The 53256-nt window shown below is 41.7% G+C and overlaps 3 non-coding genes and 3 pseudogenes across 3 annotated transcripts; 3 read left to right on the top strand and 3 right to left on the bottom strand.

The window, feature by feature from the left end:
* The first annotated feature begins 2898 nt into the window (after positions 1-2898).
* On the top strand, positions 2899-3089 carry LOC140285763 (U2 spliceosomal RNA). Its single transcript, XR_011910727.1, has one exon. It is a non-coding gene; the product is annotated as a U2 spliceosomal RNA (small nuclear RNA).
* Positions 3090-14941: 11852 nt separating this feature from the next.
* On the bottom strand, positions 14942-15118 carry LOC140285753 (U2 spliceosomal RNA; annotated as a pseudogene).
* Positions 15119-19560: 4442 nt separating this feature from the next.
* On the top strand, positions 19561-19751 carry LOC140285736 (U2 spliceosomal RNA). The gene has a single exon (XR_011910711.1). It is a non-coding gene; the product is annotated as a U2 spliceosomal RNA (small nuclear RNA).
* Positions 19752-28099: 8348 nt separating this feature from the next.
* On the bottom strand, positions 28100-28231 carry LOC140285772 (U2 spliceosomal RNA; annotated as a pseudogene).
* A 4500-nt stretch (positions 28232-32731) lies between these two features.
* LOC140285751 (U2 spliceosomal RNA) lies at positions 32732-32922 on the top strand. Its single transcript, XR_011910725.1, has one exon. It is a non-coding gene; the product is annotated as a U2 spliceosomal RNA (small nuclear RNA).
* Positions 32923-46541: 13619 nt separating this feature from the next.
* On the bottom strand, positions 46542-46718 carry LOC140285770 (U2 spliceosomal RNA; annotated as a pseudogene).
* Positions 46719-53256: the final 6538 nt, after the last annotated feature.

Raw genomic sequence — 53256 nt, 5'->3', positions numbered from 1 at the left:
AATACTGCAGCATATTTAAACAAATTCTTTGGCAGTATGGTTTTCCTTCCGGTCATTCATACGAGTCTATTGTAGATGGCAATTGAATAACATCTAATAATGCTAAAATATTTGTAGTTTATACATTTAGCTGTGGATGTCAACATACCTGTTTTTCCAATGCTGTGTTAACACATGTACAGTTGAGAAGGCATACTGACTGTCAGTGTAAACGTTAACAACCTTTTTGTTATTTAATTTACAAGCTTCAGTTAAAGCTACCAATTCGACTGCTTGAACAGAGTAATTTTTTGGTAGTGGTTGTTTTAAGAAAACTTCAGTTTCTGTTACTACTGCAAATCCTGTAGCATTTGTGCCATCAGGGTTTTTTTCCTTGATCTGTTGAATAAATATAGTTATTTCTGCATTTTCATAACGTATATCAGTTAAGTCTGGCCTGGGTAAAACACTGATGGTTATTTCTGGCTTTCCATCTGTGGGGTAGGTAGCAGTGTGGATGGATTAAGTGTAGCACATCTCTCGACAACAAGGTGTGGCTGTGAAAGAAGAACTGTTATGTAGGAGAGATGTCTGGTAAAGATATTTTGTTAAGTAACCATATCACAGCCACTGCATGAGGTACCTTAAGTGTTAATGGGTGAAATAACACCATTATTGTTGATGCCTGCACTGCCAATGGCTTCTGGCCATTGATTCAAAAGTACGATCTCGTCCCTTTTTCCCCCTTTCAGTGGACACTGGCCCCTAATTACCGCAATTCAGCAGGGGGTCTTTCATTAGGAGTACTGTGCACGGTTTCAGCTCCGACCCTGGACAGCGGAAAAAACGTTGAGATCTGGTTTGAGATTGTTGAGAAAAGTCTCTCAATGAGACTCAGAGTTGCTGGAGTCAGTTAATGCAAAGGTTTAATCTTGCAGCAAGTTCAAGAATGTGTGTGTGTATGGGTGTATGTGTGCGAACGTGTGTGAGTTTGTGTGTGTGAGAGTTTAAAGAACCTGTTATCCACAGGCAGGCCTTAACTAGTATGGCACGGGTCCAGCCTGTCTCATCTTTTTTGGAAGGTCCAGCGCTCGGCCGTAACCCTTCTGTCTGTTTGGACTCTCACATACATTCGGTTAATCATAGAAAAACGAGAACAAAACTTTTTAGCCCCTTAAATTCATAAAACAGACATGGTGCAGTTATTTCCATTCTAGAAAATAAGAGTAATCACCACCATTCCTATAAATTCTGGATATTCTAACAATCTGAATCTTTTTTAAATGTTCGATGAAGCCATTTGCTGTTCTGTTTAGAGACTCAGCTGATCATAAACCAAGTTTTGCTCTTGAACCAAGCTTCTAAACTCTTCACCTTTTTCATTTCTCAGTTAGTATTCACTTTAAAACTGATTAAAAGAAAAATTAAATGAATGCCTATCAACAAATGTGGGATCTAAACTCTAGTGCTTCCTCTAAAATAATTTCCTTTCTCAATTCAGAAATGTGTGTGTGTAAGTCACAACACCCGTGACACCAAAACGGCTTTCTTTTCTCTCTTTTCTCTACACTCTGCACTGTGAGCACACACAACAAATCAGAAAGGCTTTTTTCTCTCTTTTCTACATTATGGACTGTGGGGACACAAAACCGCTCTCTCTTTTTTTTTTTTTGATTGTGTGCCAGGGCGTTGTCTCACGTATTAGATTATGCTTAAGATACGAATGAGTTTATCAGTCACATCAGAATCCATACATACTGATCCTCCCGTAATAAAATGGTCGGATCTTATCAAACACACTTTGTTTCTTGTGACAAGTCAGCGAAACAGCATATACACGTCAAGACACTGAATCAAGTTTGCCACAAGAACTCATAAGTTTGGCAGTATTGCTCTGCCGTCAGCAATCATACACCCATTTTATTTTCATGAGACATGTGCAGGCACCTGTTCATCTACTGTTCTATCACTATGAATTAGTTTATCTATTATCAATAAGGATACTTCTACAACTACTATCAAAGTATGTCCGGACTTCTTATGTTGTCAGTTGCTATATATGAATAAGTGGGTTGCTACTGAAAAGCATTAAGCATGTCACACAGCCCAAACATATAACATTTCAGGACACACCACACAGTTAACAACCACAGTGAAGCGTGTCAAAGCCCAAACATGTAACATTCAACAGGACACTTACACAACACATTCAAATCAAACAGTCAGACAACATACAAGAACCTATACCCCAGCCGGCATTGCTCCCTGCCTATTTTCCTACAACTCACTATGTGTGCGCACACCTTTATTCACAAACTCTTCAACTTATACTCTTTTACCGAAGCTGCTACAGCTCGATTGGCCAAATACCCTTAGATCCTATTTCGGTGAATTTGACATCTGCCTTGCATGTAACAGATTAGCGGTTTAGCAGTTTTAATTTAGTTTGAGTGAAGGAATTCATTTTATAGAAAAATCCGAAATCGTGAAGAACTCATGGAAATAAGCTTATTCTCGGATTCCTGAATCTTTAGATTTGCTCTTTGTTTTACTGCAAAGTACAACGTTGAGCAGCACTAATGAGTTGTTTCTATTTTTGGCAGGCTTTACCTTTGCGGATGAAGCCCTTTCTGTCTGTGCAAAAGAAATCTTGTTACTGTGCAGAGTGACTTCTCTGAGTAGAGTCGCCTTACTTGTTGCGACTGTGCCAATGTTCGAAGCTGGAGTGCAAAGTTGTTGCTTGAATGGTGCTCGCTGGAGCGTGCGGTAGTGTAAAGTTATACCATTTAAAAGGGCTGAAGAGTGCTCAGTGCAGCGGGTGGGCCGAGGTGCAAAGTGACAATATGGCCATAAAAAGAACACCGCTACAAGTGCGCATTGTGCCAGGAAGGGCCCTCGGACGTGAACCAGTGGACAGTTATCGCTTCTCGGCCTTTTGGCTAAGATCAAGTGTAGTATCTGTTCTTATCAGTTTAATGTCTGATGTGTCCTCTATGCGAGGACTACATATTAAATGGATTTGTATCAATAGGAGTTGAAAAAGGAGCTTGCTCCGTTCACTCCAAGCATCGACCCGGTACTGTAGTGCCCCTGGGAACGGTGCGCTCTCCTCTGCTCTTGTGAAAAAGCAAACAGCGGTGCAGGATGGAAGTTTCAGGGAGCCCAAGATGAAACTTTCTTTTAGTCTGCTGAGAAAAGAGAGTGAATGCGAAGTAGACTTTAACACGGCTCTGGGAGCGAGCCGAGTGCGGGCTAACCAGGAGAATTGCTTGAAAGAAACGCGACACCGAATGAGCGGTCAGAACAAAGCCTCAATACGGTGTTCCTGTGGTGTTTTTATAAAATGCGGTGAAAAAAAAGGTGTGAATGCCCCATAGAAAACTAAAAGGTGGAGCGGAAGTGTTCGGCTGCAAGAAGGTGTGAATGTCCGACTATATTTGGTGAAAAGCAGGTGAAGCAAGGTCTGAATGCCCAACCTTACATCATCAAAAGCGAGATCAGAGGTTTTTGGCTGCAAGAAGGCCATAGTTTGCCAAAAGTGGGTAAGGTGCGAATGACCGACTAAATATCAACAAAAGTGGGGGCGGAGGTCTTCGGATGCAAGTGGGTGTGAATATCCCACCATAGAAGTATGGTGGAGAGGAAGCTGTGAATGGCCGACCATAGTTTGCAAAAAGCGGGTGAGAAAAGGTGCGAATGTCCAACCATACATGATCAAAACAGGGAGCGGAGGTGTTTGGCTGCGACAAGGTGTGAATGTCCACCCATAATTAATGAAAAGCGGGCAACAAGTAGGTTCGAATGCCCAACCATACATCATCAAAAGCAGAAGTGGATGTGTTCGGCTACAAGAAGGTTTGAATGTCCGAGCATAGTTTGTAAAAAGCTGGTAAGAAAAGGTTCGAATGCCTGAACATACATCATCAAAAGCAGGACTGGATGTGTTCGGCTACAAGAAGGTTTGATTGTCCGACCATAGTTGGTAAAAAGTGGGTATGAAAAGGTTCGAATGCCCAAGTTCGGCTGAAAAAAACTGTGTTCGGCTGCAAAAAGGTGTGAATGTTTGACTAAAGTTTGTAAGACAAGGTTCGAATGCCTGACAATGTATGATCAAAAGCGGGAGCGGAGGTGTTCAGCTGCAAGAAGGTCTAAATGTCCATCATTAATTGCTAGAAAACATGAAAGAAAATTTTCGAAAATCAATCTGCACATGATCATAAGTGGGAGAGGAGGTGTTCAGCTGCAAGAAGGTGTGAATGTCCTACCATAATTGCTGAAAAATGTGTTAGAAACGGTAAGAATGCCGGACCATACATCATCAAAAGCTAGAGAGGTGGTGTTCGGCTGCAAGTAGGTGTGAATGTCTGACTAAAGTTCAAATATATTAACAAAAGCGGGAGGAGAGGTCTTCGGATGAGTGGTTGAGAATTTCCAACCATAATCTATAAAATGCGGTGAAAAAAAAGGTGTGATAGAAACCTAAAAGGTGGAGCGGAAGTGTTCGGCTGCAAGAAGGTGTGAATGTCCGTCTATAGTTGGTGAAAAGCAGGAAAAGCAAGGTCTGAATGCCCAATCTTACATCATCAAAAGCGAGATCAGAGGTGTTTGGCGGCAAGAAAACGGGTAAGGTGTGAACGACCGACTAAATATCAACAAAAGTGGGGGCGGAGGTCATCGGATGCAAGTGGGTGTGAATATCCCACCATACAAGTATGGTGGAGAGGAAGCTGTGAATGTCCGACCATGGTTTGTAAAACGCGGGTAAGACAAGGTGCGAATGTCCGACAATGTATGATCAAAAGAGGGAGCGGAGGTGTTCGGCTGCAAGGTCTGAATTTCCAACCATAATTTGTAAACACCGTTGAAGAAAAGCCTCGAAAGCCCGACTATACACCATCAAAAGCAGAAGTGGATGTGTTCGGCCACAAGAAGGTTTGAATGTCCGACCATAGTTTGTAAAAGGCGGGTAAGAAAAGGTTTGAATGCCCGAACATACACAATCAAAAGAGGGAGCGGAGGTGTTTCGCTGCAAGAAGGTGTGAATGTCCGAGCATAGTTTGTAAAAAGCGGGTAAGAAAAGGTTCGAATGCCCGAACATACACCATCAAAAGAGGGAGCGGAGGTGTTCCGCTGTAAGAAGGTGTGAATGTCCAACCATAGTTGGTAAAAAGCGGGTAAGAAAAAGGTTAAAATACCCGACTCTACACAATCAATAGCGGGAGCGGAGTTGTTCGGCTAAAAGAAGGTGTGAAAGTCCGACCATGGTTTGTAAAAAGCGGGTAAGAAAAGGTTCGAATGCAAAAATATACACCATCAAAAGCGGAAGCCGAGGTGTTCGGCTGCAAGTAGGTCTGAATGTCCACCCATAATTAATGAAAAGCGGGCAACAAGTAGGTTCGAATGCCCAACCATACATCAACAAAAGCAGGAGTGGATGTGTTTGGCTACAAGAAGGTTTGAATGTCCGAGCATAGTTTGTAAAAAGCGGGTAAGAAAAGGTGCGAATGCCCGACAATGTATGAACAAAAGAGGGAGTGGAGGTTTTCGGCTACAAGAAGGTTTGAATGTCCAACCATAGTTTGTAAAAAGCGGGTAAGAAAAGGTGCGAATGCCCGAAAATACACCATCAAAAGAGGGAGCGGAGGTGTTCCGCTGTAAGATGGTGCGAATGTCCGACCATAGTTGGTAAAAAGCGGGTAAGAAAAGGTTCGAATGCCCGAATATATACCATCATAAGCGGAAGCGGAGGTGTTCGGCTGCAAGAAGGTGTGAACGTCCGACCAAAGTTTGTAAAAAGCAGTTAAGAAAAGGTTCGAATATCCAACCAAACATAATCAAAAGTGGGAGCAGAGCTGTTCGACTGCAAGTAGGTGTGAATTTCCACCCATAATTCCTGAAAAATGGGTAAGAAAAGGTGCGAATGCCCAACCATACATCATCAAAAGAAGAAGTGGATGTGTTCTGCTACAAGAAGGTTTGAATGTCCGACCATAGCTTGTAAAAAGTGGGTAAGAAAAAGTTCGAATGCTCGAACATACACCATCAAAATTGGGAGCGGAGGTGTTCCGCTGTAAGACGGTGTGAATGTCCGACCATAATTGGTAAAAAGCGGGTAAGAAAAGGTTAAAATACCCGACTCTACACAATCAATAGCGGGAGCGGAGTTGTTCGGCTACAAGAAGGTGTGAAAGTCCGACCATGGTTTGTAAAACGCGGGTAAGACAAGGTGCGAATGCCCGACAATGTATGATCAAAAGAGGGAACGGAGGTGTTCGGCTGCAAGGTCTGAATTTCCAACCATAATTTGTAAACACCGTGAAGAAAAGCCTCGAAAGCCCGACTATACACCATCAAAAGCGGGAGCAGAGGTGTTCAGCTGCAAGAAGGTCTGAATGTCCACCAATAATTACTGAGAAATGGGTAAGAAAAGGTGTGAATGCCCAATTATACATCATCACAAGCAGAAGTGGATGTGTGCGGCCACAAGAAGGTTTGAATGTCCGACCATAGTTTGTAAAAGGCGGGTAAGAAAAGGTTTAAATGCCCGAACATACACAATCAAAAGAGGGAGCGGAAGTGTTTCGCTGCAAGAAGGTGTGAATGTCCGAGCATAGTTTGTAAAAAGTGGGTAAGAAAAGGTTCGAATGCCAGAACATACACCATCAAAAGAGGGAGCGGAGGTTTTCCGCTGTAAGAAGGTGTGAATGTCCGACCATAGTTGGTAAAAAGCGGGTAAGAAAAGGTTCGAATGCCCGAATATATACCATCAAAAGCGGAAACGGAGGTGTTCGGCTGCAAGAAGGTGTGAACGTCCGACCAAAGTTTGTAAAAAGCAGTTAAGAAAAGGTTCGAATATCCAACCAAACATAATCAAAAGTGGGAGCAGAGCTGTTCGACTGCAAGTAGGTGTGAATGTCCACCCATAATTCCTGAAAAATGGGTAAGAAAAGGTGCGAATGCCCAACCATACATCATCAAAGAAGAAGTGGATGTGTTCTGCTACAAGAAGGTTTGAAGGTCCGACCATAGTTTGTAAAAAGTGGGTAAGAAAAAGTTTGAATGCCCGAACATACACCATCAAAAGAGGGAGCGGAGGTGTTCGCTGTAAGACGGTGTGAAAGTCCGACCATAATTGGTAAAAAGCGGGTAAGAAAAGGTTAAAATACCCGACTCTACACAATCAATAGCGGGAGCGGAGTTGTTCGGCTACAAGAAGGTGTGAAAGTCCGACCATGGTTTGTAAACGCGGGTAAGACAAGGTGCGAATGCCCGACAATGTATGATCAAAAGAGGGAGCGGAGGTGTTCGGCTGCAAGGTCTGAATTTCCAACCAATAATTACTGAAAAATGGGTAATAAAAGGTGTGAATGCCCAACTATACATCATAAAAAGCAGAAGTGGATGTGTTCGGCCACAAGAAGGATTGAATGTCCGACCATAGTTTGTAAAAAGCGGGTAAGAAAAGGTTTGAATGCCCGAACATACACAATCAAAAGAGGGAGCGGAGGGGTTTCGCTGCAAGAAGGTGTGAATGTCCGAGCATAGTTTGTAAAAAGTGGGTAAGAAAAAGGTTCGAATGCCAAAATATACACCATCAAAAACGGAAGCCGAGGTGTTCGGCTGCAAGTAGGTGTGAATGTCAGATCATAATTTGCAAAAAGCTGATGAGAAAGGTGTGAATGACCGACAATAATTACTGAAAAATGTGTTAGAAAAGGTAAGAATGCCGGACTATTCATCATCAAAAGCAGAGAAGAGGTGTTCGGATGCAAGAAGCTGTGAATGTCCAGCCATAATTACTCAAAAACGGGTAAGAAAAGGTAGTATTGCCAGACCATAAATGATCAAAACAGGGAGCGGAGGTGTTCCGCTGTAAGAAGGTGTGAATGTCCGACCATAATTGGTAAAAAGCGGGTAAGAAAAGGTTAAAATACCCGACTGTACACAATCAATAGCGGGAGCGGAGTTGTTTGGCTACTAAAAGGTGTGAAAGTCCGACCATACATCCTCAAAAGCAGAACTGGATGTGTTCGGCTACAAGAAGGTTTGAATGTCCGACCATAGTTTGTAAAAAGCGGGTAAGAAAAGGTTCGAATGCCCAAACATACACCATCAAAAGAGGGAGTGGAGGTGTTCCGCCATAAGAAGGTGTGAATGTCCGACCGTAGTTGGTAAAAAGTTGGTAAGAAAAGGTTAAAATACCCGACTGCACACAATCAATAGCGGGAGCGAATGTGTTCGGCTACAAGAAGGTGTGAAAGTCCGACCATGTTTTGTAAAAAGCGGGTAAGAAAAGGTGCGAATGCCCGACAATGTATGATCAAAAGAGGGAGCGGAGGTTTTCGGCTAAAAGAAGGTCTGAATGTCCAACCATAATTTGTAAAAACCGGGGAAGAAAAGGCTTGAAAGCCCGACTATACACCATCAAAAGCGGGAGCAGAGGGGTTCAGCTGCAAGAAGGTCTGAATGTCCATCAATAATTGCTAGAAAACATGAAAGAAAATTTTCGAATATCAAACCGCACATGATCATAAGTGGGAGCGGAGGTGTTTAGCTGCAAGAAGGTGTGAATGTCCACCCATAATTCCTCAAAAATGGGTAAAAAAAAAAGGTGCGAATGCCCAACCATACATCATCAAAAGCAGGTGTGAATGTCAGATCATAATTTGCAAAAACCTGATGAGAAATGGTGAGAATGCCCGACTATACACCATCAAATGCGGGAGCGGAGGTGTTCGGCTGTGAGTAGGTGTGAATGTCCGACCATACTTGCTGAAAAATATGACAAAGCAGTTTTCACTTGGTTTGAGTGAAGGATTTCATTTTATATCAAAATCCGAAATTGTGTAGAACTCGTGGAAATAAGTTTATTCTCGGATTCCTAAAGGTTTAGTGTTGTTCTTTGGTATACTGCAAAGTAATACTTTCTATTTTGTTGAAACCGATTAAGTTAAAACTGCTTTGTCCTTCATATTTATCCATGTCATAATAGCTTTAAACAAAAAAGAACGTTGTACTTTGCAGGATAGGAAAGAACAACTCTAAACCTTTTCAGGAATCCGAGAATAAGCTTCTTATCACCAGTTCTACACAATTTCGGATTTTGATATAAAATGAATTCCTTCACTCAAACCAAGTTAAAACTGCTTTGTCCTTCATATTTATCCATGTCTGAATAGGTTTCAACAAAAAAGAAAGTATTAATTTGCAGTATACCAAAGAACAACACTAAACCTTTAGGAATCCGAGAATAAGCTTCTTATCACCAGTTCTACACAATTTCGGATTTTGATATAAAATGAATTCCTTCACTCAAACCAAGTTAAAACTGCTTTGTCCTTAATATTTATCCATGTCTGAATAGGTTTCAACAAAAAAGAAAGTATTACTTTGCAGTATACCAAAGAACAACACTAAACCTTTAGGAATCCGAGAATAAGCTTCTTATCGCCAGTTCTACACAATTTCGGATTTTGATATAAAATGAATTCCTTCACTCAAACCAAGTTAAAACTGCTTTGTCCTTAATATTTATCCGTGTCTGAATAGGTTTCAACAAAAAAGAAAGTATTACTTTACAGTATACCAAAGAACAACACTAAACCTTTAGGAATCCGAGAATAAGCTTCTTATCACCAGTTCTACACAATTTCGGATTTTGATATAAAATGAATTCCTTCACTCAAACCAAGTTAAAACTGCTTTGTCCTTCATATTTATCCATGTCTGAATGGGTTTCAACAAAATAGAAAGTATTACTTTGCAGTATACCAAAGAACAACACTAAACCTTTAGGAATCCGAGAATAAACTTATTTCCACGAGTTCTACACAATTTCGGATTTTGATATAAAATGAATTCCTTCACTCAAACCAAGTGAAAACTGCTTTGTCATATTTTTCAGCAAGTATGGTCGGACATTCACACCTACTCACAGCCGAACACCTCCGCTCCCGCATTTGATGGTGTATAGTCGGGCATTCTCACCATTTCTCATCAGGTTTTTGCAAACACACCTGCTTTTGATGTTGTATGGTTGGGCATTCGCACCTTTTTTTACCCATTTTTCAGGAATTATGGGTGGACATTCACACCATCTTACAGCTGAACACCTCCTCTCCCGCATATGATCATGTGCGGTTTGATATTTGAAAAATTTTCTTTCATGTTTTCTAGCAATTATTGATGGACATTGAGACCTTCTTGCAGCTGAACACCTCTGCTCCCGCTTTTGATGGTGTATAGTTGGGCTTTCGAGCCTTTTCTTCCCCGGTTTTTACAAATTATGGTTGGACATTCAGACCTTCTTGCAGCCGAAAACCTCCGCTCCCTCTTTTGATCATACATTGTCGGGCATTCGCACCTTTTCTTAACCACTTTTTACAAAACATGGTTGGACTTTCACACTTTCTTGTAGCCGAACACATCCCTTCCCGCTATTGATTGTGTACAGTCGGGTATTTTAACCTTTTCTTACCCGCTTTTTACCAACTACGGTCGGACATTCACACTTTCTTATGGCGGAACACCTCCGCTCCCTCTTTTGATGGTGTAGGTTCGGGCATTCGAACCTTTTCTTACCCGCTTTTTACAAACTATGCTCGGACATTCAAACCTTCTTGTAGCCGAACACATCCAGTCCTGCTTTTGATGATGTATGGTTGGGCATTCGCACCTTTTTTTTTTACCCATTTTTGAGGAATTATGGGTGGACATTCACACCTTCTTGCAGCTGAACACCTCCTCTCCCACTTATGATCATGTGCGGTTGGATATTCGAACATTTTTTTTCATGTTTTCTAGCAATTATTGATGGACATTCAGACCTTCTTGCAGCTGAACACCTCCACTCCCGCTTTTGATGGTGTATAGTCGGGCTTCCGAGCCTTTTCTTCCCCGGTTTTTACAAATTATGGTTGGACATTTAGACCTTCTTGCAGCCGAAAACCTCCGTTCCCTCTTTTGATCATACATTGTCGGGCATTCGCACATTTTCTTACCCGCTTTTTACAAACCATGGTCGGACTTTCACACCTTTTAGTAGCCAAACAACTCCGCTCCCGCTATTGATTGTGTACAGTCGGGTATTTTAACCTTTTCTTACCCGCTTTTTACCAATTATGGAGGGACATTCACACCTTCTTACAGCGGAACACCTCCGCTCCCTGTTTTGATCATTTATGGTCTGGCAATACTACCTTTTCTTACCCGTTTTTGAGTTATTATGGCTGGACATTCACAGCTTCTTGCAGCCGAACACCTCTTCTCCGGCTTTTGATGATGAATGGTCCGGCATTCTTACCTTTTCTAACACATTTTTCAGCAATTATTGTCGGTCATTCACACCTTTCTCATCAGCTTTTTACAAATTATGATCTGACATTCACACCTACTTGCAGCCGAACACCTCGGCTTCCGCTTTTGATGGTGTATATTTTGGCATTCGAACCTTTTCTTACCCGCTTTTTACAAACCATGGTCGGACTTTCATACCTTCTTTTAGCCGAACAACTCCGCTCCCGCTATTGATTGTGTAGAGTTGGGTATTTTAGCCTTTTCTTACCCGCTTTTTACCAACTATGGTCGGACATTCACACCTTCTTACAGCGGAACACCTCCGCTCCCTCTTTTGATGGTGTATGTTCTGGCATTCGAACCTTTTCTTACCCACTTTTTACAAACTATGCTCGGACATTCACACCTTCTTGCAGTGAAACACCTCCGCTCCCTCTTTTGATTGTGTATGTTCGGGCATTCGAACCTTTTCTTACCCGCCTTTTACAAACTATGGTCGGACATTTAAACCTTCTTGTGGCCGAACACATCCACTTCTGCTTGTGATGATGTATAGTTGGGCATTCACACCTTTTCTTACCCATTTTTCAGTAATTATTGGTGGACATTCAGACCTTCTTGCAGCTGAACACCTCCGCTCCCGCTTTTGATGGTGTATAGTCGGGCTTTCGAGCCTTTTCTTCAACGGTGTTTACAAATTATGGTTGGAAATTCAGACCTTGCAGCCGAACAACTCCGCTCCCTCTTTTGATCATACATTGTCGGGCATTCGCACCTTGTCTTACCCGCTTTTTACAAACCATGGTCGGACTTTCACACCTTCTTGTAGCCGAACAACTCCGCTCCCGCTATTGATTGTGTACAGTCCGGTTTTTTAACCTTTTCTTACCCGCTTTTTACCAACTATGGTCGGACATTCGCAGCATCTTACAGCGGAACACCTCCGCTCCCTCTTTTGATGGTGTATGTTCGGGCATTCGAACTTTTTCTTACCCGCTTTTTACAAACTATGGTTGGACATCCAAACCTTCTTGTAGCAGAACACATCCACTTCTTCTTTTGATGATGTATGGTTGGGCATTCGCACCTTTTCTTACCCATTTTTCAGGAATTATGGGTGGATATTCACACCTACTTGCAGTCGAACAGCTCTGCTCCCACTTTTGATTATGTTTGGTTGGATATTCGAACCTTTTCTTAACTGCTTTTTACAAACTTTGGTCGGACGTTCACACCTTCTTGCAGCCGAACACCTCCGCTTCCGCTTTTGATGGTATATATTCGGGCATTCGAACCTTTTCTTACCCACTTTTTACCAACTATGGTCGGACATTCACACCGTCTTTCAAGTGTAACACCTCCGCTCCCTCTTTTGATGGTGTATGTTCGGGCATTCGCACCTTTTCTTACCCGCTTTTTACAAACTATGGTCGTACATTCAAACCTTCTTGTAGCCGAAAACCTCCGTTCCCGCTTTTGATGGTGTATAGTCGGGCTTCCGAGCCTTTTCTTCCCCGGTTTTTACAAATTATGGTTGGACATTTAGACCTTCTTGCAGCCGAAAACCTCCGTTCCCTCTTTTGATCATACATTGTCGGGCATTCGCACCTTTTCTTACCCGCTTTTTACAAACCATGGTCGGACTTTCACACCTTCTTGCAGCCGAACACCTCCGCTTCCGCTTTTGATGGTATATATTCGGGCATTCGAACTTTTTCTTACCCACTTTTTACCAACTATGGTCGGACATTCACACCGTCTTTCAAGTGTAACACCTCCGCTCCCTCTTTTGATGGTGTATGTTCGGGCATTCGCACCTTTTCTTACCCGCTTTTTACAAACTATGCTCGGACATTCAAACCTTCTTGTAGCCAAACACATCCACTCCTGCTTTTGTTGATGTATGGTTGGGCATTCGAACCTACTTGTTGCCCGCTTTTCATTAATTATGGGTGGACATTCACACCTTGTCACAGCCAAACACCTCCGCTCCCTCTTTTGATCATGTATGGTTGGACATTCGCACCTTTTCTCACCCGCTTTTTGCAAACTATGGTCGGCCATTCACAGCTTCCTCTCCACCATACTTGTATGGTGGGATATTCACACCCACTTGCATCCGAAGATCTCCGCCCCCACTTTTGTTGATATTTAGTCGGTCATTCACACCTTACCCGTTTTCTTGCCGCCAAACACCTCTGATCTCGCTTTTGATGATGTAAGATTGGGCATTCAGACCTTGCTTTTCCTGCTTTTCACCAACTATAGATGGACATTCACACCTTCTTGCAGCCGAACACTTCTGCTCCACCTTTTAGGTTTCTATCACACCTTTTTTTTCACCGCATTTTATAGATTATGGTTGGAAATTCTCAACCACTCATCCAAAGACCTCTCCTCCCGCTTTTGTTAATATATTTGAACTTTAGTCAGACATTCACACCTACTTGTAGCCGAACACCACCTCTCTAGCTTTTGATGAGGTATGGTCCGGGATTCTTACCGTTTCTAACACATTTTTCAGCAATTATGGTAGGATATTCACACCTTCTTGCAGCTGAACACCTCCTCTCCCACTTATGATCATGTGCGGATTGATTTTCGAAAATTTTCTTTCATGTTTTCTAGCAATTAATTATGGACATTTAGACCTTCTTGCAGCTGAACACCTCCGCTCCCGCTTTTGATCATACATTGTCAGGCATTCGCACCTTGTCTTACCCGCTTTTTACAAACTTTAGTCGAACATTCACACCTTTTTGCAGCCGAACACAGTTTTTTGCAGCCGAATTTGGGCATTCGCACCTTTTCATACCCACTTTTTACCAACTATGGTCGGACATTCACACCGTCTTACAGCGGAACACCTCCGCTCCCTCTTTTGATGGTGTATGTTCGGGCATTCGAACCTTTTCTTACCCGCTTTTTACAAACTATGCTCGGACATTCAAACCTTCTTGTAGCCGAACACATCCACTCCTGCTTTTGATGATGTATGGTATGGCATTCGAACCTACTTGTTGCCCGCTTTTCATTAATTATGGGTGGACATTCACACCTTGTCGCAGCCAAACACCCTGTTTCGATCATGTATGGTTGGACATTCGCACCTTTTCTCACCCGCTTTTTGCAAACTATGGTCGGCCATTCACAGCTTCCTCTCCACCATACTTGTATGGTGGGATATTCACACCCACTTGCATCCGAAGACCTCCGCCCCCACTTTTGTTGATATTTAGTCGGTCATTCGCACCTTACCCGCTTTTGGCAAACTATGGCCTTCTTGCAGCCAAAAACCTCTGATCTCGCTTTTGATGATGTAAGGTTGGGCATTCAGACCTTGCTTCACCTGCTTTTCACCAAATATAGTCGGACATTCACACCTTCTTGCAGCCGAACACTTCCGCTCCACCTTTTAGTTTTCTATGGGGCATTCACACCTTTATTTTCACCGCATTTTATAAAAACACCACAGGAACACCGTATTGAGGCTTTGTTCTGACCGCTCATTCGGTGTCGCGTTTCTTTCAAGCATTTCTCCTGGTTAGCCCGCACTCAGCTCGCTCCCAGAGCCGTGTTAAAGTCTACTTCGCATTCACTCTCTTTTCTCAGCAGACTAAAAGAAACTTCCATCCTGCACCGCTGTTAGCTTTTTCACAAGAGCAGAGGAGAGCGCACCGTTCCCAGCGGCACTGCAGTACCGGGTCGATGCTTGGAGTGAACGGAGCAAGCTCCTTTTTCAACTCCTATTGATAAAAATCCATTTAATATGTAGTCCTTGCATAGACATATCACATATTAAACTGATAAGTACAGATGGATTATGTGCAATTAGTAAAGAGAGTAGAGGACGATCTCTCTCGTTGGAAGTCCTTACCTATATCACTTATGGGGAGAGTTACAACCATTAAAATGATGATACTACCAAAAGTTAACTATTTGTTCTCAATGATCCCCATAAAACTATCTGCTACTTGGTTTAAGTCACTAGATTCATGCATCTCCAAATTTCTGTGGAAAAACAAACCACCACGTATTAGTTTAAAAACCCTACAGAAGACCAAGGACAGTGGTGGATTAGATTTACCTCATTTTCAGCACTATTCCTTAGCCAATAGGTTACAATATATATCAAAATGGTTTAAACCTTGTTGTTGTCACAGTTCCCAGAGACGTTGTAATCGTTGAGGATTCTATATTCACCCCCTCATTAGAGGCACGTGTTGCAGATTGATGACACTGAATCTTCTTCTCTGTTCATTGCTGGCATCATTCCCAGCATCGTAAGTGTTCGTGGCATTGTTAGCCTCTTCTTCTGGATCTTGATATCGAGCATCCTTTTGTATTTCTGGTTTGTAAGTCCTCTCTCTTCGTTCACCGGAGTCTTCGTCTCTTTGTCCTTGAGTTTGGTGATTTTTTCTTCTTTTGATGCCTTGACATAGTGTGACAGGTGATACCACATGGGAGATCCTTTAACTTGGACTGCTGTCCCTGTGCTGCGAAATGGCTGTGCTGCTCAAATGGTCTCTCCTTCATCATATACACAGTTATTTATACATCACCTTCCACCATGAAGCGTTGTCCCTTTTTGTTTCTCTCTTTGTTCTTAAAATGCTGTTATAAATGTCTAAACCAATCCATTAAACTAGATCATTTTGGCAGTAAAGCGATCTACAATGTGCTTGGTCGCAAAGCTGCTCATCTGTGGTAAACAGCTCTCCAGAAAGGCATTCTTCAATTGATTTCACTCATTTTATGTAATAATTTTGTGATTTCCTACAAAACTACACTTCTTCTCCCATCTGTCTGAGTATTTAATATTGTCTGGGTCCCGTTAAAACATGTATTTTTCCCATCTAATTCCTTGTTTGCTTTAAAACAAGTATTCCCCATTTTCTATCCCTTCAGTAGCCAACCAGTTTGTATGGAGTACAGTGGAGCAACTTGACTGATCAGTAAAACACTGCTTTTGTTGTCACCGCAAGGCTTCCCCCGTCGGTTGTTTCACTGAGACACTACTGAGTAACTACAACTCAACACAGTTTATACACATAACATTCATATACATACTAACAAACAAACAAACAATAATTTATCGCAATTTTCTCATCTCTGTTTGAACGTACACCCAGGTAAATATTCCTGTAGTCTTCTCATACCGACTATGGACCCATTCATTGTTTAACTTCACTGTTTTGCAAATCCTAATTGGATATTACACATTGACATTGAACTTTACTGGATAAGCAGGTCTTCATTGCATTCAGCAGCCTATATGTGAGCATTTATGTGTAAGCTGTTCTTCTTTGCATTTATCAGCAGCAAGCAATTCTTCACTGCACATGCATATGTAAATAGTAAAACAATTCCAATGTGTTAGCGAAACCTTCTATATCACAGTGGTTTCTAAGGTCTATTTTAAGTTCTTTGCCATCAGTGAGATGACATTGTTTACAAAGTGTGTCAAATTATCACTGAAGATCTTTTCAGGAATTTCAAATCTAGAAATGAGTTATTTTACGCGTGATTTTGCTACTGAGAGTGCATCTGCTTGTGCACATGGAAATATTTCAGACCATTTGGTAAAAACCTCTGTTGTCACTGAGCAGAATCGTTTCCCTTAACATTAATTTAGTTCAATGAAATCTACAAAATAATGAAATAATGAAATCCAAACAAATATGTTGAAAAAGATACACTGGCTTAGGGAATTATCTTCGTTTTGGTCTTAGATTGCCCTGTGGAATGTATTTTGCACATATTTGACCTGCTAGACAAAACTTTATTCATTTATTTATTCTAAAAAAATGTTTTTAATAATTAGTAAAACCATATGCTGTAAAAACCTGGTTCATTATTGCTTCCATCCCTCCTGTTGAGACATGACATGGTCCGTGGCTCAATACTGCAGCATATTTAAACAAATTCTTTGGCAGTATGGTTTTCCTTCCGGTCATTCATACGAGTCTATTGTAGATGGCAATTGAATAACATCTAATAATGCTAAAATATTTGTAGTTTATACATTTAGCTGTGGATGTCAACATACCTGTTTTTCCAATGCTGTGTTAACACATGTACAGTTGAGAAGGCATACTGACTGTCAGTGTAAACGTTAACAACCTTTTTGTTATTTAATTTACAAGCTTCAGTTAAAGCTACCAATTCGACTGCTTGAACAGAGTAATTTTTTGGTAGTGGTTGTTTTAAGAAAACTTCAGTTTCTGTTACTACTGCAAATCCTGTAGCATTTGTGCCATCAGGGTTTTTTTCCTTGATCTGTTGAATAAATATAGTTATTTCTGCATTTTCAAGAATGTGTGTGTGTATGGGTGTATGTGTGCGAACGTGTGTGAGTTTGTGTGTGTGAGAGTTTAAAGAACCTGTAATCCACAGGCAGGCCTTAACTAGTATGGCACGGGTCCAGCCTGTCTCATCTTTTTTGGAAGGTCCAGCGCTCGGCCGTAACCCTTCTGTCTGTTTGGACTCTCACATACATTCGGTTAATCATAGAAAAACGAGAACAAAACTTTTTAGCCCCTTAAATTCATAAAACAGACATGGTGCAGTTATTTCCATTCTAGAAAATAAGAGTAATCACCACCATTCCTATAAATTCTGGATATTCTAACAATCTGAATCTTTTTTAAATGTTCGATGAAGCCCTTTGCTGTTCTGTTTAGAGACTCAGCTGATCATAAACCAAGTTTTGCTCTTGAACCAAGCTTCTAAACTCTTCACCTTTTTCATTTCTCAGTTAGTATTCACTTTAAAACTGATTAAAAGAAAAATTAAATGAATGCCTATCAACAAATGTGGGATCTAAACTCTAGTGCTTCCTCTAAAATAATTTCCTTTCTCAATTCAGAAATGTGTGTGTGTAAGTCACAACACCCGTGACACCAAAACGGCTTTCTTTTCTCTCTTTTCTCTACACTCTGCACTGTGAGCACACACACCAAATCAGAAAGGCTTTTTTCTCTCTTTTCTACATTATGGACTGTGGGGACACAAAACCGCTCTCTCTTTTTTTTTTTTTGATTGTGTGCCAGGGCGTTGTCTCACGTATTAGATTATGCTTAAGATACGAATGGGTTTATCAGTCACATCAGAATCCATACATACTGATCCTCCCGTAATAAAATGGTCGGATCTTATCAAACACACTTTGTTTCTTGTGACAAGTCAGCGAAACAGCGTATACACGTCAAGACACTGAATCAAGTTTGCCACAAGAACTCATAAGTTTGGCAGTATTGCTCTGCCGTCAGCAATCATACACCCATTTTATTTTCATGAGACATGTGCAGGCACCTGTTCATCTACTGTTCTATCACTATGAATTAGTTTATCTATTATCAATAAGGATACTTCTACAACTACTATCAAAGTATGTCCGGACTTCTTATGTTGTCAGTTGCTATATATGAATAAGTGGGTTGCTACTGAAAAGCATTAAGCATGTCACACAGCCCAAACATATAACATTTCAGGACACACCACACAGTTAACAACCACAGTGAAGCGTGTCAAAGCCCAAACATGTAACATTCAACAGGACACTTACACAACACATTCAAATCAAACAGTCAGACAACATACAAGAACCTATACCCCAGCCGGCATTGCTCCCTGCCTATTTTCCTACAACTCACTATGTGTGCGCACACCTTTATTCACAAACTCTTCAACTTATACTCTTTTACCGAAGCTGCTACAGCTCGATTGGCCAAATACCCTTAGATCCTATTTCGGTGAATTTGACATCTGCCTTGCATGTAACAGATTAGCGGTTTAGCAGTTTTAATTTAGTTTGAGTGAAGGAATTCATTTTATAGCAAAATCCGAAATCGTGAAGAACTCATGGAAGTAAGCTTATTCTCGGATTCCTGAATCTTTAGATTTGCTCTTTGTTTTACTGCAAAGTACAACGTTGAGCAGCACTAATGAGTTGTTTCTATTTTTGGCAGGCTTTACCTTTGCGGATGAAGCCCTTTCTGTCTGTGCAAAAGAAATCTTGTTACTGTGCAGAGTGACTTCTCTGAGTAGAGTCGCCTTACTTGTTGCGACTGTGCCAATGTTCGAAGCTGGAGTGCAAAGTTGTTGCTTGAATGGTGCTCGCTGGAGCGTGCGGTAGTGTAAAGTTATACCATTTAAAAGGGCTGAAGAGTGCTCAGTGCAGCGGGTGGGCCGAGGTGCAAAGTGACACTATGGCCATAAAAAGAACACCGCTACAAGTGCGCATTGTGCCAGGAAGGGCCCTCGGACGTGAACCAGTGGACAGTTATCGCTTCTCGGCCTTTTGGCTAAGATCAAGTGTAGTATCTGTTCTTATTAGTTTAATGTCTGATGTGTCCTCTATGCGAGGACTACATATTAAATGGATTTGTATCAATAGGAGTTGAAAAAGGAGCTTGCTCCGTTCACTCCAAGCATCGACCCGGTACTGTAGTGCCCCTGGGAACGGTGCGCTCTCCTCTGCTCTTGTGAAAAAGCAAACAGCGGTGCAGGATGGAAGTTTCAGGGAGCCCAAGATGAAACTTTCTTTTAGTCTGCTGAGAAAAGAGAGTGAATGCGAAGTAGACTTTAACACGGTTCTGGGAGCGAGCCGAGTGCGGGCTAACCAGGAGAATTGCTTGAAAGAAACGCGACACCGAATGAGCGGTCAGAACAAAGCCTCAATACGGTGTTCCTGTGGTGTTTTTATAAAATGCGGTGAAAAAAAAGGTGTGAATGCCCCATAGAAAACTAAAAGGTGGAGCGGAAGTGTTCGGCTGCAAGAAGGTGTGAATGTCCGACTGTATTTGGTGAAAAGCAGGTAAAGCAAGGTCTGAATGCCCAACCTTACATCATCAAAAGCGAGATCAGAGGTTTTTGGCTGCAAGAAGGCCATAGTTTGCCAAAAGTGGGTAAGGTGCGAATGACCGACTAAATATCAACAAAAGTGGGGGCGGAAGTCTTCGGATGCAAGTGGGTGTGAATATCCCACCATAGAAGTATGGTGGAGAGGAAGCTGTGAATGGCCGACCATAGTTTGCAAAAAGCGGGTGAGAAAAGGTGCGAATGTCCAACCATACATGATCAAAACAGGGAGCGGAGGTGTTTGGCTGCGACAAGGTGTGAATGTCCACCCATAATTAATGAAAAGCGGGCAACAAGTAGGTTCGAATGCCCAACCATACATCATCAAAAGCAGGAGTGGATGTGTTCGGCTACAAGAAGGTTTGAATGTCCGAGCATAGTTTGTAAAAAGCGGGTAAGAAAAGGTTCGAATGCCTGAACATACATCATCAAAAGCAGGACTGGATGTGTTCGGCTACAAGAAGGTTTGAATGTCCGACCATAGTTGGTAAAAAGTGGGTATGAAAAGGTTCGAATGCCCAAAATCGGCTGAAAAAAACTGTGTTCGGCTGCAAAAAGGTGTGAATGTTTGACTAAAGTTTGTAAGACAAGGTTCGAATGCCTGACAATGTATGATCAAAAGCGGGAGCGGAGGTATTCAGCTGCAAGAAGGTCTAAATGTCCATCATTAATTGCTAGAAAACATGAAAGAAAATTTTCGAAAATCAATCTGCATATGATCATAAGTGGGAGAGGAGGTGTTCAGCTGCAAGAAGGTGTGAATGTCCTACCATAATTGCTGAAAAATGTGTTAGAAACGGTAGGAATGCCGGACCATACATCATCAAAAGCTAGAGAGGTGGTGTTCGGCTGCAAGTAGGTGTGAATGTCTGACTAAAGTTCAAATATATTAACAAAAGCGGGAGGAGAGGTCTTCGGATGAGTGGTTGAGAATTTCCAACCATAATCTATAAAATGCGGTGAAAAAAAAGGTGTGATAGAAACCTAAAAGGTGGAGCGGAAGTGTTCGGCTGCAAGAAGGTGTGAATGTCCGTCTATAGTTGGTGAAAAGCAGGAAAAGCATGGTCTGAATGCCCAATCTTACATCATCAAAAGCGAGATCAGAGGTGTTTGGCTGCAAGAAAACGGGTAAGGTGTGAATGACCGACTAAATATCAACAAAAGTGGGGGCGGAGGTCTTCGGATGCAAGTGGGTGTGAATATCCCACCATACAAGTATGGTGGAGAGGAAGCTGTGAATGTCCGACCATGGTTTGTAAAACGCGGGTAAGACAAGGTGCGAATGTCCGACAATGTATGATCAAAAGAGGGAGCGGAGGTGTTCGGCTGCAAGGTCTGAATTTCCAACCATAATTTGTAAACACCGTTGAAGAAAAGCCTCGAAAGCCCGACTATACACCATCAAAAGCGGGAGCAGAGGTGTTCAGCTGCAAGAAGGTCTGAATGTCCACCAATAATTACTGAAAAATGGGTAAGAAAAGGTGTGAATGCCCAACAATACATCATCAAAAGCAGAAGTGGATGTGTTCGGCCACAAGAAGGTTTGAATGTCCGACCATAGTTTGTAAAAGGCGGGTAAGAAAAGGTTTGAATGCCCGAACATACACAATCAAAAGAGGGAGCGGAGGTGTTTCGCTGCAAGAAGGTGTGAATGTCCGAGCATAGTTTGTAAAAAGTGGGTAAGAAAAGGTTCGAATGCCCGAACATACACCATCAAAAGAGGGAGCGGAGGTGTTCCGCTGTAAGAAGGTGTGAATGTCCAACCTTAGTTGGTAAAAAGCGGGTAAGAAAAGGTTAAAATACCCGACTCTACACAATCAATAGCGGGAGCGGAGTTGTTCGGCTAAAAGAAGGTGTGAAAGTCCGACCATGGTTTGTAAAAAGCGGGTAAGAAAAGGTTCGAATGCAAAAATATACACCATCAAAAGCGGAAGCCGAGGTGTTCGGCTGCAAGTAGGTCTGAATGTCCACCCATAATTAATGAAAAGCGGGCAACAAGTAGGTTCGAATGCCCAACCATACATCAACAAAAGCAGGAGTGGATGTGTTTGGCTACAAGAAGGTTTGAATGTCCGAGCATAGTTTGTAGAAAGCGGGTAAGAAAAGGTGCGAATGCCCGACAATGTATGATCAAAAGAGGGAGTGGAGGTTTTCGGCTACAAGAAGGTTTGAATGTCCAACCATAGTTTGTAAAAAGCGGGTAAGAAAAGGTGCGAATGCCCGAAAATACACCATCAAAAGAGGGAGCGGAGGTGTTCCGCTGTAAGATGGTGCGAATGTCCGACCATAGTTGGTAAAAAGCGGGTAAGAAAAGGTTCGAATGCCCGAATATATACCATCAAAAGCGGAAACGGAGGTGTTCGGCTGCAAGAAGGTGTGAACGTCCGACAAAAGTTTGTAAAAAGCAGTTAAGAAAAGGTTCGAATATCCAACCAAACATAATCAAAAGTGGGAGCAGAGCTGTTCGACTGCAAATAGGTGTGAATGTCCACCCATAATTCCTGAAAAATGGGTAAGAAAAGGTGCGAATGCCCAACCATACATCATCAAAAGAAGAAGTGGATGTGTTCTGCTACAAGAAGGTTTGAATGTCCGACCATAGTTTGTAAAAAGTGGGTAAGAAAAAGTTCGAATGCCCGAACATACACCATCAAAAGAGGGAGCGGAGGTGTTCCGCTGTAAGACGGTGTGAAAGTCCGACCATAATTGGTAAAAAGCGGATAAGAAAAGGTTAAAATACCCGACTGTACACAATCAATAGCGGGAGCGGAGTTGTTCGGCTACAAGAAGGTGTGAAAGTCCGACCATGGTTTGTAAAACGCGGGTAAGACAAGGTGCGAATGCCCGACAATGTATGATCAAAAGAGGGAGCGGAGGTGTTCGGCTGCAAGGTCTGAATTTCCAACCATAATTTGTAAACACCGTTGAAGAAAAGCCTCGAAAGCCCGACTATACACCATCAAAAGCGGGAGCAGAGGGGTTCAGCTGCAAGAAGGTCTGAATGTCCACCAATAATTACTGAAAAATGGGTAAGAAAAGGTGTGAATGCCCAACTATACATCATCAAAAGCAGAAGTGGATGTGTTCGGCCACAAGAAGGTTTGAATGTCCGACCATAGTTTGTAAAAAGCGGGTAAGAAAAGGTTCGAATGCCCAAACATACACAATCAAAAGAGGGAGCGGAGGGGTTTCGCTGCAAGAAGGTGTGAATGTCCGAGCATAGTTTGTAAAAAGTGGGTAAGAAAAGGTTCGAATGCCAAAATATACACCATCAAAAACGGAAGCCGAGGTGTTCGGCTGCAAGTAGGTGTGAATGTCAGATCATAATTTGCAAAAAGCTGATGAGAAAGGTGTGAATGACCGACAATAATTACTGAAAAATGTGTTAGAAAAGGTAAGAATGCCGGACTATTCATCATCAAAAGCAGAGAAGAGGTGTTCGGATGCAAGAAGCTGTGAATGTCCAGCCATAATTACTCAAAAATGGGTAAGAAAAGGTAGTATTGCCAGACCATAAATGATCAAAAGAGGGAGCGGAGGTTTTCGGCTAAAAGAAGGTCTGAATGTCCAACCATAATTCGTAAAAACCGGGGAAGAAAAGGCTTGAAAGCCCGACTATACACCATCAAAAGCGGGAGCAGAGGGGTTCAGCTGCAAGAAGGTCTGAATGTCCATCAATAATTGCTAGAAAACATGAAAGAAAATTTTCGAATATCAAACCGCACATGATCATAAGTGGAAGCGGAGGTGTTTAGCTGCAAGAAGGTGTGAATGTCCACCCATAATTCCTCAAAAATGGGTAAAAAAAAAGGTGCGAATGCCCAACCATACATCATCAAAAGCAGGTGTGAATGTCAGATCATAATTTGCAAAAACCTGATGAGAAATGGTGAGAATGCCCGACTATACACCATCAAATGCGGGAGCGGAGGTGTTCGGCTGTTAGTAGGTGTGAATGTCCGATCATACTTGCTGAAAAATATGACAAAGCAGTTTTCACTTGGTTTGAGTGAAGGATTTCATTTTATATCAAAATCCGAAATTGTGTAGAACTCGTGGAAATAAGTTTATTCTCGGATTCCTAAAGGTTTAGTGTTGTTCTTTGGTATACTGCAAAGTAATACTTTTTATTTTGTTGAAACCGATTCAGACATGGATAAATATCAAGGACAAAGCAGTTTTAACTTGGTTTGAGTGAAGGAATTCATTTTATATCAAAATCCGAAATTGTGTAGAACTCGTGGAAATAAGTTTATTCTCGGATTCCTAAAGGTTTAGTGTTGTTCTTTAGTATACTGCAAAGTAATACTTTCTATTTTGTTGAAACCGATTAAGTTAAAACTGCTTTGTCCTTCATATTTATCCATGTCATAATAGCTTTAAACAAAAAAGAACGTTGTACTTTGCAGGATAGGAAAGAACAACTCTAAACCTTTTCAGGAATCCGAGAATAAGCTTCTTATCACCAGTTCTACACAATTTCGGATTTTGATATAAAATGAATTCCTTCACTCAAACCAAGTTAAAACTGCTTTGTCCTTAATATTTATCCATGTCTGAATAGGTTTCAACAAAAAAGAAAGTATTACTTTGTAGTATACCAAAGAACAACACTAAAACTTTAGGAATCCGAGAATAAGCTTCTTATCACCAGTTCTACACAATTTCGGATTTTGATATAAAATGAATTCCTTCACTCAAACCAAGTTAAAACTGCTTTGTCCTTCATATTTATCCATGTCTGAATGGGTTTCAACAAAATAGAAAGTATTACTTTGCAGTATACCAAAGAACAACACTAAACCTTTAGGAATCCGAGAATAAACTTATTTCCACGAGTTCTACACAATTTCGGATTTTGATATAAAATGAATTCCTTCACTCAAACCAAGTGAAAACTGCTTTGTCATATTTTTCAGCAAGTATGGTCGGACATTCACACCTACTCACAGCCGAACACCTCCGCTCCCGCATTTGATGGTGTATAGTCGGGCATTCTCACCATTTCTCATCAGGTTTTTGCAAATTATGATGACATTCACACCTGCTTTTGATGTTGTATGGTTGGGCATTCGCACCTTTTTTTACCCATTTTTCAGGAATTATGGGTGGACATTCACACCATCTTACAGCTGAACACCTCCTCTCCCGCATATGATCATGTGCGGTTTGATATTCGAAAAATTTTCTTTCACGTTTTCTAGCAATTATTGATGGACATTGAGACCTTCTTGCAGCTGAACACCTCTCCTCCCGCTTTTGATGGTGTATAGTCGGGCTTCCGAGCCTTTTCTTCCCCGGTTTTTACAAATTATGGTTGGACATTCAGACCTTCTTGCAGCCGAAAACCTCCGCTCCCTCTTTTGATCATACATTGTCGGGCATTCGCACCTTTTCTTAACCACTTTTTACAAAACATGGTTGGACTTTCACACTTTCTTGTAGCCGAACACATCCCTTCCCGCTATTGATTGTGTACAGTCGGGTATTTTAACCTTTTCTTACCCGCTTTTTACCAACTATGGTCGGACATTCACACCTTCTTATGGCGGAACACCTCCGCTCCCTCTTTTGATGGTGTAGGTTCGGGCATTCGAACCTTTTCTTACCCGCTTTTTACAAACTATGGTTGGACATTCAAACCTTCTTGTAGCCGAACACATCCAGTCCTGCTTTTGATGATGTATGGTTGGGCATTCGCACCTTTTTTTTTACCCATTTTTGAGGAATTATGGGTGGACATTCACACCTTCTTGCAGCTGAACCCCTCTGCTCCCACTTATGATCATGTGCGGTTGGATATTCGAACATTTTTTTTCATGTTTTCTAGCAATTATTGATGGACATTCAGACCTTCTTGCAGCTGAACACCTCCGCTCCCGCTTTTGATGGTGTATAGTCGGGCTTCCGAGCCTTTTCTTCCCCGGTTTTTACAAATTATGGTTGGACATTTAGACCTTCTTGCAGCCGAAAACCTCCGTTCCCTCTTTTGATCATACATTGTAGGGCATTCGCACCTTTTCTTACCCGCTTTTTACAAACCATGGTCGGACTTTCACACCTTTTAGTAGCCAAACAACTCCGCTCCCGCTATTGATTGTGTACAGTCGGGTATTTTAACCTTTTCTTACCCGCTTTTTACCAATTATGGTGGGACATTCACACCTTCTTACAGCGGAACACCTCCGCTCCCTGTTTTGATCATTTATGGTCTGGCAATACTACCTTTTCTTACCCGTTTTTGAGTTATTATGGCTGGACATTCACAGCTTCTTGCAGCCGAACACCTCTTCTCCGGCTTTTGATGATGAATGGTCCGGCATTCTTACCTTTTCTAACACATTTTTCAGCAATTATTGTCGGTCATTCACACCTTTCTCATCAGCTTTTTACAAATTATGATCTGACATTCACACCTACTTGCAGCCGAACACCTCGGCTTCCGCTTTTGATGGTGTATATTTTGGCATTCGAACCTTTTCTTACCCGCTTTTTACAAACCATGGTCGGACTTTCATACCTTCTTTTAGCCGAACAACTCCGCTCCCGCTATTGATTGTGTAGAGTTGGGTATTTTAGCCTTTTCTTACCCGCTTTTTACCAACTATGGTCGGACATTCACACCTTCTTACAGCGGAACACCTCCGCTCCCTCTTTTGATGGTGTATGTTCTGGCATTCGAACCTTTTCTTACGCACTTTTTACAAACTATGCTCGGACATTCACACCTTCTTGCAGTGAAACACCTCCGCTCCCTCTTTTGATTGTGTATGTTCGGGCATTCGAACCTTTTCTTACCCGCCTTTTACAAACTATGGTCGGACATTTAAACCTTCTTGTGGCCGAACACATCCACTTCTGCTTGTGATGATGTATAGTTGGGCATTCACACCTTTTCTTACCCATTTTTCAGTAATTATTGGTGGACATTCAGACCTTCTTGCAGCTGAACACCTCCGCTCCCGCTTTTGATGGTGTATAGTCGGGCTTTCGAGCCTTTTCTTCAACGGTGTTTACAAATTATGGTTGGAAATTCAGACCTTGCAGCCGAACAACTCCGCTCCCTCTTTTGATCATACATTGTCGGGCATTCGCACCTTGTCTTACCCGCTTTTTACAAACCATGGTCAGACTTTCACACCTTCTTGCAGCCGAACACCTCCGCTTCCGCTTTTGATGGTATATATTCCGGCATTCGAACCTTTTCTTACCCACTTTTTACAAACTATGCTCGGACATTCAAACCTTCTTGTAGCCGAACACATCCACTCCTGCTTTTGATGATGTATGGTATGGCATTCGAACCTACTTGTTGCCCGCTTTTCATTAATTATGGGTGGACATTCACACCTTGTCGCAGCCAAACACCCTGTTTCGATCATGTATGGTTGGACATTCGCACTTTTTCTCACCCGCTTTTTGCAAACTATGGTCGGCCATTCACAGCTTCCTCTCCACCATACTTGTATGGTGGGATATTCACACCCACTTGCATCCGAAGACCTCCGCCCCCACTTTTGTTGATATTTAGTCGGTCATTCGCACCTTACCCGCTTTTGGCAAACTATGGCCTTCTTGCAGCCAAAAACCTCTGATCTCGCTTTTGATGATGTAAGGTTGGGCATTCAGACCTTGCTTCACCTGCTTTTCACCAAATATAGTCGGACATTCACACCTTCTTGCAGCCGAACACTTCCTTCCGCTCCACCTTTTAGTTTTCTATGGGGCATTCACACCTTTATTTTCACCGCATTTTATAAAAACACCACAGGAACACCGTATTGAGGCTTTGTTCTGACCGCTCATTCGGTGTCGCGTTTCTTTCAAGCATTTCTCCTGGTTAGCCCGCACTCGGCTCGCTCCCAGAGCCGTGTTAAAGTCTACTTCGCATTCACTCTCTTTTCTCAGCAGACTAAAAGAAACTTCCATCCTGCACCGCTGTTAGCTTTTTCACAAGAGCAGAGGAGAGCGCACCGTTCCCAGCGGCACTGCAGTACCGGGTCGATGCTTGGAGTGAACGGAGCAAGCTCCTTTTTCAACTCCTATTGATAAAAATCCATTTAATATTCTGGATCTGGATTCTGGATCTTGATATCGAGCATCCTTTTGTATTTCTGGTTTGTAAGTCGTCTCTCTTCGTTCACCGGAGTCTTCGTCTCTTTGTCCTTGAGTTTGGTGATTTTTTCTTCTTTTGATGCCTTGACACAGTGTGACAGGTGATACCACATGGGAGATCCTTTAACTTGGACTGCTGTCCCTGTGCTGCGAAATGGCTGTGCTGCTCAAATGGTCTCTCCTTCATCATATACACAGTTATTTATACATCACCTTCCACCATGAAGCGTTGTCCCTTTTTGTTTCTCTCTTTGTTCTTAAAATGCTGTTATAAATGTCTAAACCAATCCATTAAACTAGATCATTTTGGCAGTAAAGCGATCTACAATGTGCTTGGTCGCAAAGCTGCTCATCTGTGGTAAACAGCTCTTCAGAAAGGCATTCTTCAATTGATTTCACTCATTTTATGTAATAATTTTGTGATTTCCTACAAAACTACACTTCTTCTCCCATCTGTCTGAGTATTTAATATTGTCTGGGTCCCGTTAAAACATGTATTTTTCCCATCTAATTCCTTGTTTGCTTTAAAACAAGTATTCCCCATTTTCTATCCCTTCAGTAGCCAACCAGTTTGTATGGAGTACACTGGAGCAACTTGACTGATCAGTAAAACACTGCTTTTGTTGTCACCGCAAGGCTTCCCCCGTCGGTTGTTTCACTGAGACACTACTGAGTAACTACAACTCAACACAGTTTATACACATAACATTCATATACATACTAACAAACAAACAAACAATAATTTATCGCAATTTTCTCATCTCTGTTTGAACGTACACCCAGGTAAATATTCCTGTAGTCTTCTCATACCGACTATGGACCCATTCATTGTTTAACTTCACTGTTTTGCAAATCCTAATTGGATATTACACATTGACATTGAACTTTACTGGATAAGCAGGTCTTCATTGCATTCAGCAGCCTATATGTGAGCATTTATGTGTAAGCTGTTCTTCTTTGCATTTATCAGCAGCAAGCAATTCTTCACTGCACATGCATATGTAAATAGTAAAACAATTACAATGTGTTAGCGAAACCTTCTATATCACAGTGGTTTCTAAGGTCTATTTTAAGTTCTTTGCCATCAGTGAGATGACATTGTTTACAAAGTGTGTCAAATTATCACTGAAGATCTTTTCAGGAATTTCAAATCTAGAAATGAGTTATTTTACGCGTGATTTTGCTACTGAGAGTGCATCTGCTTGTGCACATGGAAATATTTCAGACCATTTGGTAAAAACCTCTGTTGTCACTGAGCAGAATCGTTTCCCTTAACATTAATTTAGTTCAATGAAATCTACAAAATAATGAAATAATGAAATCCAAACAAATATGTTGAAAAAGATACACTGGCTTAGGGAATTATCTTCGTTTTGGTCTTAGATTGCCCTGTGGAATGTATTTTGCACATATTTGACCTGCTAGACAAAACTTTATTCATTTATTTATTCTAAAAAAATGTTTTTAATAATTAGTAAAACCATATGCTGTAAAAACCTGGTTCATTATTGCTTCCATCCCTCCTGTTGAGACATGACATGGTCCGTGGCTCAATACTGCAGCATATTTAAACAAATTCTTTGGCAGTATGGTTTTCCTTCCGGTCATTCATACGAGTCTATTGTAGATGGCAATTGAATAACATCTAATAATGCTAAAATATTTGTAGTTTATACATTTAGCTGTGGATGTCAACATACCTGTTTTTCCAATGCTGTGTTAACACATGTACAGTTGAGAAGGCATACTGACTGTCAGTGTAAACGTTAACAACCTTTTTGTTATTTAATTTACAAGCTTCAGTTAAAGCTACCAATTCGACTGCTTGAACAGAGTAATTTTTTGGTAGTGGTTGTTTTAAGAAAACTTCAGTTTCTGTTACTACTGCAAATCCTGTAGCATTTGTGCCATCAGGGTTTTTTTCCTTGATCTGTTGAATAAATATAGTTATTTCTGCATTTTCATAATGTATATCAGTTAAGTCTGGCCTGGGTAAAACACTGATGGTTATTTCTGACATGCAATCATGAGGCTTTCCATCTGTGGGGTAGGTAGCAGTGTGGATGGATTAAGTGTAGCACATCTCTCGACAACAAGGTGTGGCTGTGAAAGAAGAACTGTTATGTAGGAGAGATGTCTGGTAAAGATATTTTGTTAAGTAACCATATCACAGCCACTGCATGAGGTACCTTAAGTGTTAATGGGTGAAATAACACCATTATTGTTGATGCCTGCACTGCCAATGGCTTCTGGCCATTGATTCAAAAGTACGATCTCGTCCCTTTTTCCCCTTTCAGTGGACACTGGCCCCTAATTACCGCAATTCAGCAGGGGGTCTTTCATTAGGAGTACTAGACTCCCCCGTGCACGGTTTCAGCTCCGACCCTGGACAGCGGAAAAAACGTTGAGATCTGGTTTGAGGACCCAATTGTTGAGAAAAGTCTCTCAATGAGACTCAGAGTTGCTGGAGTCAGTTAATGCAAAGGTTTAATCTTGCAGCAAGTTCAAGAATGTGTGTGTGTATGGGTGTATGTGTGCGAACGTGTGTGAGTTTGTGTGTGTGAGAGTTTAAAGAACCTGTAATCCACAGGCAGGCCTTAACTAGTATGGCACGGGTCCAGCCTGTCTCATCTTTTTTGGAAGGTCCAGCGCTCGGCCGTAACCCTTCTGTCTGTTTGGACTCTCACATACATTCGGTTAATCATAGAAAAACGAGAACAAAACTTTTTAGCCCCTTAAATTCATAAAACAGACATGGTGCAGTTATTTCCATTCTAGAAAATAAGAGTAATCACCACCATTCCTATAAATTCTGGATATTCTAACAATCTGAATCTTTTTTAAATGTTCGATGAAGCCCTTTGCTGTTCTGTTTAGAGACTCAGCTGATCATAAACCAAGTTTTGCTCTTGAACCAAGCTTCTAAACTCTTCACCTTTTTCATTTCTCAGTTAGTATTCACTTTAAAACTGATTAAAAGAAAAATTAAATGAATGCCTATCAACAAATGTGGGATCTAAACTCTAGTGCTTCCTCTAAAATAATTTCCTTTCTCAATTCAGAAATGTGTGTGTGTAAGTCACAACACCCGTGACACCAAAACGGCTTTCTTTTCTCTGTTTTCTCTACACTCTGCACTGTGAGCACACACAACAAATCAGAAAGGCTTTTTTCTCTCTTTTCTACATTATGGACTGTGGGGACACAAAACCGCTCTCTCTTTTTTTTTTTTTGATTGTGTGCCAGGGCGTTGTCTCACGTATTAGATTATGCTTAAGATACGAATGAGTTTATCAGTCACATCAGAATCCATATATACTGATCCTCCCGTAATAAAATGGTCGGATCTTATCAAACACACTTTGTTTCTTGTGACAAGTCAGCGAAACAGCGTATACACGTCAAGACACTGAATCAAGTTTGCCACAAGAACTCATAAGTTTGGCAGTATTGCTCTGCCGTCAGCAATCATACACCCATTTTATTTTCATGAGACATGTGCAGGCACCTGTTCATCTACTGTTCTATCACTATGAATTAGTTTATCTATTATCAATAAGGATACTTCTACAACTACTATCAAAGTATGTCCGGACTTCTTATGTTGTCAGTTGCTATATATGAATAAGTGGGTTGCTACTGAAAAGCATTAAGCATGTCACACAGCCCAAACATATAACATTTCAGGACACACCACACAGTTAACAACCACAGTGAAGCGTGTCAAAGCCCAAACATGTAACATTCAACAGGACACTTACACAACACATTCAAATCAAACAGTCAGACAACATACAAGAACCTATACCCCAGCCGGCATTGCTCCCTGCCTATTTTCCTACAACTCACTATGTGTGCGCACACCTTTATTCACAAACTCTTCAACTTATACTCTTTTACCGAAGCTGCTACAGCTCGATTGGCCAAATACCCTTAGATCCTATTTCGGTGAATTTGACATCTGCCTTGCATGTAACAGATTAGCGGTTTAGCAGTTTTAATTTAGTTTGAGTGAAGGAATTCATTTTATAGCAAAATCCGAAATCGTGAAGAACTCATGGAAGTAAGCTTATTCTCGGATTCCTGAATCTTTAGATTTGCTCTTTCTTTTACTGCAAAGTACAACGTTGAGCAGCACTAATGAGTTGTTTCTATTTTTGGCAGGCTTTACCTTTGCGGATGAAGCCCTTTCTGTCTGTGCAAAAGAAATCTTGTTACTGTGCAGAGTGACTTCTCTGAGTAGAGTCGCCTTACTTGTTGCGACTGTGCCAATGTTCGAAGCTGGAGTGCAAAGTTGTTGCTTGAATGGTGCTCGCTGGAGCGTGCGGTAGTATAAAGTTATACCATTTAAAAGGGCTGAAGAGTGCTCAGTGCAGCGGGTGGGCCGAGGTGCAAAGTGACACTATGGCCATAAAAAGAACACCGCTACAAGTGCGCATTGTGCCAGGAAGGGCCCTCGGACGTGAACCAGTGGACAGTTATCGCTTCTCGGCCTTTTGGCTAAGATCAAGTGTAGTATCTGTTCTTATCAGTTTAATGTCTGATGTGTCCTCTATGCGAGGACTACATATTAAATGGATTTGTATCAATAGGAGTTGAAAAAGGAGCTTGCTCCGTTCACTCCAAGCATCGACCCGGTACTGTAGTGCCCCTGGGAACGGTGCGCTCTCCTCTGCTCTTGTGAAAAAGCAAACAGCGGTGCAGGATGGAAGTTTCAGGGAGCCCAAGATGAAACTTTCTTTTAGTCTGCTGAGAAAAGAGAGTGAATGCGAAGTAGACTTTAACACGGCTCTGGGAGCGAGCCGAGTGCGGGCTAACCAGGCGAATTGCTTGAAAGAAACGCGACACCGAATGAGCGGTCAGAACAAAGCCTCAATACGGTGTTCCTGTGGTGTTTTTATAAAATGCGGTGAAAAAAAAGGTGTGAATGCCCCATAGAAAACTAAAAGGTGGAGCGGAAGTGTTCGGCTGCAAGAAGGTGTGAATGTCCGACTATATTTGGTGAAAAGCAGGTGAAGCAAGGTCTGAATGCCCAACCTTACATCATCAAAAGCGAGATCAGAGGTTTTTGGCTGCAAGAAGGCCATAGTTTGCCAAAAGTGGGTAAGGTGCGAATGACCGACTAAATATCAACAAAAGTGGGGGCGGAGGTCTTCGGATGCAAGTGGGTGTGAATATCCCACCATAGAAGTATGGTGGAGAGGAAGCTGTGAATGGCCGACCATAGTTTGCAAAAAGCGGGTGAGAAAAGGTGCGAATGTCCAACCATACATGATCAAAACAGGGAGCGGAGGTGTTTGGCTGCGACAAGGTGTGAATGTCCACCCATAATTAATGAAAAGCGGGCAACAAGTAGGTTCGAATGCCCAACCATACATCATCAAAAGCAGGAGTGGATGTGTTCGGCTACAAGAAGGTTTGAATGTCCGAGCATAGTTTGTAAAAAGCTGGTAAGAAAAGGTTCGAATGCCTGAACATACATCATCAAAAGCAGGACTGGATGTGTTCGGCTACAAGAAGGTTTGAATGTCCGACCATAGTTGATAAAAAGTGGGTATGAAAAGGTTCGAATGCCCAAGTTCGGCTGAAAAAAACTGTGTTCGGCTGCAAAAAGGTGTGAATGTTTGACTAAAGTTTGTAAGACAAGGTTCGAATGCCTGACAATGTATGATCAAAAGCGGGAGCGGAGGTGTTCAGCTGCAAGAAGGTCTAAATGTCCATCATTAATTGCTAGAAAACATGAAAGAAAATTTTCGAAAATCAATCTGCACATGATCATAAGTGGGAGAGGAGGTGTTCAGCTGCAAGAAGGTGTGAATGTCCTACCATAATTGCTGAAAAATGTGTTAGAAACGGTAAGAATGCCGGACCATACATCATCAAAAGCTAGAGAGGTGGTGTTCGGCTGCAAGTAGGTGTGAATGTCTGACTAAAGTTCAAATATATTAACAAAAGCGGGAGGAGAGGTCTTCGGATGAGTGGTTGAGAATTTCCAACCATAATCTATAAAATGCGGTGAAAAAAAAGGTGTGATAGAAACCTAAAAGGTGGAGCGGAAGTGTTCGGCTGCAAGAAGGTGTGAATGTCCGTCTATAGTTGGTGAAAAGCAGGAAAAGCAAGGTCTGAATGCCCAATCTTACATCATCAAAAGCGAGATCAGAGGTGTTTGGCTGCAAGAAAACGGGTAAGGTGTGAATGACCAACTAAATATCAACAAAAGTGGGGGCGGAGGTCTTCGGATGCAAGTGGGTGTGAATATCCCACCATACAAGTATGGTGGAGAGGAAGCTGTGAATGTCCGACCATGGTTTGTAAAACGCGGGTAAGACAAGGTGCGAATGTCCGACAATGTATGATCAAAAGAGGGAGCGGAGGTGTTCGGCTGCAAGGTCTGAATTTCCAACCATAATTTGTAAACACCGTTGAAGAAAAGCCTCGAAAGCCCGACTATACACCATCAAAAGCGGGAGCAGAGGTGTTCAGCTGCAAGAAGGTCTGAATGTCCACCAATAATTACTGAAAAATGGGTAAGAAGAGGTGTGAATGCCCAACTATACATCATCAAAAGCAGAAGTGGATGTGTTCGGCCACAAGAAGGTTTGAATGTCCGACCATAGTTTGTAAAAGGCGGGTAAGAAAAGGTTTGAATGCCCGAACATACACAATCAAAAGAGGGAGCGGAGGTGTTTCGCTGCAAGAAGGTGTGAATGTCCGACCATAGTTTGTAAAAAGCGGGTAAGAAAAGGTTCGAATGCCCGAACATACACCATCAAAAGAGGGAGCGGAGGTGTTCCGCTGTAAGAAGGTGTGAATGTCCAACCATAGTTGGTAAAAAGCGGGTAAGAAAAGGTTAAAATACCCGACTCTACACAATCAATAGTGGGAGCGGAGTTGTTCGGCTAAAAGAAGGTGTGAAAGTCCTACCATGGTTTGTAAAAAGCGGGTAAGAAAAGGTTCGAATGCAAAAATATACACCATTAAAAGCGGAAGCCGAGGTGTTCGGCTGCAAGTAGGTCTGAATGTCCACCCATAATTAATGAAAAGCGGGCAACAAGTAGGTTCGAATGCCCAACCATACATCAACAAAAGCAGGAGTGGATGTGTTTGGCTACAAGAAGGTTTGAATGTCCGAGCATAGTTTGTAAAAAGCGGGTAAGAAAAGGTGCGAATGCCCGACAATGTATGATCAAAAGAGGGAGTGGAGGTTTTCGGCTACAAGAAGGTTTGAATGTCCAACCATAGTTTGTAAAAAGCAGGTAAGAAAAGGTGCGAATGCCCAAAAATACACCATCAAAAGAGGGAGCGGAGGTGTTCCGCTGTAAGATGGTGCGAATGTCCGACCATAGTTGGTAAAAAGCGGGTAAGAAAAGGTTCGAATGCCCGAATATATACCATCATAAGCGGAAGCGGAGGTGTTCGGCTGCAAGAAGGTGTGAACGTCCGACCAAAGTTTGTAAAAGCAGTTAAGAAAAGGTTCGAATATCCAACCAAACATAATCAAAAGTGGGAGCAGAGCTGTTCGACTGCAAGTAGGTGTGAATTTCCACCCATAATTCCTGAAAAATGGGTAAGAAAAGGTGCGAATGCCCAACCATACATCATCAAAAGAAGAAGTGGATGTGTTCTGCTACAAGAAGGTTTGAATGTCCGACCATAGCTTGTAAAAAGTGGGTAAGAAAAAGTTCGAATGCTCGAACATACACCATCAAAATTGGGAGCGGAGGTGTTCCGCTGTAAGACGGTGTGAATGTCCGACCATAATTGGTAAAAAGCGGGTAAGAAAAGGTTAAAATACCCGACTGTACACAATCAATAGCGGGAGCGGAGTTGTTCGGCTACAAGAAGGTGTGAAAGTCCGACCATGGTTTGTAAAACGCGGGTAAGACAAGGTGCGAATGCCCGACAATGTATGATCAAAAGAGGGAGCGGAGGTGTTCGGCTGCAAGGTCTGAATTTCCAACCATAATTTGTAAACACCGTTGAAGAAAAGCCTCGAAAGCCCGACTATACACCATCAAAAGCGGGAGCAGAGGTGTTCAGCTGCAAGAAGGTCTGAATGTCCACCAATAATTACTGAGAAATGGGTAAGAAAAGGTGTGAATGCCCAACTATACATCATCACAAGCAGAAGTGGATGTGTTCGGCCACAAGAAGGTTTGAATGTCCGACCATAGTTTGTAAAAGGCGGGTAAGAAAAGGTTTGAATGCCCGAACATACACAATCAAAAGAGGGAGCGGAGGTGTTTCGCTGCAAGAAGGTGTGAATGTCCGAGCATAGTTTGTAAAAAGCGCGTAAGAAAAGGTTCGAATGCCCGAACATACACCATCAAAAGAGGGAGCGGAGGTGTTCCGCTGTAAGAAGGTGTGAATGTCCAACCATAGTTGGTAAAAAGCGGGTAAGAAAAGGTTAAAATACCCGACTCTACACAATCAATAGCGGGAGCGGAGTTGTTCGGCTAAAAGAAGGTGTGAAAGTCCGACCATGGTTTGTAAAAAGCGGGTAAGAAAAGGTTCGAATGCAAAAATATACACCATCAAAAGCGGAAGCCGAGGTGTTCGGCTGCAAGTAGGTCTGAATGTCCACCCATAATTAATGAAAAGCGGGCAACAAGTAGGTTCGAATGCCCAACCATACATCAACAAAAGCAGGAGTGGATGTGTTTGGCTACAAGAAGGTTTGAATGACCGAGCATAGTTTGTAAAAAGCGGGTAAGAAAAGGTGCGAATGCCCGACAATGTATGATCAAAAGAGGGAGTGGAGGTTTTCGGCTACAAGAAGGTTTGAATGTCCAACCATAGTTTGTAAAAAGCGGGTAAGAAAAGGTGCGAATGCCCAAAAATACACCATCAAAAGAGGGAGCGGAGGTGTTCCGCTGTAAGATGGTGCGAATGTCCGACCATAGTTGGTAAAAAGCGGGTAAGAAAAGGTTCGAATGCCCGAATATATACCATCAAAAGCGGAAACGGAGGTGTTCGGCTGCAAGAAGGTGTGAACGTCCGACCAAAGTTTGTAAAAAGCAGTTAAGAAAAGGTTCGAATATCCAACCAAACAATCAAAAGTGGGAGCAGAGCTGTTCGACTGCAAGTAGGTGTGAATGTCCACCCATAATTCCTGAAAAATGGGTAAGAAAAGGTGCGAATGCCCAACCATACATCATCAAAAGAAGAAGTGGATGTGTTCTGCTACAAGAAGGTTTGAATGTCCTACCATAGTTTGTAAAAAGTGGGTAAGAAAAAGTTCGAATGCCCGAACATACACCATCAAAAGAGGGAGCGGAGGTGTTCCGCTGTAAGACGGTGTGAAAGTCCGACCATAATTGGTAAAAAGCGGGTAAGAAAAGGTTAAAATACCCGACTCTACACAATCAATAGCGGGAGCGGAGTTGTTCGGCTACAAGAAGGTGTGAAAGTCCGACCGTGGTTTGTAAAACGCGGGTAAGACAAGGTGCGAATGCCCGACAATGTATGATCAAAAGAGGGAGCGGAGGTGTTCGGCTGCAAGGTCTGAATTTCCAACCAATAATTACTGAAAAATGGGTAAGAAAAGGTGTGAATGCCCAACTATACATCATAAAAAGCAGAAGTGGATGTGTTCGGCCACAAGAAGGTTTGAATGTCCGACCATAGTTTGTAAAAAGCGGATAAGAAAAGGTTCGAATGCCCGAACATACACAATCAAAAGAGGGAACGGAGGGGTTTCGCTGCAAGAAGGTGTGAATGTCCGAGCATAGTTTGTAAAAAGTGGGTAAGAAAAGGTTCGAATGCCAAAATATACACCATCAAAAACGGAAGCCGAGGTGTTCGGCTGCAAGTAGGTGGGAATGTCAGATCATAATTTGCAAAAAGCTGATGAGAAAGGTGTGAATGACCGACAATAATTACTGAAAAATGTGTTAGAAAAGGTAAGAATGCCGGACTATTCATCATCAAAAGCAGAGAAGAGGTGTTCGGCTACAAGAAGGTTTGAATGTCCAACCATAGTTTGTAAAAAGCGGGTAAGAAAAGGTGCGAATGCCCAAAAATACACCATCAAAAGAGGGAGCGGAGGTGTTCCGCTGTAAGATGGTGCGAATGTCCGACCATAGTTGGTAAAAAGCGGGTAAGAAAAGGTTCGAATGCCCGAATATATACCATCAAAAGCGGAAACGGAGGTGTTCGGCTGCAAGAAGGTGTGAACGTCCGACCAAAGTTTGTAAAAAGCAGTTAAGAAAAGGTTCGAATATCCAACCAAACATAATCAAAAGTGGGAGCAGAGCTGTTCGACTGCAAGTAGGTGTGAATGTCCACCCATAATTCCTGAAAAATGGGTAAGAAAAGGTGCGAATGCCCAACCATACATCATCAAAAGAAGAAGTGGATGTGTTCTGCTACAAGAAGGTTTGAATGTCCGACCATAGTTTGTAAAAAGTGGGTAAGAAAAAGTTCGAATGCCCGAACATACACCATCAAAAGAGGGAGCGGAGGTGTTCCGCTGTAAGACGGTGTGAAAGTCCGACCATAATTGGTAAAAAGCGGGTAAGAAAAGGTTAAAATACCCGACTCTACACAATCAATAGCGGGAGCGGAGTTGTTCGGCTACAAGAAGGTGTGAAAGTCCGACCGTGGTTTGTAAAACGCGGGTAAGACAAGGTGCGAATGCCCGACAATGTATGATCAAAAGAGGGAGCGGAGGTGTTCGGCTGCAAGGTCTGAATTTCCAACCAATAATTACTGAAAAATGGGTAAGAAAAGGTGTGAATGCCCAACTATACATCATAAAAAGCAGAAGTGGATGTGTTCGGCCACAAGAAGGTTTGAATGTCCGACCATAGTTTGTAAAAAGCGGATAAGAAAAGGTTCGAATGCCCGAACATACACAATCAAAAGAGGGAACGGAGGGGTTTCGCTGCAAGAAGGTGTGAATGTCCGAGCATAGTTTGTAAAAAGTGGGTAAGAAAAGGTTCGAATGCCAAAATATACACCATCAAAAACGGAAGCCGAGGTGTTCGGCTGCAAGTAGGTGGGAATGTCAGATCATAATTTGCAAAAAGCTGATGAGAAAGGTGTGAATGACCGACAATAATTACTGAAAAATGTGTTAGAAAAGGTAAGAATGCCGGACTATTCATCATCAAAAGCAGAGAAGAGGTGTTCGGATGCAAGAAGCTGTGAATGTCCAGCCATAATTACTCAAAAACGGGTAAGAAAAGGTAGTATTGCCAGACCATAAATTATCAAAACAGGGAGCGGAGGTGTTCCGCTGTAAGAAGGTGTGAATGTCCGACCATAATTGGTAAAAAGCGGGTAAGAAAAGGTTAAAATACCCGACTGTACACAATCAATAGCGGGAGCGGAGTTGTTTGGCTACTAAAAGGTGTGAAAGTCCGACCATACATCCTCAAAAGCAGAACTGGATGTGTTCGGCTACAAGAAGGTTTGAATGTCCGACCATAGTTTGTAAAAAGCGGGTAAGAAAAGGTTTGAATGCCCAAACATACACCATCAAAAGAGGGAGCGGAGGTGTTCCGCCATAAGAAGGTGTGAATGTCCGACCGTAGTTGCTAAAAAGTGGGTAAGAAAAGGTTAAAATACCCGACTGTACACAATCAATAGCGGGAGCGAATGTGTTCGGCTACAAGAAGGTGTGAAAGTCCAACCATGTTTTGTAAATAGCGGGTAAGAAAAGGTGCGAATGCCCGACAATGTATGATCAAAAGAGGGAGCGGAGGTTTTCGGCTAAAAGAAGGTCTGAATGTCCAACCATAATTTGTAAAAACCGGGGAAGAAAAGGCTCGAAAGCCCGACTATACACCATCAAAAGCGGGAGCAGAGGGGTTCAGCTGCAAGAAGGTCTGAATGTCCATCAATAATTGCTAGAAAACATGAAAGAAAATTTTCGAATATCAAACCGCACATGATCATAAGTGGGAGCGGAGGTGTTTAGCTGCAAGAAGGTGTGAATGTCCACCCATAATTCCTCAAAAATGGGTAAAAAAAAAGGTGCGAATGCCCAACCATACATCATCAAAAGCAGGTGTGAATATCAGATCATAATTTGCAAAAACCTGATGAGAAATGGTGAGAATGCCCAATACACCATCAAATGCGGGAGCGGAGGTGTTCGGCTGTGAGTAGGTGTGAATGTCCGACCATACTTGCTGAAAAATATGACAAAGCAGTTTTCACTTGGTTTGAGTGAAGGATTTCATTTCATATAGAAATCCGAAATTGTGTAGAACTCGTGGAAATAAGTTTATTCTCGGATTCCTAAAGGTTTAGTGTTGTTCTTTGGCATACTGCAAAGTAATACTTTTTATTTTGTTGAAACCGATTCAGACATGGATAAATATCAAGGAAAAAGCAGTTTTAACTTGGTTTGAGTGAAGGAATTCATTTTATATCAAAATCCGAAATTGTGTAGAACTCGTGGAAATAAGTTTATTCTCGGATTCCTAAAGGTTTAGTGTTGTTCTTTGGTATACTGCAAAGTAATACTTTCTATTTTGTTGAAACCGATTAAGTTAAAACTGCTTTGTCCTTCATATTTATCCATGTCATAATAGCTTTAAACAAAAAAGAACGTTGTACTTTGCAGGATAGGAAAGAACAACACTAAACCTTTAGGAATCCGAGAATAATCTTCTTTTCACGAGTTCTACACAATTTCGGATTTTGATATAAAATGGATGCCTTCACTCAAACCAAGTTAAAACTGCTTTGTCCTTCATATTTATTCATGTCTAAATAGCTTTAAACAAAAAAGAACGTTGTACTTTGCAGGATAGGAAAGAACAACTCTAAACCTTTTCAGGAATCCGAGAATAAGCGTCGATTGACGAGTTCTACACAATTTCAGATTTTGATATAAAATGAATTCGTTCACTCAAACCAAGTTAAAACTGCTTTTGTCCTTCATATTTATCCATGTCTGAATAGGTTTCAACAAAAAAGAAAGTATTACTTTGCAGTATACCAAAGAACAACACTAAACCTTTAGGAATCCGAAAATAAGCTTCTTATCACCAGTTCTACACAATTTCGGATTTTGATATAAAATGAATTCCTTCACTCAAACCAAGTTAAAACTGCTTTGTCCTTAATATTTATCCATGTCTGAATAGGTTTCAACAAAAAAGAAAGTATTACTTTGCAGTATACCAAAGAACAACACTAAACCTTTAGGAATCCGAGAATAAGCTTCTTTTCACCAGTTCTACACAATTTTGGATTTTGATATAAAATGAATTCCTTCACTCAAACCAAGTTAAAACTGCTTTGTCCTTCATATTTATCCATGTCTGAATGGGTTTCAACAAAATAGAAAGTATTACTTTGCAGTATACCAAAGAACAACACTAAACCTTTAGGAATCCGAGAATAAGCTTCTTTTCACCAGTTCTACACAATTTCGGATTTTGATATAAAATGAATTCCTTCACTCAAACCAAGTTAAAACTGCTTTGTCCTTCATATTTATCCATGTCTGAATCGGTTTCAACAAAATAGAAAGTATTACTTTGCAGTATACCAAAGAACAACACTAAACCTTTAGGAATCCGAGAATAAACTTATTTCCACGAGTTCTACACAATTTCGGATTTTGATATAAAATGAATTCCTTCACTCAAACCAAGTGAAAACTGCTTTGTCATATTTTTCAGCAAGTATGGTCGGACATTCACACCTACTCACAGCCGAACACCTCCGCTCCCGCATTTGATGGTGTATAGTCGGGCATTCTCACCATTTCTCATCAGGTTTTTGCAAATTATGATCTGACATTCACACCTGCTTTTGATGTTGTATGGTTGGGCATTCGCACCTTTTTTTACCCATTTTTCAGGAATTATGGGTGGACATTCACACCATCTTGCAGCTGAACACCTCCTCTCCCGCATATGATCATGTGCGGTTTGATATTCGAAAATTTTCTTTCATGTTTTCTAGCAATTATTGATGGACATTGAGACCTTCTTGCAGCTGAACACCTCCGCTCCCGCTTTTGATGATGTAGAGTCGGGCTTTCGAGCCTTTTCTTCCCCGGTTTTTACAAATTATGGTTGGACATTCAGACCTTCTTGCAGCCGAAAACCTCCGCTCCCTCTTTTGATCATACATTGTCGGGCATTCGCACCTTTTCTTAACCACTTTTTACAAAACATGGTTGGACTTTCACACTTTCTTGTAGCCGAACACATCCCTTCCCGCTATTGATTGTGTACAGTCGGGTATTTTAACCTTTTCTTACCCGCTTTTTACCAACTACGGTCTGACATTCACACCTTCTTATGGCGGAACACCTCCGCTCCCTCTTTTGATGGTGTAGGTTCGGGCATTCGAACCTTTTCTTACCCGCTTTTTACAAACTATGCTCGGACATTCAAACCTTCTTGTAGCCGAACACATCCAGTCCTGCTTTTGATGATGTATGGTTGGGCATTCGCACCTTTTTTTTTACCCATTTTTGAGGAATTATGGGTGGACATTCACACCTTCTTGCAGCTGAACACCTCCTCTCCCACTTATGATCATGTGCGGTTGGATATTCGAACATTTTTTTTCATGTTTTCTAGCAATTATTGATGGACATTCAGACCTTCTTGCAGTTGAACACCTCCGCTCCCGCTTTTGATGGTGTATAGTCGGGCTTCCGAGCCTTTTCTTCCCCGGTTTTTACAAATTATGGTTGGACATTTAGACCTTCTTGCAGCCGAAAACCTCCGTTCCCTCTTTTGATCATACATTGTCCGGCATTCGCAACTTTTCTTACCCGCTTTTTACAAACCATGGTCGGACTTTCACACCTTTTAGTAGCCAAACAACTCCGCTCCCGCTATTGATTGTGTACAGTCGGGTATTTTAACCTTTTCTTACCCGCTTTTTACCAATTATGGTGGGACATTCACACCTTCTTACAGCGGAACACCTCCGCTCCCTGTTTTGATCATTTATGGTCTGGCAATACTACCTTTTCTTACCCGTTTTTGAGTTATTATGGCTGGACATTCACAGCTTCTTGCAGCCGAACACCTCTTCTCCCGCTTTTGATGATGAATGGTCCGGCATTCTTACCTTTTCTAACACATTTTTCAGCAATTATTGTCGGTCATTCACACCTTTCTCATCAGCTTTTTACAAATTATGATCTGACATTCACACCTACTTGCAGCCGAACACCTCGGCTTCCGCTTTTGATGGTGTATATTTTGGCATTCGAACCTTTTCTTACCCGCTTTTTACAAACCATGGTCGGACTTTCATACCTTCTTTTAGCCGAACAACTCCGCTCCCGCTATTGATTGTGTAGAGTTGGGTATTTAAGCCTTTTCTTACCCGCTTTTTACCAACTATGGTCGGACATTCACACCTTCTTACAGCGGAACACCTCCGCTCCCTCTTTTGATTGTGTATGTTCTGGCATTCGAACCTTTTCTTACCCACTTTTTACAAACTATGCTCGGACATTCACACCTTCTTGCAGTGAAACACCTCCGCTCCCTCTTTTGATTGTGTATGTTCGGGCATTCGAACCTTTTCTTACCCGCCTTTTACAAACTATGGTTGGACATTCAAACCTTCTTGTGGCCGAACACATCCACTTCTGCTTGTGATGATGTATAGTTGGGCATTCACACCTTTTCTTACCCATTTTTCAGTAATTATTGGTGGACATTCAGACCTTCTTGCAGCTGAACACCTCCGTTCCCGCTTTTGATGGTGTATAGTCGGGCTTTCGAGCCTTTTCTTCAACGGTGTTTACAAATTATGGTTGGAAATTCAGACCTTGCAGCCGAAACACTCCGCTCCCTCTTTTGATCATACATTGTCGGGCATTCGCACCTTGTCTTACCCGCGTTTTACAAACCATGGTCGGACTTTCACACCTTCTTGTAGCCGAACAACTCCGCTCCCGCTATTGATTGTGTACAGTCCGGTTTTTTAACCTTTTCTTACCCGCTTTTTACCAACTATGGTCGGACATTCGCAGCATCTTACAGCGGAACACCTCCGCTCCCTCTTTTGATGGTGTATGTTCGGGCATTCGAACTTTTTCTTACCCGCTTTTTACAAACTATGGTCGGACATTCAAACCTTCTTGTAGCAGAACACATCCACTTCTTCTTTTGATGATGTATGGTTGGGCATTCGCACCTTTTCTTACCCATTTTTCAGGAATTATGGGTGGATATTCACACCTACTTGCAGTCGAACAGCTCTGCTCCCACTTTTGATTATGTTTGGTTGGATATTCGAACCTTTTCTTAACTGCTTTTTACAAACTTTGGTCGGACGTACACACCTTCTTGCAGCCGAACACCTCCGCTTCCGCTTTTGATGGTGTATGTTCGGGCATTCGCACCTTTTCTTACCCGCTTTTTACAAACTATGGTCGTACATTCAAACCTTGTAGCCGAAAACCTCCACTCCCTCTTTTGATCATACTTTGTCGGGCATTCGCACCTTTTCTTACCCGCTTTTTACAAACTATGCTCGGACATTCAAACCTTCTTGTAGCCAAACACATCCACTCCTGCTTTTGTTGATGTATGGTTGGGCATTCGAACCTACTTGTTGCCCGCTTTTCATTAATTATGGGTGGACATTCACACCTTGTCACAGCCAAACACCTCCGCTCCCTCTTTTGATCATGTATGGTTGGACATTCGCACCTTTTCTCACCCGCTTTTTGCAAACTATGGTCGGCCATTCACAGCTTCCTCTCCACCATACGTGTATGGTGGGATATTCACACCCACTTGCATCCGAAGATCTCCGCCCCCACTTTTGTTGATATTTAGTCGGTCATTCACACCTTACCCGTTTTCTTGCCGCCAAACACCTCTGATCTCGCTTTTGATGATGTAAGATTGGGCATTCAGACCTTGCTTTTCCTGCTTTTCACCAACTATAGATGGACATTCACACCTTCTTGCAGCCGAACACTTCCGCTCCACCTTTTAGGTTTCTATCACACCTTTTTTTTCACCGCATTTTATAGATTATGGTTGGAAATTCTCAACCACTCATCCGAAGACCTCTCCTCCCGCTTTTGTTAATATATTTGAACTTTAGTCAGACATTCACACCTACTTGTAGCCGAACACCACCTCTCTAGCTTTTGATGAGGTATGGTCCGGGATTCTTACCGTTTCTAACACATTTTTCAGCAATTATGGTAGGATATTCACACCTTCTTGCAGCTGAACACCTCCTCTCCCACTTATGATCATGTGCGGATTGATTTTCGAAAATTTTCTTTCATGTTTTCTAGCAATTAATTATGGACATTTAGACCTTCTTGCAGCTGAACACCTCCGCTCCCGCTTTTGATCATACATTGTCAGGCATTCGCACCTTGTCTTACCCGCTTTTTACAAACTTTAGTCGAACATTCACACCTTTTTGCAGCCGAACACAGTTTTTTGCAGCCGAATTTGGGCATTCGCACCTTTTCATACCCACTTTTTACCAACTATGGTCGGACATTCACACCGTCTTACAGCGGAACACCTCCGCTCCCTCTTTTGATGGTGTATGTTCGGGCATTCGAACCTTTTCTTACCCGCTTTTTACAAACTATGCTCGGACATTCAAACCTTCTTGTAGCCGAACACATCCACTCCTGCTTTTGATGATGTATGGTATGGCATTCGAACCTACTTGTTGCCCGCTTTTCATTAATTATGGGTGGACATTCACACCTTGTCACAGCCAAACACCCTGTTTCGATCATGTATGGTTGGACATTCGCACCTTTTCTCACCCGCTTTTTGCAAACTATGGTCGGCCATTCACAGCTTCCTCTCCACCATACTTGTATGGTGGGATATTCACACCCACTTGCATCCGAAGACCTCCGCCCCCACTTTTGTTGATATTTAGTCGGTCATTCGCACCTTACCCGCTTTTGGCAAACTATGGCCTTCTTGCAGCCAAAAACCTCTGATCTCGCTTTTGATGATGTAAGGTTGGGCATTCAGACCTTGCTTCACCTGCTTTTCACCAAATATAGTCGGACATTCACACCTTCTTGCAGCCAAACACTTCCGCTCCACCTTTTAGTTTTCTATGGGGCATTCACACCTTTATTTTCACCGCATTTTATAAAAACACCACAGGAACACCGTATTGAGGCTTTGTTCTGACCGCTCATTCGGTGTCGCGTTTCTTTCAAGCATTTCTCCTGGTTAGCCCGCACTCGGCTCGCTCCCAGAGCCGTGTTAAAGTCTACTTCACATTCACTCTCTTTTCTCAGCAGACTAAAAGAAACTTCCATCCTGCACCGCTGTTAGCTTTTTCACAAGAGCAGAGGAGAGCGCACCGTTCCCAGCGGCACTGCAGTACCGGGTCGATGCTTGGAGTGAACGGAGCAAGCTCCTTTTTCAACTCCTATTGATAAAAATCCATTAAATATGTAGTCCTTGCATAGACATATCACATATTAAACTGATAAGTACAGATGGATTATGTGCAATTAGTAAAGAGAGTAGAGGACGATCTCTCTCGTTGGAAGTCCTTACCTATATCACTTATGGGGAGAGTTACAACCATTAAAATGATGATACTACCAAAAGTTAACTATTTGTTCTCAATGATCCCCATAAAACCATCTGCTACTTGGTTTAAGCCACTAGATTCATGCATCTCCAAATTTCTGTGGAAAAACAAACCACCACGTATTAGTTTAAAAACCCTACAGAAGACCAAGGACAGTGGTGGATTAGATTTACCTCATTTTCAGCACTATTCCTTAGCCAATAGGTTACAATATATATCAAAATGGTTTAAACCTTGTTGTTGTCACAGTTCCCAGAGACGTTGTAATCGTTGAGGATTCTATATTCACCCCCTCATTAGAGGCACGTGTTGCAGATTGATGACACTGAATCTTCTTCTCTGTTCATTGCTGGCATCATTCCCAGCATCGTAAGTGTTCGTGGCATTGTTAGCCTCTTCTTCTGGATCTTGATATCGAGCATCCTTTTGTATTTCTGGTTTGTAAGTCCTCTCTCTTCGTTCACCGGAGTCTTCGTCTCTTTGTCCTTGAGTTTGGTGATTTTTTCTTCTTTTGATGCCTTGACACAGTGTGACAGGTGATACCACATGGGAGATCCTTTAACTTGGACTGCTGTCCCTGTGCTGCGAAATGGCTGTGCTGCTCAAATGGTCTCTCCTTCATCATATACACAGTTATTTATACATCACCTTCCACCATGAAGCGTTGTCCCTTTTTGTTTCTCTCTTTGTTCTTAAAATGCTGTTATAAATGTCTAAACCAATCCATTAAACTAGATCATTTTGGCAGTAAAGCGATCTACAATGTGCTTGGTCGCAAAGCTGCTCATCTGTGGTAAACAGCTCTTCAGAAAGGCATTCTTCAATTGATTTCACTCATTTTATGTAATAATTTTGTGATTTCCTACAAAACTACACTTCTTCTCCCATCTGTCTGAGTATTTAATATTGTCTGGGTCCCGTTAAAACATGTATTTTTCCCATCTAATTCCTTGTTTGCTTTAAAACAAGTATTCCCCATTTTCTATCCCTTCAGTAGCCAACCAGTTTGTATGGAGTACACTGGAGCAACTTGACTGATCAGTAAAACACTGCTTTTGTTGTCACCGCAAGGCTTCCCCCGTCGGTTGTTTCACTGAGACACTACTGAGTAACTGCAACTCAACACAGTTTATACACATAACATTCATATACATACTAACAAACAAACAAACAATAATTTATCGCAATTTTCTCATCTCTGTTTGAACGTACACCCAGGTAAATATTCCTGTAGTCTTCTCATACCGACTATGGACCCATTCATTGTTTAACTTCACTGTTTTGCAAATCCTAATTGAATATTACACATTGACATTGAACTTTACTGGATAAGCAGGTCTTCATTGCATTCAGCAGCCTATATGTGAGCATTTATGTGTAAGCTGTTCTTCTTTGCATTTATCAGCAGCAAGCAATTCTTCACTGCACATGCATATGTAAATAGTAAAACAATTCCAATGTGTTAGCGAAACCTTCTATATCACAGTGGTTTCTAAGGTCTATTTTAAGGTTGAAATGCCCGAACATACACCATCAAAAGAGGCAGCGGAGGTGTTCCGCCATAAGAAGGTGTGAATGTCCGCCCGTAGTTGGTAAAAAGTGGGTAAGAAAAGGTTAAAAAACCCGACTGTACACAATCAATAGCGGGAGCGGAGTTGTTCGGCTACAAGAAGGTGTGAAAGTCCGACCATGGTTTGTAAAACGCGGGTAAGACAAGGTGCGAATGCCCCACAATGTATGATCAAAAGAGGGAGCGGAGATTTTAGGCTGCAAGGTCTGAATTTCCAACCATAATTTGTAAACACCGTTGAAGAAAAGCCTCCAAAGCCCGACTATACACCATCAAAAGCGGGAGCGGAGGTATTCAGCTGCAAGAAGGTCTGAATGTCCACCAATAATTACTGAAAAATGGGTAAGAAAAGGTATGAATGCCCAACTATACATCATCAAAAGCAGAAGTGGATGTGTTCGGCCACAAGAAGGTTTGAATGTCCGACCATAGTTTGTAAAAGGCGGGTAAGAAAAGGTTCGAATGCCCGAACATACACAATCAAAAGAGGGAGCGGAGGTGTTTCGCTGTAAGAAGGTGTGAATGTCCGACCATAGTTGGTAAAAAGCGGGTAAGAAAAGGTTAAATTACCCGACTCTACACAATCAATAGCAGGAGCGGAGTTGTTCGGCTAAAATTAGGTGTGAAAGTCCGACCATGGTTTGTAAAAAGCGGGTAAGAAAAGGTTCGAATGCCAAAATATACACCATCAAAAGCGGAAGCCGAGGTGTTCGGCTGCAAGTAGGTGTGAATGTCAGATCATAATTTGCAAAAAGCTGATGAGAAAGGTGTGAATGACCGACAATAATTGCTGAAAAATGTGTTAGAAAAGGTAAGAATGCCGGACAATTCATCATCAAAAGCGGGAGAAGAGGTGTTCGGCTGCAAGAAGCTGTGAATGTCCAGCCATAATTACCTAAAAACGGGTAAGAAAAGGTAGTATTGCCAGACCATAAATGATCAAAACAGGGAGCGGAGGTGTTCCGCCGAAAGAAGGTGTGAATGTCCGACCATAATTGGTAAAAAGCGGGTAAGAAAAGGTTAAAATACCCGACTGTACACAATCAATAGCGGGAGCGGAGTTGTTTGGCTACTAAAAGGTGTGAAAGTCCGACCATGGTTTGTAAAAAGCGGGTAAGAAAAGGTTCAAATGCCAAAATATACACCATCAAAAGAGGGAGCGGAGGTGTTCAGCTGCAAGAAGGTCTGAATGTCCATCAATAATTGCTAGAAAACATGAAAAAAAAATTTCGAATATCCAACCGCACATGATCATAAGTGGGAGAGGAGGTGTTCAGCTGCAAGAAGGTGTGAATGTCCACCCATAATTCCTCAAAAATGGGAAAAAAAAAAGGTGCGAATGCCCAACCATACATCATCAAAAGCAGGACTGGATGTGTTTGGCTACAAGAAGGTTTGAATGTCCGACCATAGTTTGTAAAAAGCGGGTAAGAAAAGGCTCGAATGCCCGAACATACACCATCAAAAGAGGCAGCGGAGGTGTTCCGCCATAAGAAGGTGTGAAAGTCCGACAATGGTTTGTAAAAAGCGGGTAATAAAAGGTTCGAATGCCAGAATATACATCATCAAAAGCGGAAGCGGAGGTGTTCGGATGCAAGAAGGTGTGAACGTCCGACCAAAGTTTGTAAAAAGCAGTGAAAAGCGAGAAAAAGCTTTTCGTGAGTTCTGCATGATTTGGGTTTCACTCTAACTATGTTAAAACTGATTTGTCCTTCATATTTACCATGTCTAGAAAGATTTAAACAAAAAAACAACGTTGTACTTTGCAGTAAAAGAAAGAGCAAATCTAAAGTTTCAGGAATCCGAGTATAAGCCTGCTTTCATGAGTTCTGCACGATTTCGGATTTTGCTATAAAATGAATTGCTTTGCTCAAACCAAGTTAAAACTGCTTTGTCCTTCCATATTCATCAATGTCTAGATCGACTTCAACAAAGAAAAACATTGGACTTTGCAGTAGAAGAAGTTGAAATCCATCTACACATTGATAAATATGAAGGACAAAGCAGTTCCCACTTGCCCATAAGAAAATAAGCTTATTCTCGGATTCCTGATCCTTCAGTTTTGCTCTTTCTTCTACTACTTCATACATTGTCGGGCATTCGCACCTTTTCTTACCCGCTTTTTACAAACTTTAGTCGGACATTAACACCTTCTTGCAGCTTAACCACCTCCGCTCCCTGTTTTGATAATGTATGGTCTGGCAATACTACCTTTTCTTACCCATTTGTGAGTAATTATGGCTGGACATTCACACCTACTTGCAGCCGAACACCACCTCTCCCGCTTTTGATGATGTATGGACCGGCATTCTTACCTTTTCTAACACATTTTTCAGCAATTATGGTTGGAGATTCACACCTACTCACAGCCGAACACCTCCGCTCCCGCATTTGATGGTGTATATTCGGGCATACGAACCTGTTCTTACCCGCTTTTTACAAACCATGGTCGGACTTTCACACCTTCTTGTAGCTGAACAACTCCGCTCCCTCTTTTGATTGTGTACAGTCGGGCATACAAACCTGTTCTTACCCGCTTTTTACAAACTATGGTCGGACATTCAAACCTTCTTGTAGCCGAACACATCCACTCCTGCTTTTGATGATGTATGGTTGGGCATTCGCACCTTTTCTTACCCATTTTTCAGTAATTACGGGTGGATATTCACACCTTCTTTTAGCGGAACACCTCCTCTCCCGCTTATGATTATGTGCGGTTTGATATTCGAAAATTTTCTTTCATGTTTTATAGCAATTATTGATGGACATTCATACCTTCTTGAAGCCGAACACATCCACTCCTGCTTTTGATGATGTATGGTTGGGCATTCGAACCTACTTGTTGCCCGTTTTTCATTAATTATGGGTGGACATTCACACCTTGTCGCAGCCAAACACCTCCGCTCCCTGTTTTGATCATGTATGTTTTGACATTCGCACCTTTTCTCACCTGCTTTTTACTATTGTCGGCCAATCACAGCTTCCTCTCCACCATACTTGTATGGTAGGAAATTCTCACCCACTCTCATCCGAAGACCTCTCCTCCCGCTTTTGTTAATATTTAGTCGGGCATTCGAACCTTTTCTTACCCACTTTTTACAAATTATGGTCGAACATTCACACCTACTTGCAGCTGAATACTTCCGCTCCACCTTTTAGTGATGTATGGTTGGCATTTGCACCTTTTGTTACCCTCTTTTTATACTGATTGCTGAAGATTAAGTTGTTCTTTCTCAAACTACAATTTTTTTTTAATTGTTGAAACTTGATTTGAAGTGGATAAATAAGGAGGACAAACAGTTTTAAGTCACGCTGATAGAAGAAATGAATTTTATAGCAAAATCTGTATTTCGTCATATGTCGAGAGATGCTTATTGCTGAAGAAGTTCTTTCTCATTCTACAAAGTACAACGTTGTTTATCGTTGAAACTTGATTAGACATGAATAAATATGAAGGACAAAGCAGTCTTAACTTGGTTTGAGTTAATTAATTCGTTTTATAGGAGAATCCGAATTCGTGCTTATTTTCGGATTCCTGAAGAATGAGTCTGGTTCTTTCTCATAATACAAAGTTTGTTGTTTATTGTTGAAACTTCATCAGAAGTGAAGAAATAAATGAATGCCTATCAACAAATGTGGGATCTAAACTCTACTGCTTCCTCTAAAATAATTTCTTTTCTCAATTCAGAAATGTGTGTGTGTAAGTCACAACACTCGTGACACCAAAACGGCTTTCTTTTCTCTCTTTTCTCTACACTCTGCACTATGAGCACACACACCAAATCAGAAAGGCTTTTTTCTCTCTTTTCTACATTATGGACTGTGGGGACACAAAACCACTCTCTCTTTTTTTTTTTTGATTGTGTGCCAGGGCGTTGTCTCACGTATTAGATTATGCTTAAGATACGAATGGGTTTATCAGTCACATCAGAATCCATACATACTGATCCTCCCGTAATAAAATGGTCGGATCTTATCAAACAGACTTTGTTTCTTGTGACAATCAAGTCAGCGAAACAGCGTATACACGTCAAGACACTGAATCAAGTTTGCCACAAGAACTCATAAGTTTGGCAGTATTGCTCTGCCGTCAGCAATCATACACCCATTTTATTTTCGTGAGACGTGCAGGCACCTGTTCATCTACTGTTCTATCACTATGAATTAGTTTATCTATTATCAATAAGGATACTTCTACAACTACTATCAAAGTATGTCCGGACTTCTTATGTTGTCAGTTGCTATATATGAATAAGTGGGTAGCTACTGACAAGCATTAAGCATGTCACACAGCCCAAACATATAACATTTCAGGACACACCACACAGTTAACAACCACAGTGAAGTGTCAAAGCCCAAACATTCAACAGGACACTTACACAACACATTCAAATCAAACAGTCAGACAACATACAAGAACATATACCCCAGCCGGCATTGCTCCCTGCCTATTTTCCTACAGCTCACTATGTGTGCGCACACCTTTATTCACAAACTCTTCAACTTATACTCTTTTACCGAAGCTGCTACAGCTCGATTGGCCGAATACCCTTAGATCCTATTTCGGTGAATTTGACATCTGCCTTACATGTAACAGATTAGCGGTTTAGCAGTTTTAATTTAGTTTGAGTGAAGGAATTCATTTTATAGCAAAATCCGAAATCGTGAAGCACTCCTGAAAGTAAGCTTATTCTCGGATTCCTGAAACTTTAGATTTGCTCTTTCTTTTACTGCAAAGTACAACGTTGTTTTTTTTGTTTAAATCTTTCTAGACATGGTAAATATGAAGGACAAAGCAGTTTTAACATAGTTTGAGTGAAGGAATTCATTTTATAGATAAAATCCCAAGAGTCTGCTGAGAAAAGAGAGTGAATGCGAAGTAGACTTTAACACGGCTA

The sequence above is a fragment of the Leuresthes tenuis genome, unplaced genomic scaffold (genome assembly GCF_036924035.1).
Source record: "Leuresthes tenuis unplaced genomic scaffold, fLeuTen1.0.hap1 SCAF_56, whole genome shotgun sequence".
Taxonomy (NCBI): Eukaryota; Metazoa; Chordata; class Actinopteri; order Atheriniformes; family Atherinopsidae; genus Leuresthes; species Leuresthes tenuis.
This window is presented reverse-complemented; position numbering and strand designations above follow the sequence as displayed.